The 72,089-nt window shown below is 38.2% G+C and overlaps 6 protein-coding genes and 1 pseudogene across 8 annotated transcripts; 4 read left to right on the forward strand and 3 right to left on the reverse strand.

Moving 5' to 3' along the window:
• Positions 1–3,751: 3,751 nt before the first annotated feature.
• Positions 3,752–12,661, reverse strand: LOC120285880 (annotated as a pseudogene).
• Positions 12,662–12,743: 82 nt separating this feature from the next.
• Positions 12,744–22,875, reverse strand: LOC104444520 (3-hydroxyisobutyryl-CoA hydrolase 1-like). Of its 3 annotated transcripts, XM_039312629.1 has the most exons (15): positions 22,768–22,875; positions 22,320–22,400; positions 21,530–21,598; positions 20,630–20,693; positions 20,238–20,317; positions 20,028–20,111; positions 18,877–18,961; positions 17,562–17,647; positions 16,068–16,189; positions 15,633–15,693; positions 15,367–15,465; positions 14,618–14,719; positions 14,494–14,535; positions 14,102–14,245; positions 12,744–12,826 (listed from the first exon to the last, which is right to left on the reverse strand). In XM_039312629.1, the coding sequence occupies exons 1-14, from the start codon at positions 22,804–22,806 to the stop codon at positions 14,108–14,110; spliced, it is 1,152 nt and encodes a 383-aa protein (XP_039168563.1). In that variant the 5' UTR covers positions 22,807–22,875; the 3' UTR covers positions 12,744–12,826; positions 14,102–14,107. The 3 variants fall into 3 exon arrangements, with proteins under 3 accessions (XP_039168563.1, XP_039168562.1, XP_039168564.1); XM_039312628.1 differs by lacking the exon at positions 12,744–12,826 and having other exon boundaries at positions 14,032–14,245; positions 15,367–15,489; XM_039312630.1 differs by lacking the exon at positions 12,744–12,826 and having other exon boundaries at positions 14,132–14,245; positions 14,494–14,527; positions 15,367–15,489.
• Positions 22,876–24,721: 1,846 nt separating this feature from the next.
• On the reverse strand, positions 24,722–33,840 carry LOC104444518 (3-hydroxyisobutyryl-CoA hydrolase 1). Its single transcript, XM_010058198.3, has 14 exons — positions 33,535–33,840; positions 33,088–33,168; positions 32,129–32,197; positions 31,268–31,331; positions 30,879–30,958; positions 30,665–30,748; positions 29,350–29,434; positions 28,001–28,086; positions 26,900–27,021; positions 26,484–26,544; positions 26,222–26,320; positions 25,453–25,554; positions 25,330–25,371; positions 24,722–25,238 (listed from the first exon to the last, which is right to left on the reverse strand). The coding sequence occupies exons 1-14, from the start codon at positions 33,571–33,573 to the stop codon at positions 25,101–25,103; spliced, it is 1,152 nt and encodes a 383-aa protein (XP_010056500.2). The 5' UTR covers positions 33,574–33,840; the 3' UTR covers positions 24,722–25,100.
• Positions 33,841–42,219: 8,379 nt separating this feature from the next.
• Positions 42,220–43,429, forward strand: LOC104446415 (agamous-like MADS-box protein AGL80). The gene has a single exon (XM_010060271.3). It carries the CDS (start codon positions 42,264–42,266, stop codon positions 42,975–42,977), a length of 714 nt encoding a protein of 237 aa, XP_010058573.2. The 5' UTR covers positions 42,220–42,263; the 3' UTR covers positions 42,978–43,429.
• A 1,688-nt stretch (positions 43,430–45,117) lies between these two features.
• On the forward strand, positions 45,118–45,831 carry LOC104446416 (agamous-like MADS-box protein AGL80). Its single transcript, XM_010060272.3, has one exon. The coding sequence runs from the start codon at positions 45,118–45,120 to the stop codon at positions 45,829–45,831; it is 714 nt and encodes a 237-aa protein (XP_010058574.2).
• A 14,091-nt stretch (positions 45,832–59,922) lies between these two features.
• Positions 59,923–60,693, forward strand: LOC104444521 (agamous-like MADS-box protein AGL80). The gene has a single exon (XM_010058202.3). The coding sequence runs from the start codon at positions 59,971–59,973 to the stop codon at positions 60,691–60,693; it is 723 nt and encodes a 240-aa protein (XP_010056504.1). The 5' UTR covers positions 59,923–59,970.
• A 2,054-nt stretch (positions 60,694–62,747) lies between these two features.
• LOC104446417 (agamous-like MADS-box protein AGL80) lies at positions 62,748–63,485 on the forward strand. Its single transcript, XM_010060273.2, has one exon. The coding sequence runs from the start codon at positions 62,748–62,750 to the stop codon at positions 63,483–63,485; it is 738 nt and encodes a 245-aa protein (XP_010058575.2).
• Positions 63,486–72,089: the final 8,604 nt, after the last annotated feature.

The raw sequence follows: 72,089 nt of genomic DNA on the forward strand, positions 1-72,089 counted from the left end.
CCCAGGGGCCGGTATTAAGGAGCTCACCCTCATTTTTTATCTTGCAGATGTCGTTGCGGCTGTTAGGCGTCATTCAGACTGAGGCCCTTTACCCACCGTATGTGGAGAAAAAAAAAAAAAAAAAACGGACCGCACTCGGGCGCTAGCCATCGCGGCGATGAGCTTCTCATTCCCGATGGCCATCATTGTCCTGGCCCTCCTCTGATGGAACAACAAGCCCCTCCTCCCATGACAATGCCATTCAAAATTGAAACAATCATTGAAACCAGAATGTAAAAAGTAAGACTACACATATACATCCAAATGAAGATTCCTTAGATACACTAACATCGATGTCGCTATTATGAACTCCCCCAGAATATACGCGTTATAATATCAAATCTCCTGAAGTTTATTGCGTGTTGCCATCAGATAATTTAAAGTGAACTCCTTCCGAAAGAAGATTTCCCCTGACGTCCAATTTCCGAGCAAATTCACATAAACCAACGTTATCAACAATCAAACGTTTTCCTAGTCTAAATGAACACCATATGAATTGCATATAACATATATCAATCTTGTCTGAAACTGATCCCTAACAGAGATCAAGTCTTGTTTGAAACTGATGGACAATGTGATCTTTCTGATAGTTTAATAAAGGATTGACAGTGGGATCATCTAGGCATGACGAGCAGAACTCGACAACATCTACAGGAATTACTCAAAGTCAAAACCCTAGCTTGATACTAATTGACATAGCCAAAAATAAAGAAAGAACAAGTGATTATGCAAACGAAAGAAAGAATAAGACGAAGCTGGGAATAGGAGCATAGTTTGCCCATTACCGGAAGAACCAAGGACCACTCTCTGCACAGCATAGTTTGCCCGTTCTGTAAAGCAATGGAGCCTCAGTACCTAATCTTCCTGGCCATTACTGGAGGAGAACGAAGCCACGAGTGACTATGCATTAGGAAATGGTCTTTGTGGAACGAGTCCTATCACTTGCGTGTCCTATCCCATTTTAAGCATGATCCCACACTTCACTTTTAATTGAGACTCACCATTTGTTTTACGAAAAATGAATAATTTTAAAAATATTTTTCCAAAATGAACAAGCTTGTATCGCTTAGAAAGATGAATAAACGAAAAATATTTTCATCTTTCATTAAAAGGTTTACATAAAATTCATTGTTCGAGCGAAATAAGTGATCATTTTTCGGATTTTCCTAAAAAAAATCATTTGTGTTGTTTAAAATAATCAATTAATGAAAAATGCTTTGAATATCGATAACAACGCATGTCTTCATATTCATGGACAATGAATATATATATTTCGTTTATTTATTTTTCCAAGCGATATAAGCGAATATTTTGGAAAAAATATTTTGCTGATCATTCATTTTTATAAAACAAATGGAGCCTAAGTTCACTAATTTCGAATTTTGGTTTAACGAGGCCCAAATCTTTTTTGGTGAGGCCCAAACCTGTTTAATAGAGTTCAATTGGCGAATGTCTTAGACTTAGGCCCAGCTTTACCGTCTAGGACTGCCTCATTCGACAAAGCTAATCGGTTTCGACCATTTCCCTTAATTTTCATTTTAAAAGGTTTTTTTTTTCTGAAATTTTACATTAATTCAAACATCCCCCCATATAATTTTGGCTGAAATAATTTTATTATTGGACCAAAGGTGCTTGGCAAATAGTTTTGCCCCCACGGAAATTATAAGCCACGAATCCACGTCTTCATGCTATGGCTAATAGAGAGGCTAAAGCTAATTTGGATAATACCAAATGTTTGGGTATCTATTAGGTGAAAATCTTAGGAAAGGTGCAATCGAAATACCTAAAATTGATCATGAAAATTCAATCAAGCCACGAAATTTTTAATTTATGCGATCAAGTTATAAATCTAGTTCAATTTGGTGCAATCGAGTACCTATGATCTCTTTGTCCAATTAGACTGACGAAAGATGCTGGTTTGACTTTTTTTTATTACTCTTTCCATCATTGCCCTTATGTTAATGATTAGTGCCACATTGATAGCAACAATGCCACTTTCTACCTAACTTTAATTAATATTAGATTAAAAAGGCAAAAAAGGCAAAAAAGGCTTAAAAGTCTCTTTTTTTTATATAAAAAAAAAAGCGTACTCTACTAAATCCCAATATGCACTTTAATTTCATTTTTGGATTTTTAATTTTAATTTCTTTTCATTTTCTTATCCTTTTTTCCTTTTAATTTTTCAAATATTTTCCCATTTAATATTTCAAACTTTATTTTTCCATGCAACGCCAATCAATGCCATGTTTATTCAAGAAGCACAAAAAAGTGCCATGTCAATGTTTTTCAATAGCCAAAGTGGGTGGAGCTAATAAAGAGATTTGATTGTATCAATTTGACAAATATTATGACGTAATTGCACTTTGATCGAACCATCTTTGAAATCTAATAGCCGATGTTAGAATATATGATTTGCTCAAAATGGAGGATGCTCAAGTGTATCTTTTTATAGCAATGATAAATTGAAAATATTGAATACATCATATTTTAACATGTGAGTCATTAAAATAACACATATGAGTCGCATCAACTAGAGAATAATCTTGTGCAACTTATGACTTCTTTTTGAGGATTGAGATAATATTCGGTTTGCTTATAAACCATTAAGATGCAATTTTAGATTTTTTTAGATTTCTAACTAACCAACCTCAATATGTTTCGAGAGCCATTTTCATTTTCAAGAGAAAAGTAACCCAGAAATTGTGAAAATCCTCACGCATTAAACACACTTTGATGAATGCAAATGGATCTCTGTTTCCAATCAAAGACACTTCCAAAGTCTTACATCTAATTTGTTTCGGGGCAGACTTTCACTCATTGATGACAGCAATTGCTCTATTAGATATACACCACAACTATCGTCAAGTTAATTTTCCATGTCCATCTCCAACCATTGACCTTTGATAGTTAAATTGGACGAAACTAATGGAATGACTATGTCACGCTAATTAACAAGTTTTAGTATATAACTGCACTTTCTTTTATGACTAAAATCCTGCTTGTTTCTAAAATCTCAAAGCCAGTGTGGGAAAAATGTAATTCGCCCAAGGTGGAGGTAAGTTTGATGCTAAAGCGTATGTTTTTACAGTAGTAACAACTTTGAAGATCTTTTTTTTTTTTTTTAATTGAGATAATACTTTGTGAGCATATTACCGTCTATATTAACCAACCCCGATGGGCTAAACCCAAACATGTGTTCAGAGTCTGCTTCATTTTCCAGAGAGAAGGAAAGCAGAAATTAGGGATGAATGCAAACGGATCTCTCTTTCCTACCAAAGACACTCCCAAACTATTGCACTCTGCTTAACTCACTGTATTGGCCAAATTCAACACGACATTTGCAACTGGCAAAAGGGACAGTGGCCCTCTATAAATACAGTACATTCCTCTTGGAAGACGGTCCAGCAAGCCGAGTACGTCATGTGTCATAGATGATGTTTACCAATCCTAATACGAAAGAGGACTTGTATAGGCCAATAGATAGTCAAAAAAAGTCGATAGGATTCCGTTATAAGTTAGCCACAAACTCATGCAGAAGCATGTATCTGTGCCGTGCGCACTGTATGCATAAGCTCTACTTATATGCAAAGTAGAAGTTTTGAATTGAAACCATCTGAACAGGAAGAACCCTTTTCTCATTGAGATTACTATGATTCTGCTTCGGGAAATCTATAAAAGATAGATGATTCACTCAAAAGAAAAGAAGAAAAGAAACTGCAATGCTTGCCATGATTATAGTTCTTAAGAAGATTAAATTTACCAAGATCATATACAAGAGCTGCAATAAGTCACTCATATTGATGAATGGAGCAATTGCTCTAGATGTACAACGCAAGAATTGTTTGACTTAAATCTTCAGTCGTCCATCTTCAGCCATTGACCTCATGTCAGATCGTGTCTAAAGTTTGTTGTAGCGACAGCTTATTCCATACCTCAATATCTTGATAGTTATTCCGTGTCAGGCAGCTTAGTCCTAATGGCACCACCGAATTAATTGACAGTAAAAATCTGCCATACCGAGAGTTACAGCTTTGCTATAGCAGATGCAGGCAAGTTCGATCTAGGGGGCAGCTTTAGATCCTCCCAGTCTTCATCATCCACCTTGGAGAAATACTTGTCTACCGTCTTGTCACTGAGAAGCTCCAATCTAGGAGGCTCCCACTACAAAAGAGAAGGATGAAAATCTCCGCAAAGCAACTCATGACAAGGGAATAAAAAGAATAGGAATGACGCTGAAAATTGGAAAAGGATACTTGTCAAACCTTCGGGTTCCTATCCTTATCCACGAGTATGGCTCTGCAGCCCTGCATTACACGTACAAGTGTCACTTTATCAACTGGATTCAAATTAAACTGTACAACAATCGTCTGATTAATTGCAGAACCTCAACAAAGTCCTTGCTGACTTCGCCTCGTATTACGTGGCAAACCATTCTGTATTCTCGTACAAGGCACTGCCCAACTCCTTGTAGTCGACCCTCTCTTATCTGCAATTGCGAGATCAATGCTCATAAGTATATGACCATTTCACAATTTTTAAACAGGTCACCTGACTAACCTGACTCCCCACTTATCTCTAATATCAACTAAGGCAATTGTGCAACTTAATTAACTGTTGCAGTAAAATGCCCTTTTAGAACAAATTGAGTGATTGTAGATACTCTAGGCACTTTGACCTTTATGAAAGGATAGGGAATCGAATTCCACCATTGCACACTGACTCGTTGAGTAGTCAGTGAGGAAATACTCCGCAGCCCCACTATGAATTTTGGCCATTACTTTGTTCATCCATCTATCACTGGTAGTCTTATTCTCACGTTCTAATCAATAAAGGTGGCCATTAATGCACATGATGTTGTTATAGGCATATGTCTACATGTCCAAAATTTAAATCAAGAATACAGTTGTCATGATATTCATTCCAGTAGGTGATCCAAGGCAAAAAGAGAAGAAAAGTAAGTCTCGGTTTTCCAGTACAGTAATGATGTCATTCCCTTTAGCTGACATTACAACAAGAAGTTGGTGGGGGCATATTAGATGAAGATCATTCGAACATGTTAACAATTCACATTATCTGCAAGTCATTAGTTGTGTCGAAAGTTGCACTGCTGACATATCATCTAAAGATTCAGCAATCTCACCGATCTAAGAGAAATTTTAAGGCTTGTTGGTGATGCTTTCTTTAATGACTGAATCGAGGCAAGGATCCAACCATCTACCTTATTTGTGGCTTCTCGCTCCTGCAAAAGAGACATCCAGGAAATGTTGAAATCAACATAATGTGGATCAGCTTTCAGAAATTACCCATAAAAGAGCTCATGCGTGTAAATAATACATCAGCAGAGGTCCTCTCTCATGAACACAACGAGGACTCGAAATGGAGAACAAATCACCAACAGCTTACAAGAGCAGATAGAATGTCTTCCACTGTTCTTCGTGAGAAGCACCTATTGATGACATCCAACCTGTCAAAAACACAAATGGAAAATGATGAATGAGACATTGATTGCGAGAGTGAGTCAGCAGGATCCGACGCTAGCCACTCAAGCTTCTTGATTAATGTTGAATGTCTACGCGCAGTTAGCAGTATATCATAGAGAATATAAAGTTGTGCTATGTTGACAAGTCCATGGTTTGGTAAAAATGCACTTTTTTCCACTTAATTTCCTTTCTTTATTTCATGTTGTTTTGTTTTATCTTTAATTAATTTATCCTCTTTCCCCATGAATAAGTTTTTCAGGTTTCTTGATGAGAACATTTGTGCATGGACTGCTAGACATAACCATTCAGAGAACTCGACAAGAAGATATAGCAAACGGTAGGTTGAAACTAACCGATGGTATGCACTCTGCTCTTTCAACATAGGCAGCTCAGAGTCTTCACCAATTATTGCTGAAATTACAGCTTGATCGCTAGAATCTACCGTGTGTAGAGCTGCTTCGAGTGATGGCAATTTCTGAACAATGTCATGAACATACGAAGATAAGTTAAATAACCATAGGAAATGAACACACGAGAATGAACATCTATTGTCCAGCACAACAGTACAGGTAACTACTATAAATTTAGCATTGGCCAAGCTTTCCAAATTAGCAACAACATGACAAAGTATTTTCAATTACTATCCTTACATCAGTGTTCCTTCTTACATATATTTCGAATATTCCATCCCTTACAAGACCTCAAATGCTAGGATTTTCCCCCAAAACTTTGAACTTATGCATAGTCAATTGACAGATCCCAACATGAACCACTTGCAAACTGTCACATTTTATCCATGAAACATGAGGAGGCAATTGTTTGACAGGTCTAAACCTTCTTAGGTTGAATTTCCCTAGTCTTACCCACAGGAATATCTTTTGAAGCTTTATAGAATGCGCATTCAGTTCTAATTCTTTCGTTTGTGCACATCCACCAAGCAAGCAGTTCTCTCAGCTACACTGTATAATTTTCAGATCTAATCTCTTATTGCATAATATTCAATGATATTCAGAGTCATTATATCTATCAGTACCAATGTGGTCCTATATGGTTTCCAGCCAACATACTAGATTCCACATCCACTAAAAAAAGAAGAAAGAAAGACCTTCCTCTCCAACAAGACATATAACTGAAAATAAAAGGACCTGGAAGGAAATCATTTTCCTGTTATAAGACAATATAAAGAAATAATCCACCTTTCGGCACATCTCATTCTGTCAACATGACAAAATTCTTCCAACAAACAATCAGACATTTCCCAGCTGTGAGTATCAAAATGAATTGAACGAGAAGGCATGCTTCCTCTAACAAGCGCTAATTGTATAGGTTGTACTGGTCTTCTATACTTCCTATTTTCTTTGCTCCATAAAATTTCTTCACCTTTCCTTTAGCTGAACTTTTCTAACTACCTCTAGTACTAAAGATCATATTGGTCTTCTGTGCTTTGTCTATTCCCTTGTTCCCCTTGTACCTTCTACATTCATCGAGCAAGAATCATAAAACTGAATTAAAAGCAAATGAATACCGCCGAGGGAACAAAGTGAGTTGCAAGGCCACATGCAAGCATCTCTGCTCCATCCAATCTAGCACCAGTAAGACCAAGATATTCCCCTGGCACAGATAACAAAGAAGCATGATAGATTTCAATATTTAGACAAGACAGCGTGCTAACAAGTGTAACAGAACACATCCAATCTAACACAAATATGTGCAACTTCCCCAAGAAAGTAGAAGATTATATGAGCTGAAATCTAGTGCATGATTTTTATCTTTAGTATTGCAAGATATATAAGTTGAAATCTAGTAGTCCACAGGAAAAAATGGTTCTTGCATGTCAAGATCAGGTTTAGTTGCAGATCGAGAGATTATCTAATTTTGATACAAGAGGATAAAAGAACAAGGGTAATTGAGAAAAGACATCATTATGCGGGTTGATACAGAGAAATTAAAACTATAACCCTGGACTCCAAGTTGAAGATGTGCATATCAGATTCTTCTCTTTTCTAAACACTAAATCCAATAACATAGAGTCTTAGATCCAAATCTATCAAAATCAACATTGGGAATCTCTTCCACTAGTTCTTGCGTGGAGTTTCTGACTGCTATTAGCAATTCAAGTCAAGGCACCAATGATAAAATTTATTATTTATAACTCAAGATCCCAAAGCCACAAACGAAGTGCCAGTAGAAGCACAAAACAACTGAAAGCAGTCACCTTGGTGCGACTCATCTTTCAGCTATTAACAGGAAGAAAAAGAAAAACAATTAATGTGCATATTCCAGCTGGGAATTTTTCCATCTTCCATAGAGGAGCGACTGAACCAAGGACTAACCTAAAACACCAAAAGAACGTTATTTCCTTCTCATCACCCTCCAGGTTATAATCAAAGTGTAGAAAGTGGATGGTCGATAAAGTATGTCAACCCTGCATATCATTAAGTAGCAACAACTAGCCATATAGCCATATAATCCTGCATTTGTCGCCTCCATCGATTGTGTTGTTCGTCCTCTAGACATATGAATTGAGGCAAATTTCCTTATCTCAAGTTATCTAATCATCGAAAGAATATGCTCTCGAAATACCATATAAACACAGTAGCAAATCTGCTATATTTGCATAATACAAGATGGAAGCCCACCAGCTTATGATATGTTGACTCAAGGACTCAGTTGTTTTGGTTGTCACTTAAGTTTCTGAGTCATCCATAGTAAGGAGTTAGGACTAGCACTTCCACTGGCACTGCCAGTAGAATGCTACTGACACAACAACAACCGAACCTCTACCCAATAAGTATATTTACATACTTCCAGAAATTATAAACCTTTTATCTTCAATCAACATTGACTCACAAAACTCAATTTGAAAATAAAGTGCCCTTATATCTACATACTTCCAGAAGTTAGAAACTTTTTATCTTCAATCAATGTTGACTCAGAGAACTCGATGAGAAAATAAAGTGCCCTTTTCTATTGTTGGTCATTACCAAAATGTCCTGGGAGCCTTGACAGGAAATATGAGGCACCTACGTCTGGAAAGAGAGCCAGAGCTGTTTCAGGCATAGAAAAAACCTGCAACGAGGTTAACCAAACTTTGCTGATAAAAGCTGCTGGAAATCTTGATATGATGTTAAGGGAACAAGAAACTGGACAATCACAACAAGATGGCACCCATCAGCCTTTTGCTTACATTAGCCACTCAAATCAACACATATCTGCAGTACCAATTACGTACTCTAGGTTATGTAACCAATTGCATAACAAATGGTAAAAGGTACTGAGAATATAATCATTTTATGTTCCACAAGCAAATATCTGCTTTACAAATTGCCAATTGACATGTACCGTGCCTTATTTATTAAGTAAACAAGAATTTTAATCTCGTTAAGTGATTGACATGTACCCTGCTTTATTTATTAAGCAAACGAGAATTTTAATCTCGTTAAGTGGGGTCAACTGAGCTCAAGTCACTATTTCAGAAAAAATATGGGTACATATAAGTGTATGCACAGTAAATTTATGAAAGTCTTGTATTGACTTCTGTGGAATCTTGCCCACCTAAATATGTATATTATCCATGTATTAAAGTCAGGGTAACATTCCACTATTCAAATGTACGTGCTCTTTAGGGGCTAAGCAAATTCATGAAAATCCCAGATGTAGTCCAAGAGGGAAAAATTGGTAGGCTATGTTCCATTTTACATTCTCCCCCAAGAACTCTAACCTTCAATGACACTGTAAAGTTTTTCATTCATGGTGTAAAATGAGGGTCTATGCTTGAAGAGTCTAGAACAATGTAAGAATAACTACTTAATTATGTGTCCTTCATGTTTGGTAGTTACTCTTTTGGCCACCTGAGTCTGCTGTCACTTATCTGTGTACCTCCTATCATCATCCTGCTATGAACACATGCTGATACAGTCGGAATAATTGATTTATTTGGGTTTGTGACTCTGTGTGATTCACCAAATCTTGTTCAACTCCACTTCCAGTGATAATAATCTTAAATTCTTTTATTTGCTCTACGGACCACCCATGATTGAGCGCACAATAATATTATATCAAAATGAATCATCATGATCTTTTTTCAACCAGAATTTGAAACAAGGAAAACATGTTCTACTCTATGGGTGATGTCAATTAATTGAAACAATTTCACTAGCATTTTCAGAAAATTATTAAGCTGCAGATCAGCCATAATAAGTGAAATGGTAAGCGAGATTAATGCCATCAGCAAAGTGCCTAATGCCAAAAAGAAAAATTCGTTTTTTCTCTCTAAATCGGACAAGCTTAGAAGTAACCTATGTGCTACAACACACCACTGACTGCCACAGTCTTTAACAGCAGGTTTTGTAACAAAAAAGAAAAAAGAAAAAGAAAGAACAAGAATTGTAAGCCAACATAAAGAGGCAATACCGAATTCTCTGTTGCCACGCGAAAACTACCATGAGTGGAACAACCAGCCCCTCCTCCCATGACAATGCCATTCATGATTGAAACCTTCATTAAAACCAGCATGTATAGTAAGACTACACATATGGAACAACCAGCCCCTTCACTAACATCGATGTCACTAATATGAACTCCCAAAAAGACACAAAATAATAGCAGATCACCTGAGGTTTACTGTACGTTGCTATCAGATAATGTAAAGTGTAATTCTTCCGGAAGAAGATTGCAACTGACTTCCATTTTCCTAGCACATTTACAGAAACCAATATTATCAAGAATCATGCGTTTTCCCTATTTTTGACTTTACAGTCAATATGAGATGAACCATGAAACTTCACCGTGAAACAAGGGAAAACTAAGTGCATCTACTTGTAATGAGATATAAGTACAATTTGGCCCTATTTTTGACTTTACAGTCAGTATGAGATGAACCATGTAACAACTAAAATAATCTGTACCACTGTTGATATCATGCACAGCAGATGTGACATCACCACCAGCAGAAAACGCTCTCCCTTTCCCCTACAGAAACAAAAACACAAACAAAACAGTCAATGCCAAGAAGATAATGGCCACAAGATCTATAATTGTCAAGCTATAATTAAGGTATTGCAATCTAAAGGAGCCAACAATTGTCTCCTTAATTTCAATCAATGCCAACAAGACCAATCTGACAACTGTTCTTCAATGTGATGTCAAACTCGAGGAAAGTATGGCTTTGTAGCCTATATAGATGAGTACTTTTTTGTGGCTGATATGAACTACTTCAATTACAGACATCTTTGGGTTGTGTGCCCTTCCAAATGATTGACCAATGCAAACTTTGTAAACAGCCAACAATAATTTGAAGCCATAGTACACTCACTGCAACTCAGAACTAGACATCTGAAAGGCCATCCAACTCCCAAAAGCTCTAGAATTATTTCCCGTATTGTATTACTAGTCCCCATGTATATGATATGTTACCTAAAAAATAGGTCTCTAAATGCACTCAAAGAAGCTAACAAAACATAATTCATCTTGCTGCTCAAGCATATTAATAAATTGAATATACATTTTCTAAAATATTTATATATGAGTGCACGGGCCCTATATGGTACACCAGCAAAAGAATTTGAACCAAGCTAAGTCCAATAAACTCTACCAATCCTCACAGTGGGCAAGAAAAGTCTGTCAATCTCCCAAAAGACAATCTCAAGGTTAACAATTCTGATATTTCCACTTGTGCAAATTGGAGGGCTATTAACAGTCAATAAAAAAAAAAAAAAGCTTTGCAAGAAGCAATGTACCTTTACGATTACCAACTTCACATTAGAATCCTTCTAATAAAGAAGTAAAAGTTCCAAAAACCGAGATATCTGCAAATAAAAGCAATAAATAGTTATACAATAACCACATAAGCAAACCAAGCTTGATAAAAAATGTGAACTATTGAGGTTTGAGACAACCAAGAGAAGTCAAAAATGTTAACGTATACGTACACATCGTTGACAACAGAACCCAACTGCCAACAAAGTGACTACCACAATCAAGAAAGGCATAAAAGGTATTCAAAAAGCTATAAACAATGGTACTACTGCATGACAATTCCACAGATATTTTTGGTGGACGCAACCAAAAGAGGCTATTCAGGCTGAACTATTCTACAAAGAGACTCGCGTATTTTAAGCAGGATTTATAGCATCATTGACATGTACTAGACGTTGCTGGATTTGGTTCGTGATCTTGTAAAACAACTTTCTTTCCCTGTGACCTTTCATAATGCGTGCTTCCAAAGTTTGGATAAAAGGTGCACATTCATTATTGCCTAGCAAAAGAATAATTAAACCCAAAAAGTTAGGCAGAACACTCCTCCTGCTCTTAGCAAAACCCCATGCACTCTCCAGGGTACTCATCAAATGCAAGACAAGGGCAGGAAAATGTACCAACTTCAAATGACAAAGTAGATGATGCTATCAGATATTTAGTTGATCCTGTATGATAAACACTGATAAAAAAATTTCGCATTGTGGAAAAATCTTTCTTGAGAGTGCAGGGTTTCAGGTGCTATATGGTAGGAAAACTCAACATATAAATTAGACGGCCATTTCATAAAAGCAACACCCATGCATAGATTGAAAAGCCTCTACAGAGAGACAGCAAATTGGCAACAACATAACAAAAGAACCGCATGCAACACTCCCAACCAAACAGTAAGAATGAAGGAAGTCCCAACTGCACAGAGTATCCAGCAGCCAGATAAGAGGCGTACCATATAATCCGTAGCAGCATTCAGCTGCTCGGGTCTGTTCAGTATCAGCGTCCTCGCAAACGACTTCTCCTCCACCAAAACCTACAAACGCAAGGAACATCGAATCTCCATCACAAGTTCTCAAAGAAGTACGACTCAGTTCTGTCTAGAGCACAAAAAAATAGGCAATGTTCCAATCAGTGAAACAGCATCTCATGCTTCATGCCTCAGTAATTCCGGCTAAAATTAAGATTTTCAAAAACCCGTCATCACTTGAGCCACGAATGCGTAGCCAAGATTTAATCCACGGACAATTCACGTCTCACCATTACCGGAAGAACCAAGAACCACTCTCTGCACAGCATAGTCGACCGTTCTGTAAAGCAATGGAGCCTCAGTACCTGATCTTCCTGGCCATTACTGGAGGAGAACGAAGCCATGGAATTTCTTCTTCTTCTTGATCGAGCAGGGAGTGACTACCCTTCACTGCCTCCCGAGAGAGCAAGTCAAATACGACTCGATCAAGAAGCTCCTCTTCCCACGATGAAGCTGACGTAGAGGACAAGTCAAACACGAAGCCATGGAACTTCTTCTTCTTATTGATCAAGCGTGGAGTGACTACCCTTCTCTGCCTCCCGAGAGGGCAAGTCAAATACGTCAATGTAAATCAATTGGTCACCCAAGTAAAATAGGATGTTTTACGAGGCTTGCATGTGTAACTTTAATTGCTATGAATTTGGAAAGGCGGCTTAACATTTGTGTTTAGCAATTTTATATTATAATTTTGACAGAAGGACCACTTCGTATATAATTGACGGGCCTAATTGTCCAAAAAGAAAAAAAAAAAAAGTTGACAGATCAAATTGCTTGGCTCGCAATGAATTTGGGTTTTTTTTCTATATTTTTACCCCAACATGTAAAAGTTGCATTAATCTAAACTTTCCATATATAAATTTGACTCTGATAATTTTATCATTTCACATATTTGGTAATGAATTTTATCTCACGGAAATATTTAGACATGTAGAACTCACTCCTCGCGACCGAGTCTGCATGTTGTGGTGATGCATTGGCTAATAGAGGGGCTAAAATTAATTACTAAAAAAAAATCAGTTGTCCGGAAATCCAATCTTTCGATTTCTAAACTTATCATGATAATAAAATCAAGTCCTAAAGCTTTCAATTTCTGCAATCAAATCTTAAATTTTGTTCAATTTGTGCAATCAAGTTTCTATAATATTTCATTTTTGTGATAATGCAATCAAGTCCTTCAACCCAACTCCAAATCCCCATCTACACTTTTATTTCGTTTTTGGCCTTTCCATTTTAATCCTTTTGCCTTTTTTTATTATTATTTAAGTTTTATATCCTTTTATAATTTATACTTCAATTTTTTCAACTTTTCTTTAATGTTTCAAGCTCTTTTCTAATGTAACGCCAATTGCCACCTCGTGTTTTTAAAAGATAATAAATCACGTTAGAAATTCTCTTTTAACTAAATTGGAGGGAACTAATGAAAGAATTTGATTGCATTAATGTGATAAATTTTAGAACTTACTTGATATACTTCGGCAATAAATTTTGGGATTTGGACAAAATCTAATAACCAATATTAGAATAATATAATTTGCCCAAAGTGAAGGTAATGCCTATGCCAAAGTGGAGTATTTTACTGGTGACAAGTTCATAGAATAGCATGCATCATTTTTTAAGAAATGTTTTATTGAAATAGCACTTATGGGTCGCTTCAACTAGAGAGTGATCTGTGATTGCAAATCATTTCTCTTTTAAGATTCGAGACCTAATTTTAGTTTGCATATAACCAATCAAATGGAATTTCAGATTTATTTTATTTTTATTTAACCAACCCCATGGGTTAAACCCCAAATATATTTTTCAGTACCAAGAGCTACAGCTTTGCGAAAGCAGATGCAGGCAAGTTCGGTCTGGGGGGCAGCTTCAGCTCTTCCCAGTCTTCGTCATCCACCTTGGAGAAGTAGATGTCTACCATCTTGTCAGTGACAAGGCCCAATCTAGGAGGCTCCCACTACATAAGAGAAGGAGAAAATCTTTGTATAGGAACTCATGACAAGGAAGTTTAAATAGCCATCTGCTCTAGATTATAAAAGATCAAATAATAAATAATTATAAATTATTGTAGAGCTCGTTCCTTCAAGAACTTATAGCTTACAACAAACTGTTACTCTCATGGTAGTCCAAAAACTATTATACTAACAAAACCTTTAAATGAATAGGAATGGACATCTGAAAATGGAAAGAGAATGCTTGTCAAACCTTTGGGTTCCTATCCTTATCCAAGATCACAGCTCTGCAGCCCTGCATCACATGGGCAAGCGTCGATTTACCGCCTGAATTCGAACGAAAACTATACAATAATCATCCAATCAAATTACAGAACCTCAACAAAGTCCTTGCTGACTTCGCCTCGCATTGCATGGCAATCAATTCTGTGTTCTCGTACAAGGCACTGGCCAACTCCTTGCAGTCGACCTTCTCTTATCTGCAATTGGCGGATCAACACTTAGAAGTATGACCATTTTCACAATCTTCAAACAGGTCAACTGCCTTAGCTCAATTCCCACTTATCTCTACTATCAACAAAGGGAGTTGGGCAACTTAATTAATGCTCTTTCAAAATAATGACGTGATTATACATACTCAAGGTGCTTTGACCTTTATAAAAGGATAGCGAGTCGCATTCTACTATTGCACACTGATTCGAGTTGTCAGCGAGCAAATACTGCACAACTATGAATTTGTGAATTACTTAGTTCATCTATCCTATCACAGGCCTTTTAAGTGAATTTGTGAATGACTTCCCTACGTTTTAATCAATACTGGTGGTCATTATCCAGGTTAGAGATTCATGCACGAGGTGTCGTTAAAGGCATATGCCTACACCTCTATATTTAAATCAAGCACACAGTTGTCATGATATCTGTTCCAGTAAAAGAGAAGAAAAAGAAATTTCGGTTTTTCAGTAGAATCTTGATGTCATTCCTTCAACTGACATCAGAACAAGAAGTTGGTCCGCGCATCTTAGATGGAAATCGTATGAACATATTCACAATTCACATAATCTATAAATTGTTAGTTGTATAAAAAATTGCACTGTTGATATTTCATCAAAAGATTTGGCAACCTCACCGATCTAAGGGAAATTTTAAGGCTTATTGGCGATGCTTTCTTCAGTGACTGAAGTGAGGCTTGGATCCAATCATCTACCTCATTTGTGGCTTCTTGCTCCTGCAAAAGGGACATCGAGGAAATCTTGCATCAAAATAATGTGCACAGATCACCATGGAGAGATGACCCCATCAAAGAGCTTAGAGCTCATGCATGCACACATGCAGAGCCCTTTGCAGGAGCACAATGAGGACTCCAAATGGAGAACACAATCACCAACAGCTTACAAGAGCATATAGAATGTCTTCCACAGTTCTTCGTGAGAAGCACCTATTGATGACATCTAACCTGTCAAAAACAGAAATTGAAACAGATAAATAAGACGTTGATTGAGAGTGAGTCAGCAGGGTGTGCTGCTAGCCACTCAAGCTTCTTGAGTTAAAGTTGGAAGTCCACACACGTGTTACTAGTACATAAAAGTGGGAATAAAGTCATGCAATGTTGACACATCCTTGGTTGGGTAAGAATCCACTTTTTTCACTTGACTTCCATTCCTTCTTTCATGTTATGTTGTTCTCCATACAACCAATTTATCATCTTTTCACGTAACAAAATTTTCAAGGTTTCTTGGTATTTTCTAGGATAAGAACATTTGTGGACTGCTAGACAAAACCATACGGAAAACTCAAGAAGATAGTGGGAAATGGTAGGTTAAAACTAACCGATTGTATGCACTTTGCTTTTCCAACATAGGCAGCTCAGAGTATTCACCAATGACTGCTGAAATTATGGCTTGATCACTGGAATCTACTGAGTGTAGAGCAGCTTCCAGGGACAGCAATTCCTGAACGATGTCATGTATATACAAAAAGAAATTAGATAACCATAGGAAATGAGAGCAAAGATGAACGTCTGTGTCCAGCACAAGAATACAGGTAACTCTGATGAATTTAGTGTTGCCTTAGCATTCCCAAATTGGCAACAACAACTTGACTGAGCATTTTCACTTCTGAGGTTAATTTTCATAAGCATTCCTTCTCATACATCTTTCTAAGATTCCATCCTTTACAAGAACTCAAATGCGATGGTTTCCCCTCAACACTTTAAACTCGAGCACAGTCTATCCACATATCCCAACACAGCCCACTTCCAAACGGTCACATTTTATCCATGAAATATGAGGAGGCCATCGTTCGACAGGTCTAAACCATTTTGGGTTGAATTTCCCTGGTCTTACCCCATATGGGTATATTGTTGAAGCTTTCTTCAATGTGCATTCACTTCTAATTCTTTCATTTGTGTGCATCCACCAAGAAAGCAGTTCTCTCAGCTACACTATCTAATTTCCACATCTAGTATTTATCGTGCAATATTCAATGATATTCAAGATGTCACTATAGCTACTGGTATTAATGTGGTCCTATATGGTTTCCAGCCAACATATAATGGCTCCAAATGCACCTCACTATGGAGAAGAGAACCACCCCCCAACCCCAACCCCCAAACCAAACAAGATATTTAACCCAAAATAGAAAGGACTTGAAAGGAAATCATTTTCTTGTTGTGAAACGATATAACAAAATAATCCACCTTTTAGCTTCTGTCAATATGACAATCTTCATCTCCTCACACAAACAAAAGTAATGTGTGTCCCCTTCTTTAAGTATAGATGAGAACTATTCAGTGAGGACATCAGTCTATAAATATAAATGCCTGTACTAGAGAATAACAATAAGCTATTTATTTTGCACTCCTGCAGACAATTTGCAATAGTATCAAATTGATTCTTGCCATGATGGTCTCTATCCCCAACCTCGCCATTTCCCATGAAACGTGATTCCGTGGAGTTATGTCACATTCATGCCTATGTAGCAATCTAAGCTCTTTTTTCTCATTTTGTTCCACCTTTTCTTTAACATTACCCTGGTAAGCAATTAGACATTTTCCTAGCTTTGAGTATCTAAAGGAAGGACGAGGCAAAGTAGATGCTTTCTCGAATGAGCACTAGTTGTAAAGGTTGTATTGGTCTTCTATAATTCATTTTTCCTTACCCCCGATAACTCCTTCGCCTTGTCCTTTGGCAAAAATTCTCTAAAAACCTCTAGTGCCAAAGATCTTATTGCTCTTCTATGCTTTGCCCTTTCCCCTTTTTCCCCTTGTAGCTTCTACATTCATCAAGCAATAATCACAAAACTGAAGTAAAAGCAGATGGATACCACTGAGGGAACGAAGTGAGTTGCAAGGCCACATGCAAGCATCTCTGCTCCATCCAGTCTAGCACCAGTAAGACCAAGATATTCCCCTGGCATTGATAACAAAGAAGCAGGGTGGATTTTAATATAAAGACAAGACATTGGGTAACAAGTGTAACAAAATATGAACAATCTAACTCGAATATGTGTGACTTCCCCAAGGAAGCAGCAAGAATATTCGAGCTGAAATGTAGTGCATGATAGTACTGCAAGATATATGAGCTGAAATCTAGTCCACGGGAAAAATGGTATGTCAAGTTCAAGTTTAATTGCAAACCAGGAGAATTTTTATTTGATAGAAAAGGATAAAAGATTGGGGTAAACGACAAAAAACATCATTATCCAGGTTGATGTATTGAAACTTAAACTATAACACTGGACTTCAGGTTAAAGATGTGCATATTAGATTTTTCTTTTTTCCCAACACTAAATTGAATGTCATAGAATCTTAGATGCAAATTTATCGAAATCAACATTAGGAATCTCTTCAATACGTTCTCTTGTGCAATTTCTAACTGCTATTAACAATTCAAGTTGAAGCATCAACAGTTTAATTTTGGTTTTGTAACGTCAAGATCCCAAAGCCAAAATGGAGTGCCAGTAGAAGCTCAAAACAACTTAATACAGTCACCATTGTGTGATTCATCCATCAGCTTTAAACAGGGAGGAAAAGAAAAATATCAATGTGCATATTCCAGCTGGGAATTTATCAATCTCCATAGAACCAAGGTTTAACCCAAGACACCATAAATAAATTGTTTTCTTCTCATCACCCTCCAGCCCCAAGGTATCAAAGTGTAAAAAGTGGATGGTCGCTAAAGTATGCCAACCCTGCACTCCATAAGTAGCATTGTTATGTATCATTTGTTGCCTCCGTCGATTGCAACGTTGGTCCTCTTGAAATATGATTTGAGGAAAATTTCCTTGTCTCAAATTTCACAATCTTCAGAAGAATATGCTTCCCAAATACCATATCAACACAATAGCAAATTGGCTATATCTGTAGAATAAAATTTGAAAGCCCACCGGATTATGATTTGTTGATTCAAGAACTCAAATGCTTTGGCTGTCACCAAAGTTTCTAACTTATCCATAGTACAGACTCGCACTTTCACTAGCACTAACAGTAGAATGCTCCACAGAATTAACTACTAAACCTCTAACCAACAAGTATATTTGCATACTTCCAGAAGTCAGAAAATTTTTGTCTTAATTGAATATTAACTCGCAAAACTAGATGTGAAGATAAAGTGCCTTTGCCTATTTTGTTGGCCATTACCAAAATGTCCTGGGAGCCTTGACAAAAAATATGAGGAACCTATGTCAGGAAAGAGACCCAGGGCTGTTTCGGGCATAGCAAAAACCTGCAACGAGATTAACCAAACTATGCTGGATAGAAAGCTGCTGGGAAATCTTGATAAAAATGATTTATAGGGAACAAAAAGCTGGACAATCAACAACGACAACAGCACCCACCAATTGCTTGCTCGTATGAAGCACTCAAATTTACACATCCGCAGTATTGGTTAGATACTCTAGGTTATGTAACCAATTGCATAACAAGTAGTGAAAGTTATCGAAAAAATAACCATTACATGTTCCACAAGCAAACGACTGTTTTAAGAATTACCAGTAGACATCTACCCAGCCTTATCCATTAAGCAAACAACAATAATTATCTTGATAAGGGAGGTCAACTGAATAGATCCTCTTAAGTCACTACTTCAAATAATATATAGGAACATGTAAGTCTTATGCACAGTAAATTTATGATAGTCCTGTATTAACTTCTGTGGAATCTTGCCCCCTAGATATGTATATTATCCATATACAAAGCCAGGGAACATTCTTTATTCAAATATACTCACTTGTTACAGGCTGAGCCAATTCATGGAATTCCCAGATGTAGCCAAGAAGGGAAAATGGCAGGCTGTGCTCCATTGTACATTCTCCCTAATACCACTATGTTTCAATGACACTGAAGTTTTTAATCCATGGTGAAAAATTAGGGTCTACACTTCAGGAGTCTAGAACAATGCAAGTTGCAACAATAAGGGATTCGTTACGTATTTTCCTTTGCATTCAGTAGTTGATCTTTTCTCAACCAGAATTTAAAACAGGGAACATATGTCCTATTCTATGGGAACTGTTGGTTATCAAAAACAATTTCACCAGCAATTTTGGAAAATACTTTGGCTGCAGAGCAGCCATAACAAGTGAAATGGTAAGCGAGATTAATGACATCAGCAAAACACCTAACGCAGAAGATATTCGTTTTTAAGATATTATTTAAATCAGACAAGGTGAGAAGTAACCTGTGCCACACCACCCACCATTGATTGCCACAATAGAACATTCCCAACCTAACCAAAACAATAGGTCTCCAAACAAATAAAAAAGGAAATGTAAGCCAACAAAAAGAGGCAATACCGAATTCTCCGTTGCCACACGAAAACTACCATGGATGGAAAAACCAGCCCCCGCTCCCATGACAATGCCATTCAAGATTGAAACCTTCAGTAAAACCAGCAGTGGTAAGTAAAATTTCACATAAATATCCATATGAAGATTCCTTAGATATGGTAACATCAATGTCAATATTTTGAACTCCCAAAAAGATACGCTGTAGTATCAGATCACCTGAGGTTTACAGTATGTTGCCATCAGATAAAATAATCTATACTCCTTCCGAAAGACGCTTGCACTTGACTTCCAATTTCCTAACAATTTATACAAACCAATATTGTCAACAACTTACGTTTTCCAAGTCCAAATGAACACCATATGAATTGCATATAAAAGAGATCATGCCTCGTCCAAAACTGATAGACAGCATGATCTCTTTGAAATATAAATGGAAGACAGACTGGCAGGATTTTACTCTAATGACATATGAAACTTCACCTTCAAACAAGTGGAAACTGTATGCTTAAATGCATCCACTTATAAATGGGATATAAGTACAGTTTGGCCATATTTTTTACATTACAGTCAGTATGAGATGAACCATAAAACAACGAAAATGTCTGTACCATTGTTGATATCATGCACAACAGCTGCAACATCACCACCAGCACAAAAAGCTCTCCCCTTGCCCTACAGAAAAAGAAGTACCAACAAAACAGTTACCACCAAGCTAAGAAAATATGTAGGACTTCCAAATTGAGAAGGCCAAGTATGAAAGAAGAACATGGTAACAGAAAAAAATGGCCATGAGATCTAACAATGTCAAGCTCTTATAAGGTCTTGCAATCTAAAGGAGCCAACAATCGTCTCCTCGATGAATCTTAAAAGCCAACAAGACCAATCTGACAACTGTTCTTTAATGCGATGTGGAACTTGTGAAAAGTATGGCTGTGGAGCCTAAATATTTGGAGAACTTTTTTGTAGCTAACAAGAATTACTTCAATCACAGACATATTTAGGTTTCTTACCTTTCCAAATGAATGACCAATGCAAAATACGTTAACGGCCAACAATAATGTGGAAGCTAGAGTACACCCTCTGCAATTCAGAACCAGACATTTGAGGCCATCCAACTCCAAAATGCTCTAGAAATCTATTTATTTCTCATTTCGTCTGCCACTAGTGCCCATGTTCATGACAAATAGGTCTTAAATGCAGTCAAAGAAGATAACAAAACCTAATCTACCTTGCTGCTCAAGCATATCAACAAACTCAATATATTTTGTAAATATAAACATATGAGTGCACAGCCTAAAATGATACACCAGCAAGGGAAATCTCACCAACAAGTCCAATAAAATCTACTAATCTTCCGGTGGCCAAAAAAAAAAAAAAAAAAATATATATATATATATATATTAATCTCCCAAAAGACAGTCTCAAGACCGATGATTCTGATGTTTCTACTCATGCAAATTTGATAACCCTTAAGAGTCATAAAAAGTGCTTTGAATGAAGGAATGTACCTTTAAGATTACCAACTTGACGTAAGGATCCTTCTCATAAACAAGGAAAAGTTCCCATAACCGAGATATCTGCCAATAAAAGCAACAAATAATTATATAATAACCATGTTAACGAATGACGTGAACTATTGAGGTTTACATGTTCTTAAATTATTTGAAATGACAACAAAAAGAGGCCTTTCAGGCTGAATTGTGCCACAAAGAGACAATTATTTTATGCAACATTTACAACATCCTTGAAGTGTTTTGGGCGTTGCTAGATTTGGTTCTTGATCTTATAAAACAACTTTCTTTCTCTGTGACCTTTCGTAATGTGTGATTCCAAAGTTCTCATCAAAAGTGCACATTCATTTTTGCCTGGAAAAAGAAAACCCAAGGATTTAACCAGAACACTACTACTGCTCTTAGGAAAACCCCATGCAGTCTCCAAGGCATTCTTCAAATGCAAAACAAGAGCTTTGTACCAACCTTAAAACAATAGACTAGATATTGCTATCAGATATTAAGTTTACTCTGTATGATAGGCCCTGATGAATAGTTTTCGGATTGTGGAAAGAGCTTTCTCGAGAGTGCAGCCTTTCAGGTGCTGTATTATAAGGAAAAACTCAACAAATAAATTCCAAGAACCCATCTCACGGGAAGCAACGCCCACTAATAATTCGAAAGCCACAACGGGAACTGACGTAACGAAGGAACACCCATGCCACACTCCTAACCAAACGGTAAGACTGAAGGGAGACCAAACTGCACAGAGAACGCAGCAGCCAGACGCCAGACAAGAGGTACTTACCATATGATACGAAGCAGCATTCAGCCGCTTGGGTCTGTTCAGTATCACTGTCCTCACAAACGACTTATCCTCCACCAAGACCTGCGAAAAAACCAAGCCAACCGAATCTCCATTACAAGTTCTTAAAGTAATGCTACTAGTCTTCCGATGCTGTAACGCGCATACAAAAAGGAAAAAAAAAAAAAAAACGCAAATTTTCCGCTCAGCCGAACACCATCCCACGCCTCGCCAATTCCACACTCCAGCCAAAAAAAAGACAAACTTCATCAACAACCACCCAGCACCCTTTGAACCCCGATCGCGTCGGCATTCCCACAGCATGAGCACGACTCGACCGAAAGCCTTGACCGGACTCGCGGCGCATGCAATACCCAAGGAAACGAAAGGACCCCGGTGCCTCCCTGCATGGTAGAGTTTGCATTCTCTGCAGAGCGACGGACCTCGTTACCTGATCTTCCTCGCCATTGCTGGAGGAGAACGATGCCATGGAACTTCTTCTTTCTTCTTCTTCTTCTGCTTCTGCTGTTGCTGCAGTCGCTTTTTCTTGCTTCGGTTTCCAAACATGCTCAGGTAAGTTTGAATTCGGGAAAAGAAGGCATTTTAATATTAGGACATAAATATTATTTTATGCATTTATAAGTAATAGATTTGTTAAGTGATGACTGTTCCAGATATTCCGAATCCCTCCATATGTCACGGATGCCGCAGGATTTGAAATAAATATAAAATTGACCAACTAATCGCTTCTCATTTCTTTCAATCATTTCTGTCGGTCCAAGCACAATAGTGCCTCTACAATGTTTTCTCTTCTGTCTTAATCCCTCTCTATTATTATAGTGTTCGTCGACACGTTGATGAAAATCAATTGGATGCCTAAGTAAAGGATGATGTTTTCGCGATGTTGCCCGTGTAAATTTTTATTGATATAATTTTGGAAAGTTGACTTTATGGTTGCATCAATGATTTAGATCACGATTTTGACTAGAAGGATTGGTTATAATAGAAAAATGTACCTAATTGGTCTGAAAACAAAGTTGACGGACCAAATTAATTTAAACATTCATTATACACAATGGCTAGTACTCTTAACCCCACATGGAAAAGTTGATTTAATTTAAACATTCCTTATATAAATTTTGGCTGAGATAATTTTACTATCTTATCTGAGGTATTTGCCTACTTGATAATGAGTTCCGTCTCATAAAAAAATTTAGTCATAAACTATTCCATGTGGCCTGCCAATACACAATGGCTAGTAGAGGGGCAGAAATTAATTTAAAAAAGAGAGCGGTTGTAGGGTATTTCTCAAATGAAAATCTATGGATACATGCTATCGAAATCCTAAAATTTATTGTGACAATATAATCAAGCGCTAAAACTTTCAATATTTACAATTAAGGTGTAATTCTTATCGAAATCGTGCAATCAATTTTAAAAAAACGGCACGAATTTTCTCCAAACTTTAATTAAAATAAGATTAAAAGGAAAATAAATAAATAAGTCGCGGACAAAAGAAAGAGAGAGGCCTACTCTAGGGGCATAAGGTCCACTTCGCTGGCGATCCACGCTTTGATTTCTTTTTTGGCCTTTTCATTGAATCCCTTTTTTGTTTTGTTATTTTATATACCTTTTTTAATTTTTTTTCTTAAACTGATTTTCAATGCTTCAAGCTTTTTTTCTCTGATTTAGCGCCAATTGGCGGCACATGTTTTCCCAAATAAAATTCGAAAAATCCCACAGCAGTAAGTTTTTCGATAGTGAAAGTAGACGAAATTAATGAACAACTTGATTTAACTAATTTGACATGTTATATGACTTACTTGTATCATCTATCCTTGTAATCTAGATATTAAAATACATAATTTGCTCAAGGTGTAGTTTTTTTTAGCAGCAATAAGTTCATAATATAGTGTGTTGATGACAAGACTTGATTACACTAAGTTGACAAGCTTTAGGACTAGATTGCACTTTCACAATAAATTTTATGATTTTCATTAGCTTATCCCAAAGCAAAGGTAAAGCTTATGACAAAGTGTAATATGTTAGCAGTGCCAAGTTCAATGTATGATATGCATCACACTTTAACATATGTTTTATTAAAACAACACATAGGGAGTTACTCCAACTATAGGACTATCCATCACAGATCAATCAATCAGTGAATCCTATCGAATTTCTACTGGTCTATTGACCGATAGAAGTCCGACTTCATCTTAGGAACGGTAATCATATAAGATGAATGGCATGACAATTTCAGCTAGCTCGACCACCGTTTGAGATGACTATTATTCGTAGAGGGCCACTGCCCCTTTTCCAGGTTGCTCATCCTGTGTTGAACTAGACAAAGCTCAGGGAGAATTTTCACCATTTCTTTTGAAAATGAAACAGGCTTTGAAGATATATTTGTGTTTCACGTGGTTGGTCAATTCGACTTCTTATAAGTTACTACGAAGTTTTAAGTCGAAACCATCTGCACAGGAAGAACCTTTCCCTCAATGGCATTACTATGATTCCGCTTCGAGGAATGTATAAAATGATGATTGGCTCCCCAAAAATATAAAATAAATAAGACACTGAAATGTTCGCCATGATTTTAGTTCCCAAGCAGGCTAAATCCGCCAAGATCATACAGGAGAGGTGATTGTGTCTAAAATTCGCTGGAGTGACGGCCTTTTCCATAACCCACAAGTACTTATCTTGATAGCTATTTGGCATCGTGCAGCTTGGTCCTCCTCGCACCACTGAATTTATTGATAGTGAAAATATCTGCGATACTGAGAGTTACAGCTTTGCAAATGCAGATGCAGGCAAGTTTGATCTGGGGGGCAGCTTTAGATCTTCCCAGTCTTCATCATCCACCTTGGAGAAGTAGCTTTCTACCATCTTGTCAGTGACAAGCTCCAATCTAGGAGGCTCCCACTACAACAGAGAAGGATGAAAATCGTTGTAAAGCAACTCATAACACGGAAGGAACGATCCCTGAAAAATGGAAAAAGAACACTTGTCGAACCTTTGGGTTCTTATCCTTATCCAAGAGTAAGGCTCTGCAGCCCTGCATTACACAAACAATTGTCAATTTATCAACTAAATTCAAACGAAACTATACAATAATCATCTGATTAAATAACAGAACCTCAACAAAGTCCTTGCTGACTTGGCCTCGCATTACATGGCAAACCATTCTGTATTCTCGAACAAGGCATTGACCAACTCCTTGTAGTCGACCTTCTCTTATCTGCAATTGCAGGATCAATCCTTATAAGTATGACCATTTCACAGTTTTTAAACAGATAACCTGCCTAAGCTAAATCCCCAATTATCTCTAATACAAACTAAGGTAATTATGCAACTTAAATAATTATCGCAGATAAAATGCTCTTTTAGAATTGTACATACTCTAGGCAATTTGACCTTTATAAAAGGAGAGGGAATCAAATTCCACTATTGCGCACTGACACGAGTTGTTAGTGAGCAAATACTGCACACTGGCCCAACTTCTCAACCCTACTATGAATTTTAGCTATTACTTTGCTCATCTAGCCATCACAGGTCTTTAAATTAATTTTTATTCTCTACTTTTTAATTGATACTGGTAGCCATTATCCAGGTCAGAGACACTGAGAGAGAAGATGGCGTCCTAGGCATATGCCTGCACCTCTAAAATTTAAATCAAGCATACAGTTGTCATGATATGTGTTCCATTGGTGATCTGAGGCAAGAAGAAAGAACAAAAAAACTCGGTTTCCCAGTCGAGTAATGATGCCATTCCCTTCAGCCGACATTACAAGTAGTTGGTTCACATATCTTAGAAATCGTTCGACCATAATCATAATACACATTATCTAAAAGTTGCGCCAATAAATGCACTGCAGCTTTCACATCAAAAGATTCAGCGATCTCACCGATCTAAGAGAAATTTTAAGGCTTGTTGGTGATGCTTTCTTCAGTGACTGAATTGAGGCAAGGATCCAATCATCTACCTTATTTGTGGCTTCTCGCTCCTGCAAAAGAGAGATGTAGGAAATGTTAAAATCAACAATATGTGCACAAATCAGCATTGCGAAATTGCCCCATGAAAGAGCTCATGCATGTACACACGCAGATGCCCCTTCTCATGAACACTACAAGGACTTGAAATGGAGAGCAAAATTGCCAACAGCTTACAAGAGCAGACAGTATGTCTTCCACTGTTCTTCGCGAGAAGCACCTATTGATGACATCCAACCTGTCAAAAACAGAACCTGAAAATGATGAATGAGACATGGATTGAGAGAGTGAATTAGCAGGTTCCACCATAGCCACTCAAGCTTCTTGAGTAAAGTTGGAAGTCTACACACATGTTATCACCATATAAAAGAGGATATAAAGTCATTCTATTTTGACACATCTTAATTTGGTTATTATTTCTTTCACATTGTGTTGTTTTGTTTAATCTATGACCAATTTATCTTCTTTACATATGTATAAGATTTTTAGGTTTCTTGGTATTTTCTAATTAAGAACATCTGTGCATGGACAGCCAGGCAAAACCATACGGAGAACTCAACAAGAAGATAAGAGGCTGGTAGGTCAAAACTAACCGATGGTATGCACTTTGCTCTTTCAAAATAGGCAGCTCAGAGTATTCACGGATGATTGCTGAAATTATGGCTTGATCTCTAGAATCTACCGTGTATAAAGCTGCTTCTAGCGATGGCAATTTCTGAACAATGTCGTCAATATACAAAGAGATATCAGATAACCACAGGAAATGAGTGTGAAGATAAAAATCTGTCATCCAGCACAAGAACACAGGTAACTATTATGAATTTAGTATTGCCCTAGCATTCCCAAATCAGCAACAACAATATGATTTAAGTGTTTTTCACTTACCCTCTGAGGTTAATTTCCATAAGGATTCCTTCTTACATATCTTTCTAAGATTCCATCACTCACAAAACCCCAAATGCAAGGATTTTCCCCAAAACTTTGAACTCATGCATAGTCTCTATCCACAAATCCCAACATGGCCTCCTTCCAAATAGTCACACTTTATAGAAGAAACATGAGGAAGCCATTGTTCGACAGGTCTAAATCATCTTAGATTGAATTTCCCTGGTCTTACCATAAACTGGTATATCCTTGAAGCTTTCTTGAATGTGCATTCGCTTCTAATTCTTTCACTTGTGCACATTCACCAAGCAAGCAGTTCTCTCAGGCACACTGTCTAATTTTTAAATCTAATCTTTTATTGTGCTATATTCAATGTCACTATATCTATCAGCATCAATGTTGACCTATATGGTTTCCAGCCAACATACTAGACTCCAAATGCACCTCACTATTAGGAAAAGAACAACCACCCCAAACCCGCCACCCCCCCAAAAAAAAAAAAAAAAAAAATAGTAAAAAGTAAAGCAACCAGACATTTCCCTAGCTCTGAAAATCTTGAAGGACAAGGCAAGGTGGATGCTTTCTCTGCTAAGCACTAGTCGCAAAGGTTGTAATGTTCTTCTGTACTTCGTTTTTCCTTTTCTCCTGACAACTACCTTCACCTTTTCCTTTGGCAGAACTTTTCTAACAACCTCTACTACTAAACATCATATTGGTCTTCGACGCTTTGTCTTTTCCCTTTTTCCCCCAGGTAGCTTTTAGATTCATCAAGCAATTATCACAAAACTGAAGTAAAAGCAGAAGGATACCGCTGAGGGAACAAAGTGAGTTGCAAGGCCACATGCAAGCATCTCTGCTCCATCCAATCTAGCACCGGTAAGACCAAGATATTCCCCTGGCACAGATAACAAAGAAGCATGGTAAATATTAATTTTTAGACAAGATAGCAGTGACAACAAATGTAACAGAATACAAATAATCTAACAAGAATATGTGTAACATCCCCAAGAAAGTATAAGATTATATGAGCTGAAATATAGAGAATGATTTAATCTTTAATATTACAGGACACATGAGTTGAAATCTAGTCCTTAGGAAAAATGGTTCTTGTGTGTCAAGATCAGGTTTAGTCACAAACCAGGAGAATCTTTAATTTTGATATAAAAGGATAAAAAATATCAACGATAATCGACAAAAAACATCATTATGCAAGTTGATATTAAAAAATTAAACTGTAATCCTGGACTTCATGTTAAATATGTGCATATCAGATTGTTCTCTTTTCTCAACACTAAATTAAATAACATATGATCCAAATCTATCAAAATCAACACCAGGAATCTCTTCCATAAGTTCTCTTCTGCGATTTCTAACTGCTATTAACAAGCACCAATGATATAATTTATGATTTTTAATGTCAAGATCCCAATTCCACAAATAAAGTGCCAGCAGAACTCCAAAAAAGTGAATGCAGTCGCACTTTTGTGATTCATTTTTCTGTTTGAAAGGAGAAAAAGAAGAAAAAGAATTAATGTGCATATTCCAGCTTGGAATTTATCCATCTTCCAAACAGAAGCAACTGAAACCAAGGTTCAACCCAAAACACGAGAAAGAATGTTGTTTTCTTCTCATCACCCTGCAGGTGATAATTAAAGTGTAAAAGGTGGACAGTCACTAAAGTATGTCAACCCTGCATTTCATTAAATCGCATCATCTAGCCATATTATCACTATTATGCATCGTTTGTCACTCCATCGATTGCACTCTTTGTCCTCTTGACATACGTTTTGAGGAAATTATTCCTTAGCTCATGTTTCCCAATCTTCTGAAGAATATACTTCCTAAATCCCAAATTAACACGGTAGCAAATTTGCTATATTTGCAGAATATAAGATGGAAGCCCACCAGCTTATGATATATCGATTCAGGAACTCAAATGTGTTGGTTGTCACCTACATTTGCTAATTCACCCGTAGTACAGACTAGCACTTCCACAAGCACTACCAGTAGAATGCTCCTGACAGCATTAACAACTGAACCTCTACCCAATAAATATATCAACATACTTCCAGAAGTTAGAAACTTTTGATCTTCAATTAATATTGACTCATAAAACTAGATAGAAGATAAAGTGCCTTTTTCTGTCACTGGCCATTACCAAAATGTCCTGGGAGCCTTGACAGGAAATACGAGGCACCTATGTCTGGAAAGAGACCCAGAGCTGTTTCAGGCATAGCAAAAACCTGCAACAAGATTAAGCAGACTATGCTGATAAAAGCTGCTGGAAATCTGGGTTAGAATGATCTTTAGGAAACAAGAAGCTGGAGAATCAACACCACAATAGCACCCACCAACTGCTAGTTACATGAGGCACTTTAATTAACACATACCTGCAGTATTGGTTAGATACTCTAGGCTATGTAACCAATTGCAGATCAAGTGGTAAAAGATATTGAGAAAAATAACCATTATATGTTCCACAAGCAAATATCTGATCTAAGAATTGCCAATAGACATCTACCATTCCTTATCCATTAAGCAAACAACAATTTCAATCTCGTTAAGTGGGATCAACTGATCTCATGTCACATATATCGGATAATATATAGGTACATAGAAGTGAATCCACAGTAAATTTATGAAAGTCTCGTATTAACTTCAGTGGAATCTTGACCACCTAGATATGTCTATTATCCATGTATAAAGCCAGGGAAACATTCTTTATTCAAACATACATGCTCTTTAAGGACTAAGCATATTCATGAAATCCCCAGAAGTAGCCCAACAGGGGTAAATGGCAAGCTCCACTCCACTGTACATTCTCTCTAGGAATTCTAACCTTCAATGACACTGTAAAGTTTTTCATTCATGGTGTAAAATGAGGGTCTCTGCTCGAAGAGTCTAGAACAATGTAAGAATAACCAACTTGATTAACTATTTTCTTTCACCATTGGTAGTTACACTTTTGGGCACTGAGATCTCATATTCTTCTGCTGTTACCTTACTTGTGTACCTCCTATCATCCTCCTGCTTCACTGAATCTTGTTCACCCTCACTTCTAGTGATAATAATCTTAAATTCTGTTATTTGCTCTCCCAACCACCCATGAATGGGCAGACAATAATATTATATCAAAATGCACCATAATGATCTTTCTTCAACCAGAATTTGAAACAAGGAACACATGCTCTATTCCATAGGAGATGCTAGTTAATTAAAACAATTTCAACAGCATTTTCAGTAATAGTCAGGCTGCAGATCAGCCATAACTAGTGAAATGGTAAAACAGATTAATAAAATCAGAAGCACCTAATGCCCAAAAAAAAAAAAAAAATTTAAGGAATGCACTCTCTTAATCAGACAAGCTTAAGAGTAACCTGTGTGCTATAACTCATCATAGACTGCCACAAACTATAACAGTAGATTGCCTAACAAATAAAAAGGTAATATAAGCTAACATAAAAAGGCAATACCGAATTCTCTGTTGCCACGCGAAAACTACCGTGTATGGAACAACCAGCCCCTCCTCCCATGACAATGCCATTCAAGATTGAAACCTTCATTAAAACCAGAATGTAAAAAGTAAGACTAGACATACATATCCAAATGAAGATCCTTTAGATACACTAAGATCGATTTCGCTATTATGAACTTCCCAAAAAGATACGCGTTATAATATCAGATCACCTGAGGTCTACTGTATGTCGCCATCAGATAATTTAAAGTGAACTCCTTCCGAAAGAAGATTTCACCCGACTTCCAATTTCCTAGCAAATTTACAGAAACCAATGTTATCAACAATCAAACGTTTTCCTAGTCCGAATGAACACCATATGAATTGCATATAACAGAGATCAAATACTGTCTGAAGCTGATGGACAATGTGATCTTTTTGATAGGTTAATAAAGGATTGGCACAATTGGCACTTTTGTCACGTGAAACTTCACCTTGAGACAAGGGAAATCTGGATGCTTAAGTGCATCTACTCACAATGGGATATAAGTACAGTTTGGCCCTATTTTTGACTTTACAGTCAGTATGAGAAGAACCATGAAACCAATAAAATGATCTGTACCATTGTTGATATCACGCACAACAGTGGCAACATCACCACCGGCACAAAAAGCTCTTCCTTTTCCCTACAGAAACAAAAACGCAAACAAAACAGTCATCTCCAAACTAAGAAAATATGTAGGATTTCCAAATTGGGATAGCAAAGTATGAAAGGAGAACATTTTAACAGAAGATAATGGCCACAGGATCTAACAATGTCAAGTAATCTTAAGGTCTTGCAATCTAAAGGAGCCAATGACAATGAATGCCAAAAATATTAATCTGACAACTGTTCCGTAATGTGATGTTGGACTTGAAAAAAGCATGCCTGTGAAGCCTAAATGGATGAGCACTTTGTTGTAGCTGACATGAATTACTTCAATGATAGGCATCTTTGGGTTGAGCAAATGCAAAATTTATAGACAGCCAACAATAATTCAAAGCTAGAGTGCACCTCTGCAACTCAGAACCAGACATTTGAAAGGCCATCCAACTCCCAAAAGCTCCAGAAATCTATTTATTTCTCATATTGTACACCAGTAGTCCCCATGTATATGATATGTTTAAAAAAAAAATAGGTCTTAAATGCAGTCAAAGGAGCTAATAAAACATAATTTACCGCGCTGCTCAGGCATATTAATAAATTGACAATTTTGTAAAACACATACATAAGTGAGCACACAGCCCTAGATGGTACACCAGCATGAGAAATTTCACCAAACGAAGTCCAATAAACTCTACCAATCTTCCAGCGGGCAAAAGGAATCTATCAATCTCCCAAAAGACAGTCTCAAGGCTCATGATTCTGATATTTCTACTTGTGCAATTTGGAGGGCTCTTAACAGTCATAAAAAAAAAAAATGCTTTGTATGAAGCAATGTACCTTTAAGATTAGCAACTTCACATTAGAATCCTTCTCATAAACAAGGAAAAGTTCCAATAACCGAGCTATCTGCGAACAAGAGTAACAATTAGTAATACAATAACCATGTAGCAAACAAAGCTTAATTAACGATGTGAGCTATTGAGGTTTGAGACAACAAGTAAAAGTTGAATATGTCACCTACACATATTTAAATAATATAAAATGACAACAGACCCCAACTGCCAACAAGGCGACTACCACAAAAGGCAGAAAAGGCATTCAAAAAGCAACAAACAATGGTATTACTGCATGACAATTCCACAGATATATTTTGCTGGATGCAAGAAAAGATGCTATTCAGGCTGAAGTGTGCTAAAAACAGACTCACGTATTTTATGCAGGAACTAACAACATCTTTGAAGAGTATGTGCGCATCGCCAGATTTGGTTCTTGATCTCATATAATAACCTTCTTTAACTATGACCTTTAGTAATGCGTGCTTCCAAATTTGCATAAAAAGGGAACATTCATCTTTTCTTAAGAAAAGAATAAAAACTCAAAAAGTTAAGCAGAGCACTACTACTGCTCTTAGCAAAACCACATGCAGTCTCCAAGGTATTAATCAAACGCAAGACAAGAGCAGGAACGTAAAATTTTAAAATGATCAACTAGATAATGCTATCAGATGTTAGTTTATCCTGTATGATGAAACTAATGAGTAGTTTTTGGATTGTGGAAAGAGCTTTCTCGAAAGTGCAGGATTACAGGTGCTCTATGTAGGAAAACTCAATAAATAAATTCCACCAACCATTTCGCAAAAAGCAACACCCGTGATTAGTTTGAAAAGCCTCAACAGAGAAACAGCAAATTGGCGACCAATGTAACAAAAGAACCCCATCCAACACTGCCAACCAAACAGTTAGAATGAAGGAAGACCCAACTGCAAAAAGTATCCAGCAGCCAGATAAGAGACATACCATATCGTAAGAAAGAGCATTCAGCTGCTTGGGTCTGTTTAGTATGAGTGCTCTCACAAAGGACTTCTCCTCCACCAAAACCTACAAAAACAAAGAAAATCGAATCTCCATCACAAGTTCTTAGAGGACTAATGCTCAGTTCTGTCGCGCCATAATCATTTGGAGAATAGTACTCCTACGCTCTAAAACACAAAAATGCAATGTTCCAATCAGCCGAACAACATCTGAAGCTAAAAATAAGATTTTTCAAACACCCATCATCATTTGAACCCTGATAGGCTTCCCCAAAATTCATATCCAGCGGCAAATTCAAAGCGCGGGGACAATCAAACTCAGTAGCACAGGCGCAATTCAATCGTCGAAGCCCCGACCGGATTCACTAATCACGCAACACTGGAAAGAAGCAACGTCTGGTCGCTTTGTCTGTAAAGTAACGGAGCTCAGTACCTGATCCTCCTGGCCATCCCTGGAGGAGAACGAAGCCATGGAACCTACCCTTCTCCGACTCCAAAGAGAGGCAGATTCAAACAAGACTCAAGTCAGAAACTCCTTCCACGATGAAGATCACAGAGAAACCTCAAACGGGTCTTCCTCGTACCCGGTCGCGCAGACACGAAACCAGCGAATGCTCGAACAGAAACAGCCGAAAACTCGACCTTGGCTGCTGCCGCTGCTGCTGCTTCTTGCGTCCGTTCGGAAGCGATGCTGACGCTCCGATCTGTGTGGGCCGATTTGGTAGGACAATAAAGAGTTTGGATAATGGTGAAAAAGGGGAGGGAAAATAATTTGTGGGGATTGAGTTATATTATTGCTTAGATGCTAATTAGATATGAACATAAATATCTTATTATAAAATTGATTTGAAGGCGGTGCTATTTCTACCTCTATATGGCTAAATCCACCCGATTTGCACCGTAAAGATAAAATTACATGTAGTTTCAATTTAAACTGGTGCTCCGAAATTTTATCTACCTGATAAAGAATTCCACATGTTTAGTTTTTGTTCATTGCTGATTTTTCATGAATATTAACATCTTTGTCTTTGTTAGATATTACTTTCAACAAAATTTGTTTTGTCGAAAAGAGAAATTTTAAAGAAATATTTTTTTTCTATATTGTTGATTAAATTTATGGATAAATTGTTAGGTAGAAAAAACTTAATTAAATCAAAACATTGCATAAAGTAAGAGTTTATTTTTAAAATACAAGTGAAATTTCATCAGTTTGGATTGACAAAAATGAATATTGTCAATGAGTTGTTTACAAATAATATCAAGATACCTCATTTATTGTGCATAATGTTTTTAGTGTATTGCTAGATACTCCTCTAATGTCATACATACTCCGTATAAGAGTATCTCACCAATAGAGTAAGTAAAAAAATTAAATTCTTTGATAGAGTAAATAAAGAGACCTTATATATATTTTAGACTAATGAAATTAATAAAATTTTCACTAAGAAATTGAGCTTTTGATATAGTTAGGACAAAAAATAGATAGGTTCTTATAAAATCAATAATGAAGAAGAAACTTTTCAATTTTATATTATATCAGAGAATGTCTTTTTTCCTTAATGCCAACAAGATAATTTTACACGAATCATGTAAAACATGATAAGAATATTTGAGAATTCACATTTTTAATACTAAAAGACCAAATAAGTGAAATGCTTAATTATGATAGCTATCCTAAATAGAAAAAGGAAAAAAGGAGTGGTGCCATTGCCTAAAAGTGCAATTGAAAGATTGATATTGATTTTGTCTTTTTATTGTAAATGAAGGTGAATTTAGTTGTTTGGGGTGGAAATAGTACCGTCATTTTGTTAATATTATGAAAAACCTTAAATTAGTACATTTAAAAAAATGTATTTCAAATTAATTTTTGGGTTACAAAAACTCCAAACTAGTACATTTATTATAAATTTATCCAAAATAAGTTTTGAATCACCAAAAATACCAAACTAATACATATATAACAAATTTACTTCAAATTGATGTAAGTTGTTATGTCGATTGAATTATTGCCATGTGTCATCTAGCTCAACAATTCTTGATATAATTTAACATAAATTAATGAGGGATAAATAGGTCATGAATTTACTATTTGTGGTATTAACCCTATATAATTATAAATAAATCTGAATTAGAAATATAAGTGAAAAATGAGAATTACTTGTCCCATTCCTCCAGTAGTTTCTGATCCTTTCCCTCCGTCTCTTTTCCTCCATTCAAGCATAGTGTCAACCTCAATCCTTTATCAATCTGGAAAATGAAATTAGTCTTAAAATTCTCTCTTTTTTTTTTTTTTTTTACAAAAAATGAATGATTTAAAAATATTTCTCTAAAAAAGATCACTTGTGTCATCTGAAATTATTTGTTGATGAATTTTTTCGCATTATCAATAATAATTTATGTCTAAATACTTTCACGAACAATAAAAATACTTTTTTTTTTTGTTTGGGTGAATGATACAGTAATTATTTTTTGAAATTTTCTTTCAAGTTATTTATTTATTTATTTGTGAATTAAGCGCACCGTAATGTTGTTCTCAAGTCTAAGTCGCTGTTCATTCATTCTTCTTTGTCTGCTCTTTCACTTGTAGGCTGGTTGTGATGGGCTATTTTGTGGCGCTTCATCTGATCGGGGTTCGGCTAGCCGGCACAATCCCAAGCCTCAAGTCAAAAGAGGTTTGATGTAAAATGAGATTTTCATCGAACACCAACCCAATATCAAACCTTTGACAAAGCCGATTCGCATTGCCTTTTTAAAGCTTTTGCATTAAAGGCAAAAGAACTTGTTTTTGTTCAAAGTAAATAGTGTTCTCTGATGTGCAAAATACTCACTGTGAAGCAACTTCGTTAAAATTATGGTGAAAAACGCAAATGACATGGACAGTACATCTGCCAAAGGGAAACTCTTGTGCAAGATCGCAGCCACAAGGCGGAAGAGGTTGCGAGACCTCAGGCGAGGATTGCAAACCCTACAACAAGCCTTGTGAGTGGCATGCCTGAGTTGCGCATGATCCCGAGAGGACTAACCGGAGCACGGTGGTGGCCACCACCACTTGCCTCTCTTTCTTTGTGAATTTCTGCAAATTGAAGAAGATGAAAATGGCGTGTAAATTATAAAAAAACTCGCAACGGTAAAGTGAGGATAAAAAATATTTAGTAACTGAGGTAAGTTGATCTTCTTGAAAGTGCCCAAGCTAAACCGAAGGGGGCTCGCACCAGGTTTTGATCAGTTTTTTTTAAGCAAAACTTTGGACCGAACACCTTACGGAAAAGGTCCTATGTAGCTTCATGACAAGGCATTCCCAAACGTATCCCGACCAAATCCGTCAATAAAACTCGCGAACCGATAGTCGGAAATTCATTCCCTACCCCCAAACCTTGGACCATGGATGCAACTCGTGGTGGCCGAATCAAATTGTGTAAATCGAACAATCAATGCCCTAACTACAAAGTTTGGGATTGAAAAACTTGATGGTAAGAGCGGCATTGGCCTTTTGACACAATTGCAAACTCTTTTGGTTCATAGATAGTGGATTATTGAAGGCGCCTTACTCGAAAATAACGTTTAGATGAAAGACATGGATGATCTAACGAATCACACCCTCTGAACAATTTGACAGTCATCTACAATTGATGAGAGGTTATGTGTCAATGATAGGCGGCAACTTTGTGGCTCGAGTTAATTTACGCGATGAAAGACCTAGTGAAATTTGACTGATATACTGGTGGAATCATATCCCCATGGTTAAGATATGAGCTTCGAATTAAGTTTCACAATCATCGAAATTCTTTAGGGAAATTTTCCAACGTCGGCGGCGTTGCCAATGTTGAAAAAGAGAAGTACTGGGTAGGGATGTAAATGGTTCGGTTCGGTTCCATTGTTTAGAAAAATCGAACTGAACCTAACCAATAAAAAAATTTATTGAACTGAACTGAAATTCAATTCGAACCGAACTGAAATCCCAGTTTGATTTGGTCTTTTAGTTTTTACTTTTGTTTGTTTTATTTTACATGCACTCCTTGAATAATTTTTTATTTTTCTAAAATAATTGATTTTTTAATTATTTTTTATTCTTTTTCTTTTTCTTCTTCATTGGCCGATCGCCAACCCTAGTGGCAGCCAGCAACTGACTAGAGGTGAGCTAGAGCCCCACCAGCCTATGGCAAGGCGAGTTTGTTTGACGCCGGCGAGCTCGAGCCTACCAAATTCGGTGAGCTGGGCGAGGCTTGAGCCTCGCCGGAGGTTGCTAAAGCCTTGTCAACGTCTGTAGACCCTTGGCAAGGCTCGAGCTAGTTAATGTTGAGCGAGCTTGGCTTTGTGGGCCTATGGTGAGGCTCCGCTTGCCTCTGGCCGTCATTGTCCACCACGGTGGCTAGCAACTAACCAATGAAGAAGAACAAGAAAAATAAAGAAAAGGAAAAAAAAAATCGAAAAATCGAAAAAATGATTTTTAAAAAATGAAATAAAAAATAAAAAATATATATTTTTATATTTCATTGGTTTGGTTTGGTTAACGAAACCGGTAAATACGGAACCCATTAAAAAAGCTTCAATTTTTAATGAAAATCAAATTGAATGAAAGCTTGATTGAAAAAAAACCGAACTTTTCGATTCGGTTTAGTTCGGTTTTGATTAATTTCAGTTTTCAATTTGATTTTTGACACTCTTAGCCCTGGGCCTAGGCCATGATCGTGGAATTTCGGAAGTTGTGGATGACGGCCATGCACGTGGCATAGGCGATTGACATGCAATGACTGATGCACATGGCAATGGCAAAAGTGACTAGTATGATGTCAAAAAAGGTTAAAAGTTCAAGAAAAATGTGGGAAAGTGGCGTCCAATAAACTTATGACTATGAAATAATGTCTTAGGAAAGAAGAAGGAAACGGACACTGTACCCAAGATTTTTTACTTAATTCTATCCAAATTTTCTTTCCTTTATTTTATTTTGGTAAATTCTCGCTCATGTGAGTTTGATTTATGCTCGTACTATGGTGGCTTTGAACCCGAAACCATTATTTTAAGTCAAGTTCACGTTCCTTTATAAACTGTACTTGTTCGATCAATAGCACAAGGGCTCCGTGTCTTTCGTATTTGCCAATTTTGAGTTTGGTTTTCACTTAGGGGGCTTGGCACCCATTTTGGTGAATATTAGAGAAAACAACTTAGGGCGTGCATGGAAACACTCCAAAAAAGTGTTTCCAGACACTTCTGTCTGACGGAAAGTGTTCCCAGGGAACAAAAAGGAACAAAATGCGTTTGGTTGCGTTTACATTCTTTTTTGTTTTTTTGTTTCTGAACGAAATAAGAACAGAAAAAAAGAAACAACAATTTGTTGTTTCTTGTTCCAAAAAAACAAAAATGAAGAAACATTTCCTAAGAGCTTCTTCTCTCTCTTCTTCTTCTCTTCTTCTTTTCTTCTTTTTTTTCTTCTTTTTCTTTCGCCTGTCGCCGGCCTCGGCCATGGCCGGCGACCAGGCCGTCGAGGCTCGGGCTCGCCGGATGCTGGCGAGCTCGAGCTCGCCCGGCCATGGCGAGGCTCGGCCTCGCCGAGGGCCGGCAAGCCTCGCCTCGTGGGGCAGCCTGGCGAGGCTCGGCCTCGCCGAGGGCCGGCGAGCCTCGCCGTGGGCGGGCGAGGCTCGGCCTCGCCGAGGGCCGGCGAGCCTCGCCGTGGCTGGGCGAGGCTGCTGCCCCGTCGGCCCGGTCGCGGGCCGGTGACCGGCCGAAAAAAGAAAAAATAAAAAAGAAAGGAAAAAATGAAAAATAAAATAAAAATGTTTAAAAAATTAAAAGAAACAAAAAAAGAATAAAATTTACCAAACGTGTTTCTGTTCATTTTTTATTCCCGGACCAAACGTTACCAAACGCGTTCTTTTGTTCAAAAATTGTTCCCAATGTAAACACTTTTTTGTTTTTCGTTCCCGAACAAAAAAGAACAAACGTTACCATTCGCACTTTAATTAAAATCTTACGACATACCTGTTTTGACTTCTTCTTTTAGACTATCAAAGAGTTAATGTTGGGTTTAGTCAAAAATCAAAGCCGAAACCCCGAAACTTCCTTTCTTCCTTTTTATTTTTATAATTTAGGGACATGGACGTATAGATCCGATTGCCCAAAGGCCCATAGAACAACATATGAAGCTTTCGTAACAAGCAAATGTTGATAGGTAAATTCACATACAATTTCTCTAAATTCTTTAGGAATTTGAATAAAATGTTAAATATGGATATAATGTCTTGCATGGTCATGAGTTTCTGGGGCTGTTTTGGCTGCTTTCTGTCTTTCTTGTCAGCAAAAGAGAATGTCTGTCGGTAATTATAGCAAGTGACCCGAAAGAGAAAATGTCTAATGTTTGACCAGAAGTATGACCCACTTAGAATTCGGATCTCATTCCTCGAACTCCATTCTCGTCGCACACTTCTTTCAAGCTTGCTAAACAAATCCTTATTGAGAAAGAAAGCATCAGCCACGAATTGATGGAGAACGTCCACCCGTTCGACGCTTGGAGGCAATACAACCACAAAGGAAGGAGGGAGATCCCAGAATAGAATGCCTCTCCATCTCCTATAAATTATCTTCCCATGTCTGAGAAAGCTTTGAGAAACCATTACAGCAAGCCATTTTTGAGAGAGAAAGAATGCAGGGCATTAAGGAGAAGTTTAGCGAGTTCAACACCGCGCGCAAGGTCAAGGCTGAGGCGAGGACCGAGGAGAAGGTACATGGATATCCTTTGATCCCTATTAGTACGCGATTGTATCGATCTTGCCGACACGAAATATAATCAAGTAGCAGCCTCAGGTTCCCAAAAAAGAAAGACCAATTAACACGTTTTTTGGCGACGAAACCCATTTGCAGGTCGAGAAGGATTACGCAAAAGCAAGAGCGGGGGTGGCGCACGAGGTGAGGTTGGCGAAAGAGGCCGAGGCCGACATGGACAAGCACGTGACCAAGGCCGAACGGCTGGCACGAAAAGAGCTGGCGAAACACGGGAACAGCGGTCCGAGAAACGGCAATGAGTACGGGAGCTACATGAATAGTGATCAGAGAGCTGCTGGTCCCATTGGAGCAGGCAATGCCACTACCAATCAGGTCAAAATCGCTTCTCCATCCCAAGCATCATCTGCTCCTCCATCCAAAGAGTTGTTGTAGGGTCCCAGAGAGTCTCATCTGCTGTGGGATAGAACTAGAGTGATTCTGCCATTTCCTTTTCTTTTAATTCTGGGTTTCTTACTATTCATAATGTCGCTCAACCAATGTAAGAATTTCTTTAAACTAGTTGGTATGATAACCTGAGCAAAATCACGAGCAAAATCACGATACGTGTTTGCCTCCGTGTAATGTCGTCTATATAATATGTAACAGACTTTGCTTAAACATAAATCTTTTGTGTGTATATATGGGTTTTGATTATTAGATTGGATAGCCTATAGGATTCCTAGTACCCGGTATGATTTCCTTTGTCCATTTACTCAATTATTGTGAATTAATTATAATTTTTTTTGGTGGTTGTGAATGACATAATGATTAATCATTTCATCAATTGTTTATTTTGCTAAATAAATGTAATAATTACATGTATATTGTTTATGTATTTGAACTCGGGGGGTTGGGTTTCGCTATGGAAAGAAAAGGGTTCCGACCATTATCCTTGAGCAGATTTTGCACTTGTCTAAATATGTCATACAGATGTAGCTTTGGTATGATTGTTCGACCAAATAATAATAATAATAATAATAATAATAACAATAACAACAACAACAACCACGATGATGATGATGCTGATGATGATGATGATGATGATGATCAAACGTCATGAAAATGCCTTTAGTAGGGTTATGATTATCCAATAATCAAACGTCATCAAAATGCCTTTAGTAGGGTTATGATTATCCGACAAAAAAATGTTATGATTGGTTGGATTTGGTATTTGCTCCGATACAACTAATTTAAGTTGTTATATAAGTAGTTCATGAAGTTTTCTTTTGGCTAGTCCATGAAAAAGTAAGTCATATTTATCGATTTTACACTACATTTGTTGATAATAACAAAATGTGAACCATACAAAAGAACAAATCAAACAAAATTAGACAAAATTTTGATAAATTGGTATTAAAATAGCGAACAATTTAATTTGATTAATTCCATTACAAAGCCGTACGAGAATCTTGAAAGACAAACGAGTATTATTGAAGTTGTGCCTATTTTGAACTTAACCTACCAAAATATATAGAGACATATTACAAAACCCTAGATTTAGAGCGTATTCAATTTTTCCCAGTTAAGGTATGGAACGAATTTTTTGTCTAGGGAAATCAACCGAATGATCGAAAATACAACCTTAATAGGGTATTTATTAGGTTCATTATCAAGTGTACCGATTCCATTATTAAAACTCATAAGCTATTCTATGTAAGTCATGGCATCAATAATGTTAGTATATAAATGAAATCCTCCTCCGGCGGCAACGGACGTAAAAATGAATCGGTGAATGTATATTGTTGCTCTAATCTTCTTTTCCTTTTTTGACAAGACATCACTTGATTTGTTCACACATATCTCATAAGCAATTCTTAGGCATATCAGCAATGCTGAGGCCATCATTTTGGTGTTTTCCGCCTCGATTTCGGATCGATGGACCGTTGCTATTCGAAAAAAATAAAATGCAAATTAGTCCATGCAACATAAAAGGCTGGTTAAGATAATGTGCTAGAATAGAGGCACATCAAATTTGGCAATCTCTAATGGGTATCCGTCATAATTGACTTGACAAGTTTTTCATCACTGCCTAGATTTCAGGTTGTGCTGAAATTATTGCACCAGAACATGATCCTAGCCTTGATCCCATTCGAAATTGAAATGCAAGACATAAACGGGGCATGATCTTATCCACCCTTGACAGTTCACCTGAGCTAAGAAAAGACTAACATCCAGGGCACATACCATATCAGCTCGGTATCCCAAAAAATAAATTTGTTACCCCAAATTCGATTTCTATTAGGAACCAGCGGACCTCAATCATCATCCCAGGAATCGCAAGAAGAGAAGGCGACAAAATCTTCTACCTCGCACTATATAAACCCTTATCGCCTAAGGGGCAACAAGGGCCCCCGCGGCAAAGATCGTCCAACATTTTCCTTCCGGAGCGCCCCAATTCCCTTAGCCATGACTAGAAAGAAAGCCGCTCTGGCGTACATCGCCAACGACGCCGCGAGGAAAGCCACTTTCAAGAAGAGGAAGAATGGCCTGATGAAGAAGGTGAGTGAGCTGAGCACGCTGTGTGGGATCGAGGCGTGCACCATCGTCTACAGCCCGTACCAGGCCGAGCCAGAGGTGTGGCCATCCATGCTGGGAGCACGCCGGGCCATCGCAAGGTTCAAGAACATGTCGGAGATGGACCAGAGCAGGCGGATGGTGAACCAACAAGAGTTCATCCGGCAGAGGATCGTGAAGGCCGAGGAGCAGCTGAAGAAGCAGCTGCGCGAGAACCGCGAGAGGGAGATCGTGCAGGTGATGTACCGGGCCCTCGTCGGGGAGGGGCTCCAGGGCCTGACCATCGTGGATTTGAACGACCTGGGGTGGATGCTGGACAAGACCGGGGAGGAGATCGAGGAGAGGATCAAGAAGCTGAAGAAGTCCGCGCCAAGCTCAGAGCAGGCAGCGTCGGCGGAGCCGCAGGCAGATAAGGCGGCTCCAGAGAACCATGCTGCCTTAAATGATTTCGTGGCCGTGGAGGCCGTGGAGAACCAGCCTTGGTACATGGACTTGCTGAAGCCGCGCAACGAGGGCGACGCCGTAAATCTCGACAGGATTGACCCGATGCCGTCGTACCCATACGGAAACCCTACTCCTTCATGGTCCGACTTCTACTTCCCATGAAGGAATTTGGGAGTGTTTAATTTTCTCGGTAAACATGAATAAAATGAAAATTAGGAGTGTCTGAGAAACGGCAACGAGTACGGGAGCTACATGAATAGTGATCAGAGAGCTGCTGGGCCCGTTGGAGCAGGCAATGCTACTACCTATCAAGTCAAAATCGCTTCTCCATCCCAAGCATCATCTGCTCCTCCATCCAACAAGTTGTTGTAGAATCCCAGAGAATTTCATCCGCTGTGGGATAGAACTAGAGTGATTCTGACATTTCCTTTTCTTTCCTTTTCTTTTAATTCCGAGTTTCTTTGTATTTGTAATGTCGCTCGTCCTATGTAAGAATTTATTTCATCCAGTTGGTGTGGTAACCGGAGCGAAATCACAATACACGTGTTTGCCTCCGTGTTATGTCATCTATATAATGTGTAATAAACTTTGCTTAAACATGGATCTTTTGTGTATATTTATGGGTTTTGACCATTAGATTGGATAACCTATAAAATTCCCAATACCCAATATGATTTCCGTTGTCCATTTAATCAATTATTGAGAATTAATTAGAATTTTCTTTTGCTGGTTAAGTGAAATGACATAATGAATAATTGTTTCGTCAATTGTTTATTTCGCTAAATACAGGTAATAATTACATAAATATTATTTATATATTTGAACCGGGGGGTTTGGTTTGAAAAGAAAAAGGTTCCGACCATTATCCTTGAGCAGATCTTGCGCTTGTCTGAATATGTCCTACAGATGCAGCTTTGGTATGATTGTTTGACCAGAAAAAAAATAAAAAAATCGAAGGTAATGCAAATGCCTTATTAGGGATATGATTATTCGACTGGAAAAAAAGAGAGGTTATGATTGGTTGGATTTGATATTTGCTCTAATACAAATAATTTAAGTTGTTATATAAGTAGCTTATGAAGTTTTCATTTGGTAGTCCATTAAAAAGTAAGTCATATTTATCGGTTTTACACTATATTTGTTGATAATGACAATATGTGAACCTAAAATACAAAAGAACAAGTCAAACAGAAATAGACAAAATTTTGATAAATTAGTATTAGAATAGTGAACAATTTAATTTGATTAATTCCATTACAAAACTTATGTGAATTTTGAAAGAAAAACGAGTATTACTGAGATTGTACCTATTTTGAACTTAACCTACCAAAATATATAGATACATCTTTCAAAATCCCTGATTTAGAGCGTATTTAGTTTTTCACATTTAAGGAATGGAACGAATCTTTTTTTATAGGGAAATCAACCGAAGAATCGAAAATATAACGATTTTATTAGGGAATTTATTAGGTTCATTATCAAGCGTACCGATTCTGTTATCAAAACTCACAAACTATTCTATATAAGTCATGACATCGATAATGTTGATATATAAATGAAATCCTCCACTAGTGGCAACAGACGTAAAAATGAATCGGTGAATTTATATCATCGCTCTAGTCTTATTTTCCTTTTTCGACAAGACATCACTCGATTTGTTCACACATATCTCATAAGCTAGTCCTAGGCATATCAGTAGTGTTGACGGCCATCATTTCAGCGTTTCTGCCATGATCTCAGATTGATGGACCGTTGCTATTCGAAAAATAAAATAAAATAAAAATTAGACCATGTAACGTGAAAGGTTGATTGAGCTAATGTGATAGAATAGAGAAACATCAAATCTGGCAATCCCTAATGGGCATCCGTCATAATTGACTTGACAAATTTTTTCATCACTGCCCAGATTTCAGGTTGTGCCGAAATTCTTGCACCAGAACATGATCCTAGCCTTGATTCCATTCGAAATGGAAATGCAAGACATAAACGAGGCATGATCTTATCCACCGTTGACAGTTCACCTGAGCTAAAAAATGACTAACATCCAGGGCACATACCATATTAGCCCGGTATCCCAAAAAATAAATTTTTTTACCCCAAATTCGATTTCTATTAGGAACCAGCGGGCCTCAATCATCATCCCCGGAATCGCAAGAAGAGAAGGCAACAAAATCTTCTCCGTTTTATAAAACGATTTTCTGCCTCGCACTATATAAACCCTTATCGCCTAAGGGGCAACAAGGGCCCCCGCGGCAAAGATCGTCCAACATTTTCCTTCCGGAGCGCCCCAATTCCCTTAGCCATGACTAGAAAGAAAGTCACTCTGGCGTACATTGCCAACGACGCCGCGAGGAAAGCCACTTTCAAGAAGAGGAAGAATGGCCTGATGAAGAAGGTGAGTGAGCTGAGCACGCTGTGTGGGATCGACGCATGCGCCATCGTCTACAGCTCGTACCAGGCCGAACCAGAGGTGTGGCCGTCCACACTGGGGGTGCACCGGGCCATCGCAAGGTTCAAGAACATGTCGGAGATGGACCAGAGCAAGCGGATGGTGAACCAACAAGAGTTCATCCGGCAGAGGATCGTGAAGGCCGAGGAGCAGCTGAAGAAGCAGCTGCACGAGAACCGGGAGAGGGAGATCGTGCAGGTGATGTACCGGGCCCTCGTCGGGGAGGGGCTCCAGGGCCTGATTATCGTGGATTTGAACGACCTGGGGTGGATGCTGGACAAGACCGGGAAGGAGATCGAGGAGAGGATCAAGAAGCTGAAGAAGTCCACGCCAAGCTCAGAGCAGGCAGCGTCGGCGGAGCTGCAGGCAGATAAGGCGGCTCCAGAGAACCATGCTTCCTTGAATGATGTCGTGGCCGTGGAGGCCACGCAGAACCAGCCTTGGTACATGGACTTGCTGAAGCCGCGCAACGAGGGCGACGCCTTAAATCTCGGCAGGAATGACCCGATGCCGTCGTACCCATACGGAAACCCTACTCCTTCATGGTCCGACTTCTACTTCCCATGAAGGAATTTGGGAGTGTTCAATTTTCTCGGTAAACATGAATAAGATGAAAATTAGGAGTGTCCGAGATGTTAAGATATGAAATCCTTTTCTATATTATTTTTTGAATATGAAATCTTTTTTTATATCTTTTTGATTTTCATATCAGCATACCAACTATAGATGAGTTTGTATTCCATGATTCTTGCTCTGTCAAAGATTGTATTTTTCCTTCTCTTTATAAGCGTGTACAATCTGTAAATTATGTGATATGAAAATTCATCCACAAATTGTGAGCTTCTTCATGGTATCAGAGCGTTTATGCTCCTAAGAGCTTTTTGATCTGATTATTTTGCATTTTTTTTTTCGCAATCTTCTGCACCCTCTAGCCATGGAAGTCACTTCAGAATCAGGTTGCACCACCTCGAATTCTAGTTCCGTTACCATCGGAACAGTTGCACCTAATGGTTTGATCTCGATCTCAGTCGCCATCCAATTGCCATTCAAGCTCTTTGCTGCCAATTATCCCTCTTGGTGTGCTCAATTTTAGGCGCTACTCATTGGTTATGATTTAATGGGATTTGTTGACGGAAACTTCTGTCTGTCCGCCTCTCACCGTTTCAACTAGCAATCAAACGATGCCAAATCCAGCCGCAACAACTTGGATTCACCGGGATTAGTTCTTGCTTCATGCAATTTTTGCATCTATATCCGAAGCTGTGATTCCTCTCATTGCCTCTTGCAATTCGTCACATGCTGCGTGGGCAAAAATCATGAATTTATATGCAAATAAATCCCGCTCAAGAGTTATGCATCTCAAGGATCAACTCTCTACTGCTCGCCGAAACTCACGTTATGTTTCAGACTTTTACAGGAACTTAAAGCCCTTGCCGATGAATTGGCAATCATTGACACTCCTATCTCCGATGATGATTTAGTCATTCATGCACTTCGAGGACTTGGAACTGAATACAAAGAAATCACAGCTTGTGAAAACACAATCAGCTTTGAAGAAATGCACGACAAATTGGTGGCCTATGAAACCCAACTAAAACTGGAGGAAATTAGACTTGAAGTAGCACTAGTCACAGCCAACTATAGCAACAGAAGCCGTGGCACAGGAAGCAACTCTTGCTGGCTCAACAATCGCGGCCGTCATCAAAATTATTCTTGATCTAACCAGCATCATGGACCTTCTCATAGGAGGTATTCTGATTGGGACAACAGAGAGCCTCGTTCGACATGTCAGTTTTGTGATCAATATGGACACTCAGTCAAATCTTGTTTTTGCATTCAAAATAGTCTCCGCGAACCTACTACTCATGTTGCAATAGCTCAATGTCACGAAAATGGAGGTGAGGACACTTGGAGTGCCATAACTTGGCACGCCGGGACACTTAAGTGCCATAACTTTAAAATGGTACACTTAAGTGCCATCATCGGAGTAAAATGGGACACTTAAGTGCCAATCTGGCAAAAAACCGGCCAAAATGCAGACGTGGCATTTTCCGACGACATGTTTACTGATGTGGCAATTTTTTTTTTTTTAAAAAGCACACGTGGAGGAGGAAAACGACGTCGCCCCATCCACCGTGCATTTGGCCAAACTAAACGACGTCATTTTTCGTTAGTGTTAAACGACCTCGTTTGGTTTATTTGGATTTTAACATTTCGTCGCTTCACACTAGGTTTGACGTCCTCTCCATCCATCGCCGTTCTCACAGCTCGCCGTTCGCAGTGATCGCCGCTGTCGCCGCCGCCTTTGTCGCCGCCATCGCCGCCGCTGCCGCCGCCGCCGTCGCCGAGGGGCCGCTCGTCGCTCGCCGTCGTCGAGGGCCGCGTCGCCGCCGTCGTCGAGGGCCGCGTCGCCGCCGTCGTCGAGGGCCGCTCGTCGCTCGCCGTCGCCGATTTGCTCAGGTTTTTCTCTTCTTCCTCTCCCCCGTGGTGAAATTAGGGCTCCGACTCGTTTATTAGGCTCGGACTTCAAATTTGGGGGTCGGACTGGGAAAGGTCAGGCTTGATGTGAGATTTATGGCTGAGATGTAGTGCTACAATCCTATTGGGGGTTCGAATTGACAGTTTAGGAGTGGCATTGAAATATAGGCTCGGTGTAGGGCTCGGCGGGGGGAAAATTAGGGCTCGGTGTAGGGCTCGACGTCGCCTCATCCACTCGTGATGTGTGATTCATTCAGGGTGTTGAATTGTGATGTGCAAAAGTAATTTGTAGTGGTCGGATGTGAAATGTGCGATGATTGGTGATTGTTAGGGTTCGAGTATTGGACTTTGCACATGTTCGAATCGAAGGTTGTGGGGATGGGGACTTCTGGATATTTTTTTAATAAATTGCATTGTTGAGGACCCATGCCGAGGAATCTCTCCATATTTTAAAGAAATGCGACGGCATAATCAAAGCGGTTGTGGGGTCCCATCTTTATTTTTATTTGTCCTTGTCCCGAGACCTCTTGTTTTCAAGTCGCAATGTCCGACCGCATCTTCCCTCTCTCTTCTTCTTTTCTTTTCTTTCTTTAATAAAGAGTGTAGGGACCTCCACTTGCAATTGTCTGTTCTTTGTGAATGTGGTCCCAAAAGTTAATTGTATATTTGTCCTCTTTTGTTGCGAAATGACGCATAAAGACTATGTTGCTGTCATCGTTTACTACGGTGGAGATTTTGTGATTGGGGAGGATGAGTGGGAGTATGAGGGGGAATGAGGGTACTATCTTTGTAGATATAAAGAAGGTATCTTATATTGGATTTGTTAGGGATATAGTGACATTTTTGCCTTGTAGAGTACAAAAGTTACTGTACTGTGTTCCTGGGAAAGGCTTGAGAGATGGTTTGAGAGTTTTGGAAGATGATAATGGTTTTAGGGATGTCTTATATCATTATCTTCATGGCGAAGAGGCGAAAGTGTTTGTTGAAAACAATATTGAGGACGAAGATGATGACAGAGATACCACCCAAGTAGGAGAAGGAGGAGATGAAGTAGGTCATGATGGACAGGGATGGGGAGGAGAGGGGGCGAGATGCTGTTCACCGAGCGATTGTGACATGGGTGATGTCACCATCACTGAATTAGATTGGGAAGTAGCTGAATCCAGTGACGGTGATGATGACGATGACGATGAAGGGTTGGCTGCTGAAGCTGAAAATTTGTTAATCTTAAGTGACGCCGATGATGAGGAGCTTACACAGTCAAGGAAAAAACAAAGGGACTTTTTGTCAGATAGATTTGCAACTTTGCATGTAGCTGTTCATCCAAACAGAGACGAAGGCCTTGCGCAGATGTTGGTGTTGCCGGCCGTGTCCTCGGAGACAGATTATGAAGAAAGCATCGACACCGCAACTTCCCGACGAAGTTGAAGAAGATCAACGAGCTGTGCGTAGAAGGAAAAGTAAGTTTCCTTCCTATGATCCATCTCGTTGCGTCTCCTACTTTGTCGTAGGGGTATGAAATTTCATGATGCGATACAATTTAGGGAAGCTATACTGAAGAACTCCATTGCTGCACAAAGAAATATTGATTTCATTAGAAATACCAAGAAATTTGTAAGAGCTAGGTGTTCGCAGCAAAACTGTCCATGGACGATTTACAGTGCGTTTGTTAAGAAGAGTGGGTCTTTCAGATTAGAGCCTACCAAGAGGAACACACTTGTTCCATTAATTTTCAAAACAAAAGGGTAACAAGTGCATGGTTGTCCAAGCACTTCTTCGATCCGATCAAGGTGATGCCCAACTTGAAACTTGCTAACTTTAGGATGCTGGTGAAGGAGCGTGTAGGCATCAATGTATCTAGGAATCGGTGTAAAAGAGCAAAGCAAAAGGTGATAAAGGTACTTATTGGTCAAGTATGCTAAGGAATATGGACAGTGTGGGAGTATGCTTGGGAGTGTAGGCTGCAAAACCCTACAAGTAGAGTGTATGTAGAGGTGATTGAGAGACCGCTTCCTGATCATGGGACCAAGTTCGATAAGTTTTATGTGTGCTTTGATGCATGCAGACGAGGATTTTTAGCTGGTTGTAGACAGATTATAGGATTGGATGGTCAAGCTTTCTTGAAGGGCTTGTGCAAGTGAGAATTGTTGGCAGCGATTGGAAGAGATGCGAATAACCAAATGTTCCCACTAGCTTGGGCTATTGTAAAGATTGAGAACAAGGACAATTGGTCCTGGTTCTTGAAAAATCTGATGGCTTACTTGGAGATAACAAACGGGGAAGGGTGGGCATTCACGAGCGACCAATAGAAGGTAATGCTTGCTTTTTGAAAAATTTAGTCAATAGTTTGCTTTGCTTTGTAATATGAACATGTAATTTGCTCTAGTATTTCTTACTTTGAATTATTGCAGGGATTGGTTCCGGTAGTAGCCGAGTTGTTGCCCCATGCTGAACATCGAATGTGCGCGCGGCACATATACGGAAATTGGGCAAAGAACTATAAATGGGATAAGCTGCAATTGCAATTTTGGCAATTAGCAAAGAGTGCAAACATGGCTGACTTTAGAATAGCCAAAGAAGGACTGCTTCAGTTGACAAAGGAAGGTTGTGCTACCCTATTTCAACTAGAACCGAAGCATTGGTGCAGGGGCATTCTTTAGTCGAGTTCAAGTGCGATAACGTCGACAACAACATTTGTGAAGTATTTAATTCGAAGATAATAGATGCCGAGATGCAAACCAGTCATCTCAATGCTTGAAGATATACGAGTTGCGGTTATGACTTGGCTGCGAAACAAAGAGATGAGGCTGCAAAGTGGACAAGACAATATGGTCCTAGGATTGTGAAGAAATTGGATGAGAACTTGGCTGCAAGTATGCATTGTCATCCCATTTGGAATGGAGATGACGGATATGAGATAATGAAGGGTGCAGATAAGTATGTTGTCAATTTAGGAAGTAGGAATGTTCATGTAGAGCATGGCAAGTAAGTGGAATTCTATGTGCACATATGTGCCATCCAGTTGAAGGGCGACAATACAGATGATTACATCGATGATTGGTACCATAAATCAAAATATCTTGCTTCCTATCAGTTTATGATGCAGCAAATTAGAAGTAGCAAGTTTTGGGAGCCCACAGATCATGAAGCACCTCAACCTTTGCCACTGAAGAAGACAATTGGAAGGACAAAATGAAGACAAAGAATGGCGGAGGGAGAGGTCTCGGGTCAAAAAGAATGAGCAGGGCGGTGCAAAGATCACGTGCTCTTATTGTCGCCTAACAAGCCACAATATTAAAGGTTGTCAATTGAGGAAGCAACAACGGTTGAGGCAAGGTGAAGGGCCTAGTGAAGAGAGAGTTGGAGAAATGCACACAAAGGGGCCAAGTGAGTCGACTTGTTCTTCGCCAACAAGTAGAACCCCGTAAGTCATGAAATTTATTTTATGTTTATGTTGCTTTCTTGTCGTTTATCATAAAAATGTACATAATATCCTATTTGGCCTTGTATGTAATGTGTTTGTTAGGTCACAAGAAGAACCTCGGTAAGTCATGAAACCGAACACTGTTTGAAGAAGGCAAGGTAGAACACACCGGTGAAGGATTGGCCCAAAGATCACGGCCAACCGAAGGATTCACCCAAGCAAAGCATTAGGGCTAGCTGAAGGATTAGCCCAAGCAGCATCACGGCCAGTGCAACAATCGTTCTTCTTGAGCGAAAGAAATACCCAATGCTAAATTCAACCAATTTGTATTCAGTTTTTATTATTATATGTCTCGATATTATATTTATGGTATCTTTTGGCCTCTTTCTCAGGTTCGAAGAAAGCAAGTTGGAACTCAACTGCCAATTGAAGGGCCATCATAGAAGCCACCTCAAGGATCATCACAGGAGCCACCAGAAGAATCACTACAAGGGGCACCACAAGTACCACCACCAAGTACCACCCGAAGGCCCAACGAAGGAGGTGTCATTGAAGTTGAAGGGCTACACGAAGGACAACTAGAACAAGGCCGAGTGAAGGGCAGGTACACAAAGGCCATCTAGAAGACGCCCAAAGACAATTGGTCGAAGAAGCCCCGCCGTAGTTAAAGGGCCCAAGAAAGCAGGAAAAAGGGGCAACAAATCACAAGTTCCTGAAAGTGACGCCCTATTCAAACAAGAGGGGCACTTGGGAAGAGGTTAAGACAATATGGCTATGGCCTTTATACGAGATGAGCGTCTTTGGAACAAACATTCTCAATGTAAGTTTTATTGGCTGCATTTAATTTAATTTATGCTGTAGATTTTTGCTAACAATTTATTGTTTTTTGTAGCCCGGGAGAAGTTCGGAAGTTCTTATCTCGGCCCAACTCAAGAATCGATGGCTGCACCAACAAAAAAGAAAACATCAACATCAATCATGCCAACAAAAATAAGAGAAAGAACCCAGCTCCAAGACTCCTCAGCTCCTTTTGATTCAATTCGGCCTAGGACATTTGCAGCTCCATCCGAGTCGGTGGATACCGAGAAGGTTGAAGAAGAAGTTGCACGTCCGGTTAGAAAGAGTGCCAGAATTATGAATCAAGTGAAAGGCCCATCGAAAGGAGGACGAACAGGGGGTGTTGTGCATATTGATTGATGAGATGAGATGTGATAGGATTTGTGGAGCTTAGGAGTAAAAACAGTTATGTAAACGATGATGTTGTCGTGCATATAGAAAGTCTATGGATAACCATATTTTGTTTTTTTCTTTAGTTTGTCATTCATTGATGTTGTCAGACTCAGACTTGATGAAATATCAATGAAATGACATTGATGTTGTCAGACTCAGACTTGATGAAATATCAATGAAATGATCTTGCGCTGCTTGTCAATTTATGTTGTTGTTTATCATGGATTTTGCTTTTACTTGTTGCCGCCGCTTGTTGGTGTTCTCGTGGTGATAGCCGAGGCTTGGTGTATCCGGTGATGGTGGATGGTGATGTTTGGTGGTAGTCGGTTGTTGTTGGGGTGCTAATGTGGTGGCCGGGGTGCTGGTGTGGCCGGTGGTGATGCCTGGTGATTATTGGTTTGTGGTGGGGTTATAGGCTTAAGCGGCTACATCTACACACTGGGTACAAGTGTGCGGTTGCACATCTTACACCATGTGTACTGGTGCAAACTAGTGCAAGGCTCAACTTGCACTAGTATCTTGTCTGCAACACCACCAAAGATGGTGGTGGCCGGAGCGCCTAGTGTGTAGTGTGGCTAGTGGTGATGGTTGGTGGTGTCGTCGGTGTTGGTGGCTGGCGCAATTTTTACAGAAAACCCACAAAAAATTGGCACTTAACTGATCCTATTCTAAAAAAACTTGGCACTTAACTGTTCACTTTTAACTACAAGTGACACTTAACCGATCACTTTAACAATAACTTGACACTTAAGTGATCATTTTTCATCGCGACTAGCACTTACGTGATTACTAAATACAACTTATGGCACTCGAGTAATCACTCATGTTTGTCTTGTGTATATGTTGGTCTGCATCAAAACAGAGAAGATGATTCTGCATCAAAACAGAGAAGATGATGGTAAACTTATGGCAAGTCCATACGACAGCACAAACAACAACAAAGCAACAATGATCTTGTTCCACAACACAAACTTCTTCGCATCTTTCAAAAAGAAAAAACCCAACGTTTAATCCAGAACAACACCATTTTTAACTATGGCAGTCGGAGAAACTTTTTCTCATTTTCAAATACTTTACATTTCATCATAAAGTACAATAGACAACAAAACAACACCATAATACACGATTGGTAACACTTTCGTTCAATTTTCATCATTGGAACTTCATTCTTGAAAGGTTTAGTTGAAGATGCTTGAGCGTGCATTGAGACTTCATTCTTCAAAAGTTTAATTGAAGACACTTGAGCTTGCATTGAGTCAACATCGTCCAAGTCGTCCACGAACACAGATGGAGATTGCTGTCTTTTATGAAGTAGATCCAATATCACCTCTCGTGGCTCGGCCGAGAACTTCTCATCGATCCATTTGAAGTATTTGCACTTCGACACTTCTTTATATCGGGCGCATCCATAAAATCTTCTCCCAGGATTGATTTGAGTCCACAATGTTCTTCTTGGACTCAGTAACCCACAAAAACAGAAACGCTGGCCTTCTCCTTCGCTTCGGTGAGAGGAAATTGAGGCGCTGCTGCGAGTCCCCGCTCTCCATTTCCAAGATTCGACGAAGGAATTTTGGGCAAATGAAAATTAGGGTTCGAGACTTCAATTCCGAGCACTTCAATAGGGATTTTGGCCAATTTAGGGTTTTAGATTTGGGGCATTTGGGGACACGACGTCATTTTTGGAAGATTAAGGGCTTTTATTATGCACACGACGTCGTTTCTGGTGAGTGAGAGCCGACTCAGCTCTCCGGCGAGCTACGTAGGCAAAAAATAATAATAAAATATTGCCACGTAGGATTTCCGGCAAGGGTCGCCGGAGGTGGCACTTAAGTGTCCCACTCGAAAAAAAAAAAAGTGGCACTTAAGTGTACCGTTTTGAAGTTATGGCACTTAAGTGTCCCGGCGTGCCAAGTTATGGCACTTGTGCTGGACTTCTGCCCACGAAAATGGCTAGCTACTAGACTCAGGAGCATCACATCACGTCACAAGCAATCTCAACAACCTCACCACTCACTTCGAGTACGAAGGCCCCGATGAGATTGTCATTGGTGATGGCACAGGTTTGCGTATCAATCACGTTGGTTCTACTAATTTATCCTATCCAAACCAATCCTTTAAATTAACCAATGTTTTATGTGCACGTGATAGTACAAAAGACCTGATTTCCGTCTCACAATTTTGTTGTAATAACCATTCATCTATCGAATTTTTTGCCAATTATTTTTTGGTGAAGGACCTTCGCACAGGAGTGACGTTACTTCGAGGAGGGCTTAGCAATGGTGTGTATCGGATGCCTCTCACAAACACTCATCCAAAATTCATAGCCTTTGTCAGTGAGCGGACAAAACCGATGGTTTGGCATAATCGACTAGGTCATCCTTCATTTCGTATTCTAAGTCATGTTCTTAACAATTTTCCAACTCGTTTGTCTTCTAAGTCAATCGTAGACTCTAAGTTATCCTGTGATGTGTATCGGTGCAATAAGAGTCACAAACTTCCATTTGGGGTATCAACTCTTGTAAGTCATTTTCACTTGATATTTTTTTTTTTTTTTTTTGGGTCCTGTGTCAACTGTTTCAATTGATGGTTTCCGTTACTATCTTATATTTGTTGACCACTATACGAAATACACTTGGCTTTATCCTATAAGAAAAAACAATAAGATGTTACTCAAATTTTTGAATAGTTCAAAAGATTGGTTGAAAAACAATTTTTTTTCTCTATTCGAAATTTATACTCGGATGGTGGTGGAGAATTTCAAAACTTAAAACCTTTTCTTGCAAAACATGGAATTTCCCATCTAACTACACCACCACACACACCGGAACACAATGGAACTACAAAAAGAAAACACCGACATATAGTTGAAACCGGACTTGCCCTATTACACAAAGCAAATTTACCACATTCTTTTTGGTCATATGCATTTCAAATTGTTACATACCTCATTAATTGTTTGCCAACACCCATTCTAAATATGCATTCACCATTTCAAACATTATTCCAAATGGATCCCAATTATAAAAAACTTCGCACATTTGGTTGTCTTTGCTATCCGTGATTATGTCCATACAACTCAAATAAACTTATGTCCCGCTCTCGACAATGTATATTTTTAGGGTATTCATTGTCACAAAGTGCGTATAAATGTTTTGATCTACAAAATAACCGTCTTTATATCTCACGTCATGTTGTGTTTGAAGAAAACACATTCCGTACCAAACACTTCTCAATACTAAAAGTGTCTTGTCAACCTCTCAAAGTTCATCTCCTCCACCTAATGTTTCACTTCCAGTTTTAGTGCCAAACATTGGACCATTTGCACAGGTGCCCCCTCGAGGCAACATTCCATCCCGTGTTGCATTCTCATCAACTTCCCAACCCTCACATCAATCCCAACAAATGCCACCTCTTGAAAACCCAATTGCCACTATCAATAATAACCAAACATCAACCCCCAAAAATCCACCTTCAAGAACTCACAAAATGACCACCAGATCCCAAAATAATATTTTCAAGCACAAACAACTCAACCACATCATCACCAAACACCCACTTCCACCGACTATAGAACCAACGGGAATTATACAAGCTATGTGCGATCCTCAATGGCGTGAAGCAATGTCGGCTGAGATCAATGCCCTTATTCGTAACGGGACTTGGGAACTAATACCTTTTGATCCATCTTTGAATGTTGTAGGTTGCAAATGGGTTTATCGGATAAAAAGACATGTGATGGTAGTATTGAGAGGTACAAGGCACATCTTGTGGCCAAAGGTTTTCACCAACAACCGGGCCTTGATTACACCGATCCATTTAGCCCAGTCATCAAACCAAATACTATTCGGGTGGTTTTATCATTGGCTTTAATGCGTGGATGGACATTGAGACAAATGGTCGTCAACAATGCCTTCCTCCAAGGCACTCTTCAGGATGAGGTTTACATGTCACAAATGCTTGGCTTTAAGGACGCAGAAAAACCAACACATATTTGCAAACTTCGCAAAGCCATATATGGGTTAAAGTAGACTCCGCGGGCTTGGTATAATGAGCTAAGTTCATTCCTTCTCACAAATTCATTTGTCAATTCAAAGAATGATAGTTCATTGTTCATTTACTCTCATGGTGGTGTTCAAGCATATTTTTTAGTGTACGTGGATGATCTCATTATCACAGGAAGTGACCAAAATTTTGTTTCGGATTTCATCAACACTCTCTCTAATTGGTTCTCAATTAAAAACTTAGGGCCACTGCATTTCTTTTTGGGAATTGAAGTCATTCCTACAAAGACTGGCTTACTTCTTTCTCAACATAAATACATAAGAGAGCTACTTAAGCGCTTCAAAATGGGAGATGCAAAAGAGGTAGCGACACCATTAGCCACGGGTCAATCTCTTTCGGTTCATGACAAAGAATCACCAGCCAATGCTACAGAATTTCGAAGCCTCATTGGCGCACTTCAATACCTCAACATCACTCGCTTGGATCTTGGTTTTGCAGTAAACAAGCTATCTCAATTCATGCATAAGCCGACCACAACCCATTGGACAGCTGTAAAAAGGCTTTTACGCTATCTTAAGGGAACATTATTCCATGGGTTGCACTTGAGACGTGACACACAACCTGTGCTTCATGCCTACACCGATGCATATTGGGTAGGAAACATTGATGATCGCACATCTACTTCGGGTTTTGTGATTTATATAAGGGCCAATCCTATCTCTTGGAGTTCTTGAAAGCAATGATCAGTTGCACGGTTGTCTACTGAAGCAGAATATCGAGCCATTGCCACGGCCTCGGCGGAACTCATTTGGGTAAAATCTTTGCTCAAGAACTTGGCATTCACATGGACACGGCACCAAGCTTGTATTGTGACAACATAGGTTTATGTTTGTGCAAATCCCGTCTTCCATTCCCGAGTGAAACACATTGAGATAGATTACCATTTCATTTGGAAACTTGTTAAGCTAGCAAAATGCGAGTCTCTCATATTTCCACCCGTGATCAACTTTCCGACATTCTCACGAAACCATTATCAAGGCTGCGGAAAATACAATTATGAGACAAGATGGGTATTTCTGATGGAACGTCCATCTTGCGGGGGCATGTTAAGATATGAAATCCTTTTTTGATATTATTTTTTGAATATGAAATCTTTTTGATATCCTTTTTATTTTCATATCATCATACCAACTGTAGATGAGTTGGTATTCCATGATTCTTGCTCTATCAAAGATTGTATTTTTCCTTCTCTTTATAAGCGTGTACAATCTATAAATTATGTGATATGAAAAATCATCCACAAATTGTGAGCTTCTTCTTCGAGAAATGGCAACGAGTACGGGAGTTACATGAATAGTGATCAGAGAGCTGCTGGGCCCGTTGGAGCAGGCAATGCTACTACCTATCAGGTCAAAATCGCTTCTCCATCCCAAGCATCATTTGCTCCTCCAACCAACAAGTTGTTGTAGAATCCCAGAGAATTCATGTGTTGTGGGATAGAACTAGAGTGATTCTGACATTTCCTTTTCTTTCCTTTTCTTTTAATTCCGAGTTTCTTTGTATTTGTAATGTCGCTTGTCCTATATAAGAATTTCTTTCAACCAGTTGGTATGGTAACTAGACCGAAATCACGATACACATGTTCGCCTCCGCGTTATGTCATCTATATAATGTGTAATAGACTTTGCTTAAACATGGATCTTTTGTGTATATTTATGGGTTTTGACCATTTAGATTGGATAACCTATAAAATTCACAATACCCAATATGATTTCCTTTGTCCATTTAATCAATTATTGAGAATTAATTAGAATTTTCTTTTGCTGGTTAAGTGAAATGACATAATGACTAATTGTTTCGTCAATTGTTTATTTCGCTAAATACAGGTAGTAATTACATAAATATTATTTATATATTTGAACCGGGGGGTTTGCTTTGAAAAGAAAAAGGTTGCGACCATTATGCTTGAGCAGATCTTGCGCTTGTCTGAATATGCCTGCAGATGCAGCTTTGGTATGATTGTTTGACCAAAAAAAAAAAAAAAAAAAAAAAAATCGAAGGTAATGCAAATGCCTTTAGTAGGGTTATGATTATTCGACCGGAAAAAGAAAGAGGTTATGATTGGTTGGATTTGGTATTTGCTCTAATACAACTAATTTAAGTTGTTATATAAGTAGCTTATGAAGTTTTCATTTGGTAGTCCATTAAAAAGTAAGTCATATTTATCGATTTTACACTATATTTGTTGATAATAACAAAATGTGAACCTAAAATACAAAAGAACAAGTCAAACAGAATTTTAATAAATTGGTATTAGAATAGTGAACAATTTGATTTGGTTGTAGGGGAAGTAGAGCTTGGTCAAGCCGGGGGTGGGGTGGGTTTATCCCCGTTAGGACCCCCGTGGGTTATCATTACTGGGTTTTAGGTCTCTAGTTGATTCCGATAGACCCCCAGTGTTTCACGCCCCCTCCTCGGAATTTTCCCTGGGGGAGGTTCCCTCACATGGGCTTGAGGGGGTGAACAATTTGATTTGGTTAATTCAATTACAAAAATGTGTGTGAATCTTGAAAGAAAAACGAGTATTACTAAGATTGTACCTATTTTGAACTTAACCTACCAAAATATATAGGTACATATTTTAAAACCCTAGATTTAAAATGTATTCAGTTTTTCGCAGTTAAGGAATGGAACGAATTTTTTGTATAGGGAAATCAACCGAAGGATCGAAAATATAGCGACCTTATTAGGGTATATATTAGGTTCATTATCAAGCGTACCGATTCCGTTATCGAAACTCGCAAACTATTCTATATAAGTCGTGACATCAATAATGTTGATATATAAATGAAATCCTCCACTAGCGGCAATGGACGTAAAAGTGAATCGGTGAATGTATATCGTCGCTCTAATTTTCTTTTCCTTTTTCGACAAGACATCACTCGATTTGTTCACACTTATCTCATAAGCTATTCCTAGGCATATCAGTAGTGCCGATGGCCATTATTTCAGCGTTTTCCACCACGATCTCAGATTGATGGACCATCGCTATTCAAAAAATAAAATAAAATAAAAATTAGACCATGTAACAAGAAAGGTTGATTGAGCTAATGTGCTAGAGTAGAGGTACATCAAATCTGGCAATCTCTAATGGGCATCCGTCATAATTGACCTGACAAGTTTTTTCATCACTGCCCAGATTTCAGGTTGTGCCAAAATTATTGCACCATAACATGATCCTAGCCATGATCCCATTCAAAATTGAAATACAAGACATAAACGGGGCATGATCTTATCCACCCTTGACAGTTCACCTGAGCTAAAAAAAGACTAACATCCAGGGCACATACCATATCTGCCCGGTATCCCAAAAAATAAATTTGTTACCCCAGATTCGATTACTATTAGGAACCAGCGGACCTCAATCATCATCCGAGGAATCGCAAGAAGAGAAGGCAACAAAATCTTCTACCTCGCACTATATAAACCCTTATCGCCTAAGGGGCAACAAGGGCCCCCGCGGCAAAGATCGTCCAACATTTTCCTTCCGGAGCGCCCCAATTCCCTTAGCCATGACTAGAAAGAAAGCCGCTCTGGCGTACATCGCCAACGACGCCGCGAGGAAAGCCACTTTCAAGAAGAGGAAGAATGGCCTGATGAAGAAGGTGAGTGAGCTGAGCACGCTGTGTGGGATCGAGGCGTGCGCCATCGTCTACAGCCAATACCAGGCCGAGCCGGAGGTGTGGCCGTCCACGCTGGGGGCGCGCCGGGCCATCGCAAGGTTCAAGAACATGTCGGAGATGGACCAGAGCAAGCGGATGGTGAACCAACAAGAGTTCATCCGGCAGAGGATCGTGAAGGCCGAGGAGCAGCTGAAGAAGCAGCTTCACGAGAACCGGGAGAGGGAGATCGTGCAGGTGATGTACCGGGTCCTCGTCGGGGAGGGGCTCCAGGGCCTGACCATCGTGGATTTGAACGACCTGGGGTGGATGCTGGACAAGACCGGGAAGGAGATCGAGGAGAGGATCAAGAAGCTGAAGAAGTCCGCGCCAAGCTCAGAGCAGGCAGCGTCGGCGGAGCTGCAGGCAGATAAGGCGGCTCCAGAGAACCATGCTGCCTTGAATGATGTCGTGGCCGTGGAGGGCCTGGAGGCCACGCAGAACCAGCCTTGGTACATGGACTTGCTGAAGCCGCGCAACGAGGGCGACGCCTTAAATCTCGGCAGGAATGACCCGATGCCGTCGTACCCATACGGAAACCCTGCTCCTTCATGGTCCGACTTCTACTTCCCATGAAGGAATTTGGGAGTGTTTAATTTTCTCGGTAAACATGAATAAGATGAAAATTAGGAGTGTCCGAGAAACGGCAACGAGTACGGGAGCTATACATGAATAGTGATTAGAGAGCTGCTGGGCCCGTTGGAGAAGGCAATGCTACTACCTATCAGGTCAAAATCGCTTCTCCATCCCAAGCATCATCTGCTCCTCCATCCAACAAGTTGTTGGAGAGTCCCAGAGAATTTCATGTGCTGTGGGATAGAACTAGAGTGATTCTGCCATTTCCTTTTCTTTCTTTTTCTTTTAATTCCGAGTTTCTTTGTATTTGTAATGTCGCTCATCCTATGTAAAAATTTCTTTCAACTAGTTGGTATGGTAACCGGAGCGAAATCACGATACGTGTTCGCCTTTCGTTATGTCATCTATATAATGTGTAACAGACTTTGCTTAAACATGGATCTTTTGTGTATATTTATGGGTTTTGACCATTAGATTGTTCCCAATACCCAATATGATTTCGGTTGTCCATTTAATCAATTATTGTGAATTAATTAGAATTTTTTTTTCTTTGCCGGTTAAGTGAAATGACATAATGACTAATTGTTTCGTCAATTGTTTATTTCGCTAAATAAAGGTAATAATTACATAAATATTATTTATATATTTGAAACGGGAGGTTTGCTTTGAAAAGAAAAGGGTTCCGACCACTATCCTTGAGCAGATCTTGCGCTTGTTTGAATATGCCCTGCAGATGCAGCTTTGGTATGATTGTTTGAAAAAAAAAAAAGAAAAAGAGGTTATGATTGGTTGGATTTGGTATTTGTTCTAATACAACTAATTTACGTTGTTATAAATTAGCTTATGAAGTTTTCCTTCGGTAGACCATTAAAAAGTAAGTCATATTTATCGATTTTACACTCTATTTGTTGATAATAACAAAATGTGAACCTAAAATACAAAAGAACAAGTCAAACAGAATTTTGATAAATTGGTTTTAGAATAGTGAACAATTTAATTTGATTAATTCCATTACAAAACTGTGTGTGAATCTTGAAAGAAAAACGAGTATTACTGAGATTGTACCTTTTTTTAACTTAACCTACCAAAATACATAGATACATATTTTAAAACCCCAGATTTAGAGATATTCAGTTATCCGCAGTTAAGGAATGGAACGAATTTTTTGTATAGGGAAATCAACCGAAGGATCGAAAATATAGCGACCTTATTAGGGTATTTATTAGGTTCATTATCAAGTGTACCGATTCCGTTATCAAAACTCGCAAACTATTCTATATAATTCAACACATCAATAATGTTGATATATAAATGAAATCCTCCACTAGAACGGACGAAAAAATGAATTGATGAATATATGTCGCCACCCTAATCTTCTTTTCCTTTTTCAACAAGACATCACTCGATTGGTTCACACATATCTCATAAGCTATTCCTAGGCATATCAGTAGTGCCGACGGCCATCATTTCAGCGTTTTCCACCATGATCTCGGATCGATGGACCGTTACTATTAGAAATATAAAATAAAATAAAAATTAGACCATGTAATGTGAAAGGCTGATTGAGCTAATGTGCTAGAATAGAGGCACATCAAATCTGGCAATCTCTAATGGGCATTCGTCATAATTGACCTGACAAGTTTTTTCATCACTACCCAGATTTCAGGTTGTGCTTCTTGCACCAAAACATGATCCTAGCCTTGATCCCATTCGAAATTGAAATGCAAGACATAAATGGAGCATGATCTTATCCACCCTTGACAGTTCACCTGAGCAGAAAAAAAGACTGTAACATCCAGGGCACATACCATATCAGCCCGGTATCCCAAATAATAAATTTTGTTACCCCAAATTCGATTTCTATTAGGAACCAGCGGACCTCGATCATCATCCCAGGAATCGCAAGAAGAGAAGGCAACAAAATCTTCTCCATTTAATAAAACGATCTTCTACCTCGCACTATATAAACCCTTATTGCCTAAGGGCCAACAAGGGCCCCCGCGGCAAAGATCGTCCAACGTTTTCCTTCCGGAGCGCCCCAATTTCCCTTAGCCATGACTAGAAAGAAAGTCACTCTGGCGTACATCGCCAACGACGCCGCGAGGAAAGCCACTTTCAAGAAGAGGAAGAAGGGCCTGATGAAGAAGGTGAGCGAACTGAGCACGCTGTGTGGGATCGAGGCGTGCGCCATTGTCTACAGCCCGTACCAGGCCGAGCCGGAGGTGTGGCCATCCACGCTGGGGGCTCGTCGGGCCATTGCAAGGTTCAAGAACATGTCGGAGATGGACCAGAGCAAACGGATGGTGAACCAGCAAGGGTTCATCCGGCAGAGGATCGTGAAGGCCGAGGAGCAGCTGAAGAAGCAGCTGCGCGAGAACCGGGAGAAGGAGATCGGGCAGGTGATGTACCGGGCCCTCGTCGGGGAGGGACTCCAGGGCCTGACCATCGTGGATTTGAACGACCTGGGGTGGATGCTGGACAAGACCGGGAAGGAGATTGAGGAGAGGATCAAGAAGCTGAAGAAGTCGGCACCAGGCTCGGAGCAGGCTGCGCCAGTGGAGCTGCAGGCAGATAAGTCCTCGGAAGAGGACAACGGCGAGGCGGCTCCGAAGAGCAACGCCGCCTTCAATGATGTCGTGGCCGCAGAGGCCATGCAGAACCAGCCTTGGTACATGGACCTGCTGAAGCCGCGCAACGAGGGCAACGCCATGAGTCTCGGTAGGAACGACCTGATGCCGTCGTACCCGTACAAAAACCCTACTCCTCCATGGTCAAACTTCTACTTCCCATGAAGGAATTTGGAAGGGTTTAATTTTCTCGATCCTTAGTGAAACATGAATAAGATGAAATTAGGAGTGTCTTCGTTGGTCTAGGGTTGTGACATTTGTTGTTTATCTATCCATTTCTATGTCGCTTTGGTTTACACAATCAGTGTCTAGCTTGTTTCCTGTCTTCCTGGAGTGTTATGAGATGATTCTCGCATATTCATTAAGGAATGAAATAATTCGTGTTCTGTTCGTAGACATACTACTCCTGTAGATTCGCTAGTTTTTCAGTTACGTAAACCCGAAACCGACACGACAGCCGGTTGTAGCGCTACACGCGCATCAATGGGGGATTCACGCCCCATGCTCTTGTCAACTATAGCACGTGATAGATCACCGTGCGTTCTCTACACGCGCAACGAAGCCGTCGTTGGCGCGGTACAGCATTTTCCAAAACTAAATCAAGTTCTAGGACTCAGATGGTAAGCAAATGAGCAAATGATTTCTCTGGGATCACCTTCCCGTTTACAATCCGATTAGGGAAATAGAATCCCACCACACCGCCCATGGAAATAAACGGAAATGAAGCCAAATCGATCTTGAGCAAGTGAGTCATTGTCAATAGCACGAAATGTCAAGAAGATCTAGGCGACGGTGTAAAAAAATAGGCTGAATAGAAAAATACCCTTCATGCATGAATAGATCCAATTGAAAATATAAATGCGAAAATTTTTGTATTTAAAATTGCATTTTAAATTTAATAGCAATCTAGAAAATGGAATTTTCGAAAGCGCTGCGAATTGAACCAGCGCATTTGGATGAAATAGGTACTTGAATTAAAAAAAATGTGTATATATATGTGTGTATATATATATATATATGGCAAATAATCTACGTATATCGTGAAATTAATTATGTTGTCCACTCGGGGGATATGACATAAGAGAGGGATGATTATTATTTCCATTCTAGGAAAAAAGGCAAAGCTGGCTGGAACAATGCTATGACTAAAGAACAAGCGTTATCCATATATATTGTCAATTAAATAAATGCTACGATGTGGGGACCAGCTCCTTTAATAATCTCAACCTTGATAAAATGCATGTATGGACCTATGTAAAGTTAAGTTCAAAAATACATTTAGAGCGAATTAGGTAAAGTTTTTCTCACCAATGTTGGAAATTCGCTCGATGGGATCTGCAAAGGTAGGGGCGTTTAAATAGGGGAAACGACATTCATAGTTGGCCAACTAATAGAAAATGCAAAAATGACAACGAAAAGACATTGAGAAATTAAAAAACAAAATTTAAAAAATTACAAGTATGAAAATTTTATCACTAAAATAACATTTCCATCACCACCAAAAAGAAATGGACTTCAATATACCCATAGCATCAATAATGGTATGTAACATATCAATTTCAATCATAGCACTAATTAATTATAGGTAATTAAATGAAACAATTTACAATATCAACAAAATTCAATAGAATTTAAAATTTGGTCACTTTGGTGATTAACAAACCATTCTTAATTGAATTTTTAATATTGTAAAGTATAGACATTTACCAAATTGCACCTAAGAGCAAAATCATAATTATAGCATAGGGGTAAAACTGTAAAATCATAACTCTAGAGGTGGCAGAACTATAAATTTAACATCCAAGAGCAAAATGGTAAATAACTAGCCAGAGTAGAATCATAATTATTTAGTAGAGAGGGCGGGATCATAAATAAACATCGAGGAGGGCAAAATAATAATTATTTAGCAGAGGGAAGGGGCAGAAATATAATTCAATGAATAAGGGACATAACTGTAATTTTAGAAAGTAGGTCCATGGCTTAAGTGCCAGTACTCCCTTTTTTCAATGTTGGCGTCGCTGCTAATATTGGAAAGTCTCTTTTAAAAGAATTTCGTTCATATTGAAACTTGATTCAAAGCTCATATATAATCCATGCAAAAGTTAGGATATGATTCCACAAGTATATCAGTCAAGTTTCACTAAGTCTTTCACCGTGTGAATTAACTAGAGCCACAAAGTTGCTGTTTATGATTAACACATGACCTCTCATTTATCGCAGATGACCGATCAAATTGTTCAGAGGGTGCAATCCAATAGATCATCCCTATCTTTCATCTTGACTTCATTTTCAGCAGAGGCGCCTTCAATAGCCTACAATCTATGAATCAATGGAGTTTGCATCTTTGCGTGTGTCAAAAGGCCAATGTTGCTCTTACCATCAAGCTTTTCAATTCCAAACTTTGTAGTCGGGGCATTGATGTTTGTTCGATGTACACGATTCGATTCGGCCACTGCGAGCTACATCCATTGTCCGTAGGTTTGGGGGGAGGGAATGAATTTCTGACTATTGGTTCACGAGTTTCAATGACGGATTTGGTTGGGGAACGTTTGGGAATGCCGTATGAAGAAGCTACATGGGACCATATTCGTAAGGTGTTCGGTCCAAAGTTTTGCTTAGAAATTTATTTGCTCAAAACCTGGTGTGAGCCCCCTTTGATTTGGCTCTGGCACTTTCAAGAAGAACAACTTCGCTCAATTACTAAATATTTTTTAGGGTTAATACCCTGAAAAACCCTAAACTGGTACACATGTGACAAATTTACCCAAAACTAATTTTTTGACCATGAAAAACCCCAAACTGGTACATCCGTGACAAATTTACCCCGACTAACCATAAAAAAACCTAAACTGGTATATTCATGACAAATTTATCCTAAACTAATTTATTTGACTACAAAAAAAACTCTAAATTGATAAATTTATGACAAATATACCCTCCGCTAAATTCAATTAATACAAAAAAAAAATCACAAAAATTGTAAATTGTGACAAACAAAGCGTAAAATCCCAAATTGGTATATTAATCAACTATCACGTGTCATTTAACTTAATAATTTGACAATAAAATTTAATAAAAACTAACATAGGGTAAATTTGTCACAAGTGTATAGTTTTGGGTAAATTTGTTAAAGGTATACCAGTTTGGGGTTTTTGGTGGTCAAAAAAGTAGTTTGGGATAAATTTGTTACAGGTGTACCAGTTTGGGGTTTTTCAGAGTATTAACCCTATTTTTTATCCTCAATTTTTTTTTTTTTAAATAATTTACATGCCTTTTTCATCTTCTTCAATTTGCAAAATTCACAAAGAAAGAGGCGAGTGCTGGTTGTTGGAAGTTTGTTTATAAAACAACTAAGTGTATGTTTCCTTGTCCCACATCGGAAATGGGGAATGGGCTAGTTACTAAGTGTGGGGATTCTTTAATTTATCTAAAGAAAAGATTGGATGTGAGCTAGACCTCACCATATCCGCGTGTGGGTGCACAAATAATTGCACGATTTTAGTGCGATTATTAGGCGTATAACATTAACCCATTTGTTTTGTTTTATTTTATTTTATTCCGTATGGTTATCTTATTAACTTTAATTAGTTTAAATGTTGTTTTTGTTTATTGAGAATTTTTAGAAATCAATTTGCAGAAATTATGAAGTTTGTTTAAAAACAAACTTCCCACATTGGAAAAGTTTTAATTTATCTAAAAAAAGATAGCTAGACCTCACCATATCCGTGTGGGTGTAATTGCACAATTTTAGTGCGATTATTAGTATAACATTAACCCATTTGTTTTGTTTTATTTTATTTTATTCCGTGTTATCTTATTAACTTTAATTAGTTTAAATGTTGTTTTTGTTTATTGAGAATTTTTAGAAATTATGAAAATTCGAAATTTTATTTATTAAAAAAATAACTTGTGTGTGTGTGTGTGTAGAGTTGCCTATGTTCTTTAAGACCTGTGTGTGTGTGCGCGCGCGCGTGTGTCGTTTTTCTAGATGAACGAAGTGTGCGCGTGTGTGTGTCGTTTTTCCATATGAACGAAATGAGATCATTTTTTTGAATCTTCTCTATGTGCGTGCGTGTCGTTTTTCTAGATGAACGAAATGATATCATTTTTTTGAATCTTCTCTATGTGCGTGCGTGTGTCATTTTTCCAGATGAACGAAATGAGATCATTTTTTCGAATCTTCTTTAAAAAACTATAGCCATATTTTTTATTATTTCCTAAAGAGACCCTGAAGTGTGTGTGTGTCATTTTTCCAGATGAATGAAATGAGATCATTTTTTCAAATCTTCTCTATGTGCATGCGTGCGTTCGTGCGTGCGTGTGTGTGTCGTTTTTCCAGATGAACTCTGTGTGTGTGTGTGTGTCGTTTTTCCAGATGAACGAAATGAGATCATTTTTTTCGAATCTTCTCTATGTGCATGCGTGCGTGCGTGCGTGCGTGTGTGTCGTTTTTCCAGATGAATGGAATGAGATCATTTTGTCAAATCTTCTTTAAAAAACTATAGCCATATTTTCAATTATTTCCTAAAAAACCTTGAAGAAATATTAGAATTACTATCCAGTATTCTCATTTTGAGATTTTGTTGTACCTTGGAGAATAATTGCCGATGACCATTAGCAATAATTGCAATTTTGTAGGATAAATAAATCTTTAAAGAAAGTGATATCATGTCTCAAAGTTCAACTTGATTGCTCTATTGATTCAAAACCATATTTTTCCAATGGAATTGGAGACAATCAAAGTCATGAGCCAAGATATGGTCAAACTAGACTGGTTCGATAGGAACAACTTTGCTTGTTGGAGGGAGAAGATGATGTTTTTACTCACTACCCTAAAAATTTCATACATACTAGATCCTAACGTGGCTCCTATAGAAGATCTGAAACTCACTACTAAGGGAGGACATCGAAGTGCTGGAGCCATTGAGAGGGTTAATAAAGAGAAAAAGAAACATGCGGAGGGTGGATTACTTTGTAGATGACACATTTTGAATACATTGTTCAATCGTTTGTATAATTTATTCATTGAAATGAAGTCGACTAGAGAAGTTTGAAATGCACTAGAATTCAAGTGCCAAGCAGAGGAGTAAAGAACCAACAAATATCTAATCGTAAAATATTTTGATTTCAAGTTTATTGATACCAAACCTTTGTTGGAACAAGTCCATGAATTGCAAGGGCTAGTGAATAAAATCCGTGCCCTCAAGATTGATATTCCAGAAGTTTTTCAAGTTGGAGCAATTATTGCAAAATTGCCTCAAAGTTGGAAAGACTATGAAAAAAAGCTTATGCACAAATCAGAGGGCTTTACCTTGGAGCAAATGCAGAAACATCTTCACATTGAGGAAAAGTCACGTTTATGTGATAATTTTATTTTGTACAATTCCCAAGTGAATGCTGTGGAAAGAAAATGGAAAATCGGCCAGAACTTCAAAGTAAAGAATGGGCATAAATTTAAGAGAACACAAAAGAAGAAAAAAGGGTTGTTGTTTTGTTTGTGGCAAATAGAGACACTACGCCAATGATTGCATTCACTGCAAGAGCATTTCAAAGGACAAGAACATTCCCACGATGAAGGCAGATGCAAATTTGGTTGAAGAAAATTATGTGATCATGATTTCAACCATGTTTTCGAACATAATTTTTTTTTTTTTAAATTAATGATGCAATGGCTGTGGTTTCAGAAATCAACTCTACTACTATCCAATCTGGTTAGTGGTTAGATTCTAGAGCAACAATTCATGTGTGCAAGGATAGATACATGTTTAAGCAATTTGAAGAGATTGTCGACTCAAATATTTAAGAGGTCCTGGTAGTGAATAATGCTCTTGCAAAAGTTGCTGGAAAAGGCACAGTGGAGATAGATTTTACTTCTGAAAAGAAAATTACTCTTTTTAATATGTTATTTATACTTGAAAATAGAAAGAACTTAGTTTCTATTGATTTACTTTGTAAGATGGGGTTTCGGGTTTTGTTTGAATCCGACAAGGTCATCTTATTGAAGAATAGGTTGTTTGTAGGAAAGGGTTATTCCAATGATGACATATATCAACTGAGTATTAATAATAATCTTACTACTTTTGCTTATATTGTTGAGTCTTCATTTTTATGGCATAATAAGTTGGCACATATAAATATTCATTATTTGAAAAATATGAAGAAGTTAGACTTGATAAATTTCAATGATGAATTTGATAAATGTGAAATATGTGTTAAGTCCAAACTTAATAAGAAAGTATTTCCTAGTATTAAAAGAAATTCGAATTTATTGAATTTGGTTCATAGTGATATATGTGAATTCAATGGCATGCTAACACATGGTGGTAAAATGTATTTCATTACCTTTGTGGATGATTGCAGTAGGTTTTTATATGTTTATCTCATGAGATTGAATGAGGAAACATTTACCATGTTTAAGAAATATAAGACTGAAGTAGAAAATCAATTAGAAAGAAAAATCAAAGTTCCACATTCAGATAGAGGTGGAGAATACTTCTTAAATGAATTCTCTTCATTTTGTGAAGAACATGGTATTATTCATCAAGTTTTGGCACTATATACTCTATAACAAAATGGTTTGGTTAAAAGGAAAAATCGATCTCTTCGAAAAATGGTTAATTATATACTTTCAAATTTAAAGCTACTAATTAATCTTTGGGGATAAGCATTGCTTACTGCATGTTATATTCATAATATAATACATTCTAAGAAAAATGGCATAACCCCTTATGAAGTATGGAAAGGTAGAAAACTAAATTTGTCATAACTTAAAGTGTGGGGTGGTTTGGCATACTACCGAGTACCAAATCCCAAGAGAACAAAGCTCAGTTCTAAAGCTATCAAAAATGTTTTCATTGGATATATCGAAAACAGTAAAGCCTATAGGTTTCTTGATTTAGAGTCCAATGTTATTGTAGAATTGAGAGACGTTGAATTCTTTAAGAATAAATGTTCTACGAATTCTGAAATTATTAAAAATAACAAAATCTATGGAAACTCAAGTAGATCCACAAGAGAAAGAAACGAATGATTCTAAAAACATGATTGAACCAATGAGAAGTAATAGAGCTAGGAAACTAAAAGACTTAGGTCTTGATTTTATTACTCATGTTTTTCTTGTTAAAGGAGACATGGATAATAACGTGGTAAATAAATACCCTTTAGTATTAAATTTAGAAAATGATCCTAAAAACTTTATTGATGTTATGTCTTCTAGAGATGCTTTCTTTTGAAATGAAACTGTAAATGATGAAATAGACTCAATTATGTCCAATAATACTTGTGTATTAGTAGATTTACTAAGAGGATCCAAACCTATTGGGTGTAAATGGGTTTTTAGGGAAAAAAATATCATTCCGATGGTTCTATCCAAGGCTAGACTTGTAGCCAATAGATATAGATAAAAAGAAGGAATATATTATTTTGATATGTATGCTCCCATTACACGTATAATTTCCATTCCAATTCTTTTTGCTCTAGCTTCCATTTATAATCTTTGTGTTCATCAAATGGATGTTAGGATTGTTTTCTTGAATGGAGACTTAAATGAAGAGATTTACATGGAATAACTAGAGAGTTTTGAAAGAAAGATATGTAAATTGATTAAGTCTTTTTATGGGCATGAAAAATTTGATTTGGTCATATTGTCTAGTAGTTTCATCTACAATAATGTCGATAAGTGTATATACTTTAAATTCACTAAAAACTATGGTATCTTACTATGCTTGTATGTTGATGATATGCTTATTTTTGGAATGAATATGATTGGAATTATTGAGACTAAGAAGTATCTAACTTCCATGTTTATAATGAAGGATTTGGGTGGTAGATATTATTTTAGGTATTAAAGTTAAGAAACATAGTGGGGGTTATTCTTTAAGCCAATGTAATTATGTTGAAAATTATTAAATAAAATTCAACATCTTGGTTTCAAGGAAATAAGTTTTCCATTTGATTTTAGTATTAAATTACATTATAATATTGGTAGAGCGTTGGCACAACTTGAATATGCGAGCACTATAGGGTCTTTAATGTACGCGATGCATTATATTAGACCCGATATTGCTTATTTTGTATGCAAGTTGACTAGGTATACTAGTAATCCAAGTATAGAATATTAGAGAGCTATTACTAGAATTTTTAGTTATCTTAAGAGAACTAAAAATTTATAATTTCTTTTATAATAATTATCCGGCTATATTAGAAGGATATATCAATGCTAGTTGGATTACAAGTGTAGGAGATTTCCACTTCTGGATAGATTTTCACACTAGCTGGAGATGTTGCATTTTGGGCAAGGGGCAAGTAAGAAACAAACATGTATAACTCACTTAACAATGGAATTTGAATTCGTTGCTTTAATAGCAATTGGGAAAGATGTTGAATGGATTAGGAATTTATTATTGGATATCAAATTATGGCCTAGTTCTATGCCCCATATTTCTATCCATTGTGATAGTCAGGCCACTTTAGCAAGAGCTTATAGTAGCACATACAATGCTAAGTTTAGACATATTAGTCTAAGATAGGAATATGTGAGACAATTAATTAAAGATGGTATCATAACAATTGTCTACGTGAGGTCAAGTAATAATTTTGCCAATCCCTTAATGAAGGCTTTACCAAGAGACATGGTAATAATGACCTCATAAGAAATATGGTTGAAATCCTTCAATTGAAATCACCTGTAATGGTAATTCGACATTTTTTTTCTAAAACATCATTAGTTACCATGTTTAATGGGTAAAAACAAGTTATTGAATGTAACTA

The sequence above is a fragment of the Eucalyptus grandis genome, chromosome 5, assembly GCF_016545825.1.
Source record: "Eucalyptus grandis isolate ANBG69807.140 chromosome 5, ASM1654582v1, whole genome shotgun sequence".
Taxonomy (NCBI): domain Eukaryota; kingdom Viridiplantae; phylum Streptophyta; class Magnoliopsida; order Myrtales; family Myrtaceae; genus Eucalyptus; species Eucalyptus grandis.

Excerpts from the sequence above, each read along its gene's own strand:
- LOC104446417 (XM_010060273.2), top strand. The coding sequence starts at position 62,748 with ATGACTAGAAAGAAAGTCACTCTGGCGTACATCGCCAACGACGCCGCG.
- LOC104446415 (XM_010060271.3), top strand. The coding sequence starts at position 42,264 with ATGACTAGAAAGAAAGCCGCTCTGGCGTACATCGCCAACGACGCCGCG.
- LOC104444520 (XM_039312628.1), bottom strand. The coding sequence starts at position 22,806 with ATGGCATCGTTCTCCTCCAGCAATGGCGAGGAAGATCAG. Across the intron at positions 14,720-15,366 it reads TTAAAATTTCCCTTAGATCG|ATAAGAGAAGGTCGACTGCA; the intron begins GTGAGGTTGCCA and ends CGCCAATTGCAG. Across the intron at positions 14,536-14,617 it reads TCAGCAAGGACTTTGTTGAG|GGCTGCAGAGCTGTGATCTT; the intron begins GTTCTGTAATTT and ends CATGTGATGCAG.
- LOC104444521 (XM_010058202.3), top strand. The coding sequence starts at position 59,971 with ATGACTAGAAAGAAAGCCGCTCTGGCGTACATCGCCAACGACGCCGCG.
- LOC104444518 (XM_010058198.3), bottom strand. The coding sequence starts at position 33,573 with ATGGCTTCGTTCTCCTCCAGGGATGGCCAGGAGGATCAG. Across the intron at positions 31,332-32,128 it reads TGAAGTTGCTAATCTTAAAG|GGAAAAGGAAGAGCTTTTTG; the intron begins GTACATTGCTTC and ends TTGTTTCTGTAG. Across the intron at positions 30,749-30,878 it reads CGACATACAGTAGACCTCAG|GTTTCAATCTTGAATGGCAT; the intron begins GTGATCTGATAT and ends GTTTTAATGAAG.
- LOC104446416 (XM_010060272.3), top strand. The coding sequence starts at position 45,118 with ATGACTAGAAAGAAAGTCACTCTGGCGTACATTGCCAACGACGCCGCG.